The sequence below is a fragment of the Lolium rigidum genome, chromosome 4 (assembly GCF_022539505.1).
Source record: "Lolium rigidum isolate FL_2022 chromosome 4, APGP_CSIRO_Lrig_0.1, whole genome shotgun sequence".
NCBI lineage: Eukaryota > Viridiplantae > Streptophyta > Magnoliopsida > Poales > Poaceae > Lolium > Lolium rigidum.
The window spans coordinates 280,374,616-280,425,651 of record NC_061511.1 but is presented as its reverse complement, the minus strand read 5'-3'; the positions used below and the strand labels follow the sequence as shown (position 1 = coordinate 280,425,651).

Sequence of the window (51,036 nt, the reverse complement as noted above, 5' to 3'; positions counted from 1 at the left end):
TGAAGTCCATGGCGTAGATGCGCTGCACCAACGCGGAGACCGTACGCTGGCCGGCGACGTCGAGGATGCCCGCCCGAATGTGAACTCCAGCAAGCGCCACTTCATGCCCCACGGTGGGCACCAACTGTCGTCGTGGCGAACGAGCAGATGACATGGGATGGCTTAAGTTGGGGCCGAATGGGCGCTAGAGGATTCGGGGGAGGGTTTGCGACTAGATGGGACGAACTTCCGGATGCTTTCCTCAAGAACACAACCAAAGGCCGGTAGGCAAGAAGAAAGACAAGGGGAAGAACTCTGCTCTAGATCGCTAGCTTCATTGATCTCAACATGGTTACCGGTTCTTGGATACAAGGTCTATCGTCTAATCTCTTCTGTTAACACGCGCCCGTAAGAGGCTGTGCCCCCTCTCCTTATATAGGGGAGAGGGTGGCTTACAGAGCAAGAAACCCTAATGGCATCTTTGACTGGACAAACTACTTTACAAAGCTACTTTAATCATGGATGACGCCGGGGTCTTCTTTAATCAAGGACGCTGACGTCCTCCGGCTTCTTTCAGCGTCACCCCTCTCTTTGGCGCCAGGACTTCGATTAAAGCTACTTTGCTTAGCTCATCCTTGTCTTCTAGCTCTGAAGAGAATCTTTGACCAGTCTTGCCGACAGGCCCTTCTTTCCGGTATCTTTGTAATCCGGTTCCGGTATACCCCTCTTGGGGATACCGTCTTAGCTTCACTTAGCCAAATTCTTATCTTTGTGCTCCGGTAAGAATATTAAACCGGTATCTTGATAACTCAAACCATCCGGTTTGGCATGCCTTTGGCATACCGGGGGTCGACCCCCAACATATAGTGTGGATGATGATGTTTGCGAGAGGAAACAGTAGAACGAGTATTACGATAGATTGTATTCGATGTAAAAGAATGGACCGGGGTCCACAGTTCACTAGTGGTGTCTCTCCGATAGAATAGCATGTTGGGTGAACAAATTACGGTTGGGCAATTGACAAATAAAGATGGCATGAGCAATGCACATACATGTTATGATGAGTAGTGTGAGATTTAATTGGGCATTACGACAAAGTACATAGACCGCTATCCAGCATGCATCTATGCCTAAAAAGTCCACCTTCAGGTTATCATCCGAACCCCCTCTAGTATTAAGTTGCAAACAACAGACAATTGCATTAAGTATGGTGCGTAATGTAATCAATAAATACATCCTTAGACATAGCATTGATGTTTTATCCCTAGTGGCAACAGCACATCCACAACCTTAGAACTTTCTGTCACTATCCCAGATTTAATCCACTATCGAGCATAAATACTCCCTCTTGGAGTTACAAGTAAAAACTTGGCCAGAGCCTCTACTAGCAACGGAGAGCATGCAAGATCATAAACAACACATAGATGATAGATTGATAATCAACATAACATAGAATTCATTATTCATCGGATCCCAACAAACGCAACATGTAGCATTACAGATAGATGATCTTGATCATGTTAGGCAGCTCACAAGATCCAACAATGATAGCACAATTAGGAGAAGACGACCATCTAGCTACTGCTATGGACCCATAGTCCAGGGGTGAACTACTCACACATCACTCCGGAGACGACCATGGCGGTGAAGAGTCCTCCGGGAGATGATTCCCCTCTCCGGCAGGGTGCCAGAGGTGATCTCCTGAATCCCCTGAGATGGGATTGGCGGTGGCGGCGTCTCTGGAAGGTTTTCCGTATCGTGGCTCTCGGTACTGGAACTATTATCGACGAAGGCTTAAGTAGGCGGAAGGGCGGAGTCGGAGGGCTGGCGGGGGCCCCACACGCTAGGGCCGCGCGGGCCCCTCCTGGGCCGCGCCTCCCTAGTGTGGCGGCGCCTCGTCGCCCCACTTCGGTTCCCGTTTGGACTTCTGGAAGCTTCGTGGAAAAATAAGATCCTGTGCGTTGATTTCGTCCAATTCCGAGAATATTTCCTTACTAGGATTTACGAAACCAAAAACAGCGAAAACAGCAAGCGGCTCTTCGGCATCTTGTTAATAGGTTAGTGCCGGAAAATGCATAAATATGACATAAAGTATGCATAAAACATGTAAGTATCATCAATAAAGTAGCATGGAACATAAGAAATTATAGATACGTTTGAGACGTATCAGCGGGCCAGTTTGGGCCCGGCCGGGCTAAATCGGGCCTGGTTTGCTCTCATTGCCATGTCCGATCAGCGACCGCGAAGGCGGTGGAGGTAGTTCCCTCCCGCTCGGTTGTGGTATTGCTACCCCTGTCCCTGCTGCATCCCGTCTCTTCCTCTAGGCCATGTTCCGGTGAACACAGTGCGACGGCGAGGGTGACTACAAGACCGTGGTGGCATGTGCTGGTGGGTGGCATGTTAGGTGGTGCACGTCGGAGCTTTCGGGTGGTGGGTTTGCTGGTCGGCAGAAATCATTGTCGGCATGTCCGACACCGACGCAGTCACACCTGCGGGTGCCGCTTTCCTTCATGAAGGGCATCGGATGTACCCATCCCCAATCCCTTCCGCGTACCAGGAGAAACCCTAGGACTAGTTCGGGCAGTAGCGGCGTCATCGTCGTTTCCTTGTTGAAGGTGTTGCTTGGCATGCGACATGTGCTAGGAGCGTGGTGGTACTTCTCCAGAGGGCGCAGCGGTTGCGGGTCATCCTCATTTTCGTCAATCTTCTGGTGGTTCTTTTTCTTTTCTTTGTCTTTTCGTTTGGGCTTGGTTAGGCTGTGGTCTAGGCTGTTTCGTTGTATCGGGTGGTTGTTATATATCAATATAAGGGGGTGATCGTGAGGGCCACCAATAACTTCAGAGCGTCTGTCCCTTGGGTGACGGTTGGTTTCCGTAATTCTCGGGCGGACAGTTTGGCGAACCGGCGGCGATCAGATCTAGCAACCAGTCTCCGTTCCCGTCTCCGACGAGTCCACGCCACAACCCCATTCTCAGTCTTCTCCTTCTCCTGGTCGGGGAAAGGAGGTTTCACCGTGCCTGGTGCCTTCCGTGTTTAAATCCACCCATCACCATCACCATAGACCTTTCATGTGTGCTAGGGCGCGTGATCATAAAACACCTTCACCTAGAGTGCTCAGGTCAGCAGGGTAGGCGGGGAAGGAAGAGATGGACGGGGTAGAGGGGATGATGAGGGGTTTGAAGCTGTCGGAGGCAGAACGCAGGGGAGTGAAAGTTGGACGGGGCTCGCTGTCTAGGAGCAACAACAACAAGCATGAACTGGCGGTGGGGAAGGTGTTGGCAAGCAAACCGGTCTTTACGGAGGCGATCAAGAGTGCACTAGAGCCCATCTGGTGTCCGATGAGAGGTATTGAGTGCAAGGAGATTGGAGAGAATGTGTTCCTTTTTACCTTTCTTCAGGCGGGAGGACGGAAGAAAGCTATGGAGAATGGGCCTTGGATGTTCGATAAGAGCCTGGTTGTGCTTGAAGATTTTGATCCGATGAAAACTGCGGAGGAATATGGTTTTGAAACCATCCCGATCTGGATCAGAGTCTACAAGATGCCTTTGGGGATGATGAGTAGACAGAATGGCGAACTAGTGGGAGATAGAGTTGGATAATTCATGGAGATGGAGGGTGTGGAAGATGGGATGGCGGTCGGAAAGTGCCTTAGGGTCAAGGTGAAACTGAACATTACTGAACCCCTTATGAGGGGTACAATGTTGGAGCTGGATGGCAAGGGAAGAACCATTTAGTGCCCGTTTCAGTACGAGTTTCTACCTGATTTTTGTCATGTATGTGGCATTGTCGGTCATGTGGACGAAGAGTGCAATATAAAGGTTAGCAAAGGAGAAGAGCCTCAGTATGGGAACTGGCTAAAGTGGTTACCACCGAAGAGTTTGGGAAGAGAGGGACGGAGAGGATGGAATGACAGTGGGGGAAGGAGGAGCTATGGTGGCTACGGATGGGGTAGTAGTGGGAGCAACCCGGGTAGTGATGGTCCATCCTGGAGGAGAAACGAAAAGCTAGTGACGAGTGGTTGATACGCGTACAACACGCGTCCGTTGGGAACCCCAAGAGGAAGGTGTGATGCGTACAGCGGCAAGTTTCCCTCAGTAAGAAACCAAGGTTTATCGAACCAGTAGGAGCCAAGAAGCACGTTGAAGGTTGATGGCGGCGGAGTGTAGTGCGGCGCAACACCGGGGATTCCGGCGCCAACGTGGAACCTGCACAACACAACCAAAATACTTTGCCCCAACGTGACGAGTGAGGTTCTCAATCTCACCGGCTTGCTGTAACAAAGGATTAGATGTATAGTGTGGAAGATGATGTTTGCGAGAGAACGGTAAGAACAATGTTTGCGGTAGATTGTATTCGATGTAAAGAATGGACCGGGGTCCACGAGTTCACTAGTGGTGTCTCTCCGATAAGAAATAGCATGTTGGGTGAACAAATTACGGTTGTGCAATTGACAAATAAAGATGGCATGACAATGCACATACATATTATGATGAGTAGTGTGAGATTTAATTGGGCATTACGACAAAGTACATAGACCGCTATCCGGCATGCATCTATGCCTAAAAAGTCCACCTTCAGGTTAGCATCCGCACCCTTCCGGTATTAAGTTGCAAACAACGGACAAGTGCATTAAGTATGGTGCGTAATGTAATCAACACAAATATCCTTAGACATAGCATTGATGTTTTATACCTAGTGTCAATAGCACATCCACAACCTTAGAACTTCTGCATCATCTGTCCCAGATTTAATGGAGGCATGAACCCACTATCGAGCATAAATACTCCCTCTTGGAGTTACAAGTAACGACTTGGCCGAGCCTCTACTAGCAACGGAGAGCATGCAAGATCATAAACAACACATAGATGATAGATTGATAATCAACATAACATAGTATTCCATATTCATCGGATCCCAACAAACGCAACATGTAGCATTACAAATAGATGATCTTGATCATGTTAGGCAGCTCACAAGATCGAACAATGATAGCACAATGAGGAGAAGACAACCATTTAGCTACTGCTATGGACCCATAGTCCAGGGGTGAACTACTCACACATCACTCCGGAGGCGATCATGGCGATGAAGAGTCCTCCGGGAGATGATTCCCCTCTCCGGCAGGGTGCCGGAGGCGATCTCCTGAATCCCCGAGATGGGATTGGCGGTTTTCCGTATCGTGGCTCTCGGTACTGGGGTATTCTCAACGAAGGCTATATGTAGGCCGAAGGGTAGGTCAGGGGGCGTCACGAGGGGCCCACACGACAGGGCCGCGCGGCCAGGGCCTGGGTCGCGCCGCCCTGGCGTGTCGCCGCCTCGTCGCCCCACTTTGTTTCCCTTTCGGTCTTCTGGAAGCTTCGTGGAAAAATAAGACCCTGGGCGTTGATTTCGTCCAATTCCGAGAATATTTCCTTACTAGGATTTGTGAAACCAAAAACAGCAGAAAACAGCACCTGGCTCTTCGGCATCTTGTTAATAGGTTAGTGCCGGAAAATGCATAAATATGACGTAAAGTGTGTATAAAACATGTGAGTATCATCATAAAAGTAGCATGGAACATAAGAAATTATAGATACGTTGGAGACGTATCAGCATCCCCAAGCTTAGTTCCTACTCGTCCTCGAGTAGGTAAACGTTAACAAAGATAATTTCTTAAGTGACATGCTATCATAATCTTGATCAATACTATTGTAAGCATATGTAATGAATGCAGCGATCCGAAGCAATGGTAAAGACAATGGTTAAACAACTGAATCATATAGCATAGACTTTTCATGAATAGTACTTTCAAGACAAGCATCAATAAGTCTTGCATAAGAGTTAACTCATAAAGCAATAAATTCAAAGTAAAGGCATTGAAGCAACACAAAGGAAGATTTAAGTTTCAGCGGTTGTTTTCAACTTGTAACATGTATATCTCATGGATAGTTGTCAATGCAAAGTAATATGATGAATGCAAATATGCAAGCATGTAAGAATCAATGCACAGTTAACACAAGTGTTTGCTTCTAAGATGGAAGGAAATAGGTAAACTGACTCAACATAAAAGTAAAAGAATGGCCCTTCGCAGTGGGAAGCATGGATTGCTATGTTTGTGCTAGAGCTTTTATTTTGAAAACATAGAGAGAGCATAAAAGTAAAGTTTTGAGAGGTGTTTGTTGTTGTCAACGAATGGTAGTGGGCACTCTAACCCCCTTGCCAGGCAGACTTTCAAAGAGCGGCTCCCATGAAATTTTTTATTTTTGGGTGACACTCCTTCCAACCTTTGCTTTCACAAACCATGGCTAACCGAATCCTCGGGTGCCTGCCAACAATCTCATACCATGAAGGAGTGTCTTTTTATTTTAGTTTTATTTAGATGACACTCCTCCCCACCTTTGCTTTCTCAAGCCATGGCTAACCGAATCCTCTGGTGCCGTCCAACAATCACATACCATGGAGGAGTGTCTATTTTTTTGTAAAATTATGAAGGTTAATTAATTGGGGCTGGGAACCCCATTGCCAGCTCTTTTTGCAAAATTATTGGATAAGCGGATGAAGCCACTAGTCCATTGGTGAAAGTTGCCCAACAAGATTGAAAGATAAACACCACATACTTCCTCATGAGCTATAAAACATTGACACAAATAAGAGGTAATAAATTTTGAATTGTTTAAAGGTAGCACTCAAGCAATTTACTTTGGAATGGCAGAAAATACCATGTAGTAGGTAGGTATGGTGGACACAAATGGCATAGTTTTTGGCTCAAGGATTTGGATGCACGAGAAGTATTCCCTCTCAGTACAAGGCTTAGGCTAGCAAGGTTGTTTGAAGCAAACACAAGTATGAACCGGTACAGCAAAGCTCACATAAGAACATATTGCAAGCATTATAAGACTCTACACTGTCCTCCTTGTTGCTAAAACCCTTACCAGAAAATATCTAGACGCTAGAGAGACCAATCATGCAAACCAAATTTTAGCAAGCTCTAGGTATTTCTTCACTAATAGGTGCAAAGTATATGATGCAAGAGCTTAAACATGATCTATCAACAATTTCCAAGTATCACATTATTCAAGATATTATACCAATTACCACATGTAGCATTTTCTGTTTCCAACCATATAACAATTAACGAAGCAATTTCAACCTTCGCCATGAACATTAAGAATAAAGCTAAGAACATATGTGTTCATATGCAACAGCGGAGCGTGTCTCTCTCTCCCACACAATGAATGCTAGGATCCAATTTTATTCAAACAAACAAAAAAACATACAGACGCTCCAAGTAAAGCACATAAGATGTGACGGAATAAAAATATAGTTTCACTAGAGGAACCTGATAATGTTGTCGATGAAGAAGGGGATGCCTTGGGCATCCCCAAGCTTAGATGCTTGAGTATTCTTGAAATATGCAGGGATGAACCACGGAGGCATCCCCAAGCTTAGAGCTTTCACTCTCCTTGATCATATTGTATCATTCTCCTCTCTTGATCCTTGAAAACTTCCTCCACACCAAACTCAAAACAAACTCATTAGAGGGTTTGTGCATAATCAAAAATTCACATATTCAGAGGTGACATAATCATTCTTAACACTTCGGACATTGCACAAAGCTACTGAAAGTTAATGGAACAAAGAAATCCATCAAGCATAGCAAAACGAGGCAATGCAAAATAAAAGGCAGAATCTGTCAAAACAGAACGAGTCCGTAAAGACGAATTTTTCTGGGGCACTTAACTTGCTCAGATGAAAATGCTCAAATTGAATGAAAGTTGCGTACATATCTGAGAATCACGCACGGAAATTGGCAGATTTTTCTGAGTTACCTACAGAGAATACTACTCAAATTTGTGATAGCAATTAATCTGTTTCTGCGCAGTAATCCAAATCTAGTATGAACCTTACTATCAAAGACTTTACTTGGCACAACAATGCAATAAAATAAAGATAAGGAGAGGTTGCTACAGTAGTAACAACTTCCAAGACTCAAATATAAAACAAAAGTGCAGAAGTAAAATAATGGGTTGTCTCCCATAAGCGCTTTTCTTTAACGCCTTTCAGCTAGGCGCAGAAAGTGTGAATCAAGGTATTATCAAGAGATGATGCATCAACAGAGGGGTTTGGAGTTTTCTCAACTATGAATTGTATCTTATCTATGTAAGTTTCAGAGGCTCCTTTTCATTACTCTTAGGCTTGCTATTCTCATCAAACAAATTTTCAGGAACAAGCCAAGCATAGTTATTTTCTAGAGCTTCATGCATTCCTAGGAGCTTACTAGGTATCGGTACTTTAATCTCCCCACCATCATTAACATTATTAGTGTACCTTATTCTATCCATGTCCATCTTTTCAAGTGTTCTTTTAAAATCAGTGAACAAACCAAGCCTCTTATGCTTAATAAAAACTTTTCTAGCTTCTTTAGCTATATCTTCAAATTCTCTAAGAAGGACTTTTAAAACAAAATCTCTCTTTTCTCCCATCTCCATATCAGAAAGTGTAAGAAACATATGTTGTATTATGGGATTGAGATTAACAAATCTAGTTTCCAACATGTGTACTAAACAAGCAGAAGCACTTTCATAAGTAGGAGCAACTTTTAATAATGGTATATCTTCAAAATCTTCATCCATACTAACATGGGTGAACAATTCTTATATATTATCTCTTCCAATGATAGACCCTCATCCTACCGGTACATCTTTAAGAGTGAACTTAGGAGGAAACATGATGAAATAAGTAAAGTAAATGCAAGTAACTAATTTTTTTGTGTTTTTAATATAGAGAACGCAAACAAGACAGTAAATAAAATAAAGCAAGTAACTAATTTTTTTGTATTTTGATATAAGAAAGCAAACAAAGCAATAATTAAATAAAGTAAAGCAAGACAAAAACAAAGTAAAGAGATTGGAAGTGGGAGACTCCCCTTGCAGCGTGTCTTGATCTCCCCGGCAACGGCGCCAGAAATTTAGCCTTGATACGCGTACAGCACGCGTCCGTTGGGAACCCCAAGAGTAAGGTGTGATGCGTACAGCGGCAAGTTTCCCTCAGTAAGAAACCAAGGTTTATCGAACCAGTAGGAGCCAAGAAGCACGTTGAAGATTGATGGCGGCGGAGTGTAGTGCGGCGCAACACCAGGGATTCCGGCGCCAACGTGGAACCTGCACAACACAACCAAAATACTTTGCCCCAACATGACAGTGAGGTTGTCAATCTCACTGGCTTGCTGTAACAAAGGATTAGATGTATAGTGTGGAAGATGATGTTTGCAGAGAACAGTAAGAACAATGTTGCAGTAGATTGTATTCGATGTAAAGAATGGACCGGGGTCCACAGTTCACTAGTGGTGTCTCTCCGATAAGAAATATCATGTTGGGTGAACAAATTACAGTTGGGCAATTGACAAATAAAGATGGCATGACAATGCACATACATATTATGATGATTAGTGTGAGATTTAATTGGGCATTACGACAAAGTACATAGACCGCTATCCAGCATGCATCTATGCCTAAAAAGTCCAGCTTCAGGTTAGCATCCGCACCCCTTCCAGTATTAAGTTGCAAACAACAGACAATTGCATTAAGTATGGTGCGTAATGTAATCAACACAAATATCCTTAGATATAGCATTGATGTTTTATCCCTAGTGTCAACAGCACATCCACAACCTTAGAACTTTCTTTCACTGTCCCAGATTTAATGGAGGCATGAACCCACTATCGAGCATAAATACTCCCTCTTGGAGTTACAAGTAACGACTTGGCCAGAGCCTCTACTAGCAACGGAGAGCATGCAAGTTCATAAACAACACATAGATGATAGATTGATAATCAACATAACATAGTATTCCATATTCATCGGATCCCAACAAACGCAACATGTAGCATTACAAATAGATGATCTTGATCATGTTAGGCAGCTCACAAGATCGAACAATGATAGCACAATGAGGAGAAGACAACCATCTAGCTACTGCTATGGACCCATAGTCCAGGGGTGAACTACTCACACATCACTCCGGAGGCGATCATGGCGATGAAGAGTCCTCACGGGAGATGATTCCCCTCTCCGGCGGGGTGCGGGAGGCGATCTCCTGAATCCCCGAGATGGGATTGGCGGCGGCGTCTCTGGAAGGTTTTCCGTATCGTGGCTCTCGGTACTGGGGTATTCTCGACGAAGGCTATATGTAGGCGGAAGGGTAGGTCAGGGGGCGTCACGAGGGGCCCACACGACAGGGCCGCGCGGCCAGGGCCTTGGCCGCGCCGCCCTAGCGTTTCGCCGCCTCGTCACCCCACTTCGTTTCCCTTTCAGTCTTCTGGAAGCTTCGTGGAAAAATAAGACCCTGGGCGTTGATTTCGTCCAATTCCGAGAATATTTCCTTACTAGGATTTCTGAAACCAAAAACAGCAGAAAACAGCAACTGGCTCTTCGGCATCTTGTTAATAGGTTAGTGCCGGAAAATGCATAAATATGACGTAAAGTGTGTATAAAACATGTGAGTATCATCATAAAAGTAGCATGGAACATAAGAAATTATAGATACGTTGGAGACGTATCAGTGGTCCACATGGAGGAAATGATGGAAAGGAGGTCATTAGGCCTTTGAAGGAGGGAGGAGAGGAGCGAGAAAAATAAACACTGTGGGACAACGGAGGTGATGACTGGAGAGGAGGTTTTGGTGGTAGGAACCAGAGACAATTTAAATGGCTTTGGGACGTTGATGGTGATAGAGGAGGCTGAGGGAGCATGTAGAGGAGAAAAGGCAAACCTAGAGGATGGGAAGGAAGGGAAGAAGGCTGGGGAATGAGTGATGTGTGTCGGTGTAAAGGAAGGAAATGGGAAGGGAGGTAGATTCAGAAGGCTCCCACGGGCGGGTAAGGAAGGAACAGAAGAGGAGGGGGAGAGGTTAGATGACCAAGGAAGGAAACGTACTACAGATGCTATGGATGTGGATGAGCAGAAGGAGCTGAAGAAGAGTAAGAAGGAATTTGGCAATAAAAACAATGAAGCGGGGCTGTCGAAACAGCCCTGCGAGTCCCAATGAAGTGTGTGTGCTGGAATTGCCGGGGATTGGGGAATGACCCGGCAATTCGTGGTCTTCTGGATCTCCAGAAGAAGGTGGACCCTGACGTACTGTTCCTGTCGGAAACGAAGATGTGTAAGGAGAATCTGGAGGGTTTGAAGTGGAAGCTTGGGATGCCAAACATGATTGTAAAAGACTGTGAGGGAAGGAGTGGCGGGCTGGTTTTGTTCTGGAAAAATGAAGTCAATCTGAAGCTTGTGGGTTTTGTCTCCAAATACCATATTGATACGGAGATAACGGGGACTGATGGTTTTGTGTGGCGCTTTACTGGAATATATGGTGATCCGAAGTCTGATGGGAAGGATAAGACATGGAAATTGATGAGAAATATGAAACATCAAAGTAATAAACCTTGGCTATGTTGTGGTGACTTTAATGAGGTGCTACACTCGTGGGAGAAGGAAGGAGGGGCGGCTCGGCCCCAGGGTTGTATGGATAAGTTTAAGGTCTCACTAGAGTTCTGTGGGATGGATGATCTTGGCTTTGTTGGCGATCCATTCACTTGGCGAAATCATAGCCATTCGGCTAGTAGTTATATTAAAGAAAGATTGGATCGGGAAGTGGCAACCCGAGAATGGAGGGAGAGGTTCCCGGCGTTTAAAGTCATAAACGATGATCCTCGACACTCTGACCACCGACTTGTGGTTGTTGATACGCATGGTTCAGAGGCAAGATTGAGTAGCTCGGCTCGGATCAGGGTGCCAAAGTTTGAAGCTCGGTGGATGGAAGAGGAGGCATGTATGGGAATTGTTAAAAATTCTTGGGAGCTAGAGGTGGAGGTTAAAAAAAAGAGGGGTGGTCGAAGGAGTGAGGGGTGTACTTGGGGCAACTGGTGGATTGGAGCAAAAATGTCCTGGGAGATCTAGATAAACGGATATGCAAGCTGAAAAAGGAATTGGAAAGGTGGAGGAGAGAAGGAATTGGACCTGAACAAGTGAGAAGGGAAGTTGTACTTCGGTTTAAGTTGAGTCGGTTGGAGGAACAACGTGATACTTATTGGAAGCGAGAGGGCCCATGTTGATCTGGATGAAGGGGGTGACGAAACACAAAGTATTTCCATTCGGTAGCCACGAGAGGAGGAAAATAAATAGGATATGTAAGTTAAGAAGGGGGATGGGGTGCTGGTGGAGGAGGAGGAGGCCATGAAAGAGGTGGCATCTAACTATTTTTTAAATTTGTTCCAATCTACCCCAGGTACCCCGATGGAGGAATTATTGCAGCATGTACAACCTCGGGTAACAGATGAGATGAATGAGTCCTTGTGCAAGCCTTTTTTCCAATGAGGAGGTGATGGTTGCACTTGATGGCATTGGAGACCTCAAAGCACCGGGACCCGATGGGATGCACTCCATTTTTTACAAAAAGTTCTGGGATGTTGTTGGAGAAAAAGTGACCGAAGAGGTGTTGCATGTGTTAGATGGGGGTCCTATGCACGATAATTGGACTGATACATGTGTTGTTCTAATCCCCAAGATCAACAATCCAGAAGGTATGAAAGATCTCCGACCCATTAGTCTTTGCAATGTGGTGTATAAGATCATCTCGAAGATCCTTGCAAATAGGTTGAAGTTGATCTTGGATGCTATCATCTCTCCAAACCAAAGTGCTTTTGTCCCAGGGCGTTTGATCACGGAAAATATTCTGTTGGCCTATGAATGCACACATTATATGAAGTCCAGGAGACGGGGGAAGGAAGGCTATGCATCAGTCAAGTTGGATATGAGCAAGGCCTATGATAGAGTTGAATGGCCCTTTGTGGAGAGAATGATGAGGAGACTTGGTTTCGCGGAGAGATGGATTAATTTGATCATGATGTGTGTGACAACAGTGAAATATCAAATTCGAATAAATGGTTCACTAACTGATGAGATTATTCCACAAAGAGGATTGAGACAAGGAGACCCCCTCTCGCCATACCTTTTTCGTTTTTGTGCTGAAGGTTTCTCAGCACTAATGAACCATGCGGAGGAAGATGGAAGTTTGGAAGGAATGCTGTATATGCAACGCTGCCCCAAGTTTCAATCACCTGTTGTTTGCAGATGACTCCTTGGTACTAATTAAAGCTACTAGCGAAAGTGCCAGGACGCTGCAGAATGTGCTACAACTATATGAGATGTGCTCGGGGCATACCATTAATTTTGATAAATCGTCGGTCATGTTTAGTGAGAATACAAGTAATGCAAGGAGGAACCAGGTCATTGGCGAGCTGCATATCGGAGCTGAAGCTAGGATAGAGAAGTACTTGGGACTACCAATCTATGTTGGAAGATCCAAATCAAAAGTGTTTGCATATCTTAAGGATAGGGTATGGAAGAAGATTCGGGGTTGGAAGGAGAAGATGTTGTCTAAGGCTCGGGAAAGATATCTTGATAAAGGCATGTGCGCAAGCCATTCCAGCGTTTGCGATGTCCTGTTTTGATCTTACTAAGACACTATGTGAGGATATTAGTACGATGATATGTCGCTCTTCGGTGGGCTCAGCAGGAGAATGAGAACAAAATTCATTGGTTGAGCTGGGAGAAATTGACAAAACCGAAGAGCAAAGGAGGACTTGGCTTCGGAGATCTTTATGGTTTTAACATGGCTATGTTATCAAGGCAAGCATGGAGACTACTGGATAATCCAAACTCGATGTGTGGCAGGGTGCTTAAAGCAAGATACTTCCCTACTTCTTCTATCCTTGAGGCTACTGCAGCACCTGGTATTTCTTACACATGGCGTAGCATTCTTAAAGGTGTGTCACTACTCAAGGAAGGCTATGCATCAGTCAAGTTGGATATGAGCAAGGCCTATGATAGAGTTGAATGGCCCTTTGTGGAGAGAATGATGAGGAGACTTGGTTTCGCGGAGAGATGGATTACTTTGATCATGATGTTTGTGACAACAGTGAAATATCAAATTCGAATAAATGGTTCACTAACTGATGAGATTATTCCACAAAGAGGATTGAGACAAGGAGACCCCCTCTCGCCATACCTTTTTTGTTTTTGTGCTGAAGGTTTCTCAGCACTAATGAACCATGCGGAGGAAGATGGAAGTTTGGAAGGAATGCTGTATATGCAACGCTGCGCCGAGTTTTAATCACCTCTTATTTGCGAGATGATTCTTTGGTACTTATTAAAGCTACTAGCGAAAGTGCCGGGACGCTGCTAGAATGTGCTAAAACTATATGAGATGTGCTCGGGGCAAACCATTAATTTTGACAAATCATCGAGTCATGTTCGGTGAGAATACGAGTAATGGAAGAAGGAACCAGGTCCTTGGCGAGCTGCATATCGGAGCTGAAGCTAGGACGAGAGAAGTACTTGGGACTACCAATCTATGTGGGGAGATCCATATCACAAGTTTTTGCATATCTAAAAGATCGGGTATGGAAGAAGATTCAAGGTTGGAAGGAGAGGATGCTTTCAAAAGCAGGGAAAGATATCTTGATAAAGGCATGTGCGCAAGCCATTCCAGCGTTTGCGATGTCCTGTTTTGATCTTACTAAGACACTATGTGAGGAGATTAGTACGATGATATGTCGCTACTGGTGGGCTCAGCAGGAGAATGAGAACAAAATTCATTGGTTGAGCTGGGAGAAATTGACAAAACTGAAGAGCGAAGGAGGACTTGGCTTCCGAGATCTTTATGGTTTTAACATGGATATGTTATCAAGGCAAGCATGGAGACTACTGGATAATCCAAACTCGATGTGTGGCAGGGTGCTTAAAGCAAGATACTTCCCTACTTCTTCTATCCTTGAGGCTACTGCGGCACCTGGTATTTCTTACACATGGCGTAGCATTCTTAAAGGTGTGTCGCTACTCAAGGAGGGTTTGGTATGGAGGATTGGTGATGGAACACAAGTAAACCTGTGGTCGGACCCTTGGCTTCCTCGGGATGGTTCGAGGTTTCCCATTACCCCAAGGCGACAGAGTTTACTCACCAAGGTTCATAAACTAATAAATCCAGCTACTGGCCAATGGGATGAGGAATTGGTACGTGACACATTATGGGATGCAGATGCTAACATTGTTCTGAAAATCCCAGTTAGGGAAGATTTTGAAGATTTCCCGGCATGGCACTATGATGAAAAGGGGGTCTTTACAGTCAAGTCAGCATATCACCTATACATGACTGTCAATTACCCAGATAACCCAGGTGGATCAGGTAATGGTGATGCGCAAATTCAGTGGAATAATATTTGGAAGCTGGCAGTAGTTCCAAAGATCAAACAATTCATGTGGCGGTTGGCCCATAACAGTCTACCTCTGAAGATGAGCATCAAGAGGAGAGGGATAGAATGTGACACGCTGTGTGTCTGCTGCGGAAGATTTGATGAGGACGGAGCTCACCTTTTTCTCAAATGTAAGGAGGTAAGGAAGGTTTGGAAATTAATAGGGATGGAGGATGTCTGTGATCGAATGTGCGCATACAGTACTGCAGCTTCTGTGGTGCAAGAAATACTCTGTCTCAAAGAGGCCGACAGGATTTTGGTCTGTTGTACTCTATGGCGCTGGTGGACTACAAGGAACAAACTAAATTCAGAGGGACTGGAACTGTCGGTGGAGGGTACTGTGAAACAGGCTAATTACTGGGCGGCCGAATCGCGACAGTACTGTAAGAGGATTCAGATGATGGGAGTCGGCACTAGCGGGGTGATGAACAAGCCACAATGGTGTCCACCATCGGGAGATGTGCTTAAACTAAATTCTGATGGATCATTTTCAGCGGAAACAGGTACTGGAGGATGGAGCTTTGTTATTCGAGACCAACATGGCGTGGTCAGAGGATCTGGTGCTGGTTTTCTGGCGCAAGCGGGCAGCGCTGCTTATGCTGAAGCACACACATGTCAAGAAGCTCTGTCAGCGGCAGCAAGTTGGGGCATGGGACATGTCCATGTTGAATCGGATGCCCAAAATCTAATCAAGGCCCTCCAGGAGACAAGTTTCGATCGCACCGAAGAAGGGATCGTATATCGGGACATGCGTGCTTTCTTACGTCTGAATTTCATGTCTGTTTCCTTTTCGTTTTGCCCAAGGGCATGTAATGTTTTGGCACATGAATTAGCAGCTGTTGGTGTGCGTAGGAGAGAGATCCAGTCGCTGTGGCTGAACTTTTTGGCTGCTGATGTATTTGTTCTGAAGATCAGCATGTCTGCTGTGTCTGTTAAGTAATGGAATCAGGTGTTCCAGCTCAAAAAAATATATATATAAGGGGGTCAAAGCCTATTTCGAGAAGGCCCAAATACTCAAGGCCGGGATATTGCCGGATAACCTACTCCTACAATGTTTGCTCCACGAGTCCACGTTCCAATAAATTTGCCAACAACCTGCAGCTCCAGAGGCCAGAGCACTATAGGTCGCGTCCCCGATCGCGAACGGGATCAAGGAGCGGCGAACTGATCAACCGATGATGGCGCCGGAGCCGGCCGCGGGGCTACCCGAAGACGTCCTCGCGGAGGTCCTAGGGCGCCTCCCGCCGCTCGTCCTGGCCGCGTCCCGGCGGGTCTGCAGGGCGTGGCGCGACGCCATCGACGCCCGCCTGCGCGGCCACCTGCTCTCGCGCTCGGTGCGCGGGATCTTCATCAAGTTCATCGGCCATTGCTTCTCGGATTTCTTCTCCCGTCCCTCCACGGGGCCGGCGATCTGCGGAGGGCTCGACTTCCTGCCCAGCGAAGGCGTCAAGGTCACGGATCACTGCAACGGGCTCCTGCTCTGCGGCGATCGGGAGCGTGACTACGTCGTCAACCCGGCCACGCGGCGGTGGGCGCGCCTGCCCCGACGCCCTCCACCGCAGATGCCGGGGTTCGGCCACAGCGCCTACCTCGCGTTCGATCCCGCCGTGTCGCCACACTACCAGGTTTTCATGATCCCACGCCTGCCAGGCGCCAGCGAATCGAATGACAACGCCTTGCTTGAATCGGAGTGGCCTCCCGCGTCCTACGTGCTGCATGTGTTATCGTCGACGGCCGGCCAGTGGGAAGAGGAGACCTTTCTTCGGGAAGGGGAGGCCGCGGGGATCGTCGCAGACATGGATTCCGATCTATGGTACGATCGATATCATGCCGTCTACTGGCGAAGCACGCTCTACATCCATTGCCAGCATGGCTATATTACAAGGTACTACTATATGCTATACTATATAGCTCCATCTCCTCCCTTCGTAGTTCTCCTCTAATCTAATAAAAATATATAAGATTCACTCTTCTTGTTATTAATTCGTCTAATTTTGCAGAATGTCCTTGTCAGATCACACATACAAAGTAATTAGACTACCGGCTGCCGATGAGTTGAGAGGATATCCCAACTACTATTTGGGGAGATCGCTGAAAGGGGTCTATTGCACAAAAGATAATTTATGGAACGGGCTTCAGCTTTGGCACCTCGATGAATCACGCCATCAAACAGAATGGGTGTTAAAGCATGACATCGATCTCACCTCTTTTGCGCGCAATCTCTACGCGTTTGACTATCGTAAGAGGTATGGGGAGGATCGTGCTCAAAAAATAGGCGGACCATGGATCCTACAGGACGTTAACCATCGTAAGGTCATGGAGGAATATCGTAGCCCTTATTACAGAGCACCACTGGAAGAAAAATATGACTGGAACTCTGACGAGGATAACTTTCTCGACATCGAAGATGTTGTTCAAGGAGGATATAGTGGAGATTATCGTTTCCTTGGGTTTCACCCTTATAAGGAGATTGTCTATCTGGAATTATGCATGGGAAGAGGAGTGGCCTATGACTGGAATAGCTCAAAATTTCAGGACTTGGGCTGTATAGAACCAAGAGACCACCATTACGTCGAAGAAGGGATAACCGCATCTTTCCCGTACACGCCTTGTTGGATGGGCGAGTTTCCTGGAAATGAATTGGAATCTCTACTTGAAGATGAGGCGATAGCTAGAAGAAAATTGGAACGGGAAGCTCAGCTAGAAGATCACTCCAACTTTAGCTTCGTGGACGAGTACGAGCTGCACAAGCTCCGTGGGCGAGCCAAGAGGGAAAAGGATTCTGTCAGCAAAATTCGTCGCAGACGCCGCGTCACAGCACGGTAGGAACCCACCTTCACCAACATGATGCTCAAGGCGCCCAGGAGATAGTCGACTTGCATCGCTGGATCTAGCCTACTTGATTAGTTTTCTGGAATCCAAAATGAGCAGGTACATGCAAATAATTTGGAATACCAAGTTGAAGATGTGCACAAATCGGACAGCACAATCATGTTTGAGGCCATGCACTTGCAACTTGTTGATGCAAAACAAAGTTTTAGACCCTGTTCGTGTACCCTGTATTTGCTTCGAACAAGACAACCATGTCTACCAGTAATTCTTTAGGACCGTGCGGTGTGCTTTATTATTTATATATAATAAATAATAGAGCCTTTTGTCATGGTTTGTCCTGCGGTATCCTCTTTTGAGTATGTCACAGACCAGTAATCGGATCTTGATTATGAAATCTAGTATTCTTCTTCAGCAGCAGTAGCAGCACTCAGATCAACACTAAGATCAACAGCCTGCAAGGAGGAATTGAAAATGAAGTTAGAATGTGAAGTAGAGCTAGTCAGAACATTTTTGTGACCTACTTAATCCTGCCTGAGTGGGCTTTAATTCATGTTTATGGGGCGGCACAATATGCTCAAAAGGCAGCATTTTTGGCCGAGCTAGTGCGATTTTGCGAAGATGATTCGCTTCCTATGTTAGTCGGGGGGATTTTAATATTATTCGTAGGCAAGATGAAAAGAACAATGACAATTTCAATGCCTGCTGGCCTTTCATGTTTAATGCCATCCTAGAAAGTCGTGACCTACCGGAAATTGCCCTCTCTGGTCGACAATTTACTTGGGCAAATCATCGCGAAATTCCAACTTATGAGAAACTAGATAATGTTCTAGCTAGCGTGGAGTGGGAACAAAAATTTCCTTTAGTCTCGGTTAGAGCCCTAACTAGAGCCGGTTCGGACCATACGCCTTTGATTTTGGACTCGGGTGAACAAGCTCATTTGGGGAACAAATTTGTTTTTTTCTTTTGAACTATCTTGGCTCAAACAAGATGGGTTCTTCGATATGGTGGCCAATGAATGGAGATCGGTCTCCTTTGGTAGCACACCTATGGACGTTTGGCAAAAATAAGATTCCCCATCTTCGTAGGTTTCTTCGCGGGTGGACAAAAAATCTGAGTGGGCATTATAAAAAAGAAAGGGATTTCTATTTTCGTGCCCTCGGGTCTTTAGTTGTGCTCAGTTTTCCCCAGCCGCTTAGTTTTTCCTCAGTTTTGCCCAAGCCCTTGTCTGAAACCCTCACAAGTGCTGGAACGGCCGGTTGCCCGACGGGTCAACAACTTTGACCGTTATCTGCTGACTAGTGGGGCCAAGTAGAGCCCGCAAAGACACGTCATACCATCCATCTTTGTTTGACCGTAAGCATTGCCGTATCCCTGGCCAAAACGCAAATGAGTGGGTCTTCGGTATATCGAAATGAAAAGTGGGGCCATGACGCTGATACAAAGGCAAATACACGGGTAGGATTAGATTTTTAAACGGAGCTCTACAGCGATGGTACGGAGGAGGTGGCCTGCAGGGTGCCGAGATGAGATTGACGTCCACAAAGAACTGCATGAGGCGAGACCAAACGCGTTAGATAGTTATGAACAAGGCGCGTTTAACCATGCAAAGAAGATAAGAAATGGTCGAGGACATCGACGACTACCTCAACACTTTGACTGACGGTGTTGGACACGAACGCGAGAAATGTAGAGAAAACTAGTGTCTCTCCTTTCTGGCGTGTATAGATGGGTGCTAGGGGAGTGTGGTGGTGAAGGGAAACACCCCGCGGTGCTCAGTGGCATCCAACATAGCGGGGCGGCGTGGTCATGCCTACAGTGGCGTGCATGTTCGGCATTGGCATCAGCATGTACGTTTGGCATTGGCATCGGCAGTATCTCTGGTGTGTCAGTGATCGAATGAGGGGACAGGATTGAGGGTGCATCCCGACGGTGACCTAGCAGTGGCGGTGAGCATAGCCGTTCTGACCATGCCGATATCGGCATCGGCATCTTTTGGAGGCTGTGGTGCTCGAATCAAGGTGGGATTTGTTTCTTGTACGCCAAAATAAATTTGAAATAAGTTTCCTGTTAAAGGTTAGGTAAAATACGAAAGTTTCTAACTAAAATTTTTACTGGCACCATGGTGAAGTTTATAACAATTTAGGTTTTTTCGACCTTCTCTAAATAACCTCAAAAATCATACAAACGATCTTCTATACAGATCGAAATCCCACAAATATGTATGTCTCATGTTTATACCAAAATTATACCACTTTTGGGACATTTCAAATAACCAAAACTATATCCCAAACTATATTTCCTAAAAGAAAAAGAGTGCTAAAGAAAGTTGATAATTGTTAGAGGGGTGATAAATAATCCATTCACCGAAATCCCCCAAATATTCCAAATATGTATGTCTCATGTTTCTACCAAAATTATACCACTTTTGGGCCGTTTCAAATTACCAAAACTATATTCCCTAAAAGAAAAGGAATGCTAAAGAGAGTTGATAATTGTTAGAGGGGTGATAAATAATCCATTCACCAAAATCCCTCAAATATGTATGCCTCATGTTTATACCAAAATTATACCACTTTTGGGCCGTTTCAAATTACAAAAACTATATCCCAAACTGTATTCCCTAAAAGAAAAGGAATGCTAAAGAGAATTGATAATTGTCAGACGGGTGATAAATAATCCATTCACCGAAATCCCTCAAATATGTATGCCTCATGTTTATACCAAAATTATACCACTTTTGGGCAATTTCAAATTACCAATACTATATCCCAAACTATATTCCCTAAATGAAAAGGAATGCTAAAGAGAGTTGATAATTGTTAGAGGCGTGATAAATAATCCATTCACCGAAATCCCTCAAATATGTATGCCTCATGTTTATACCAAAATTATACCACTTTTGGACCGTTTCAAATTACCAAAACTATATCCCAAACTATATTCCTAAAAGAAAAAGGAATGCTAAAGAGATTTGATAATTGTTAGAGGGGTGATAAATAATCCATTCATCGAAATCCCTCAAATATGTATGCCTCATGTTTATACCAAAATTATACCACTTTTGGGCCGTTTCAAACTACCAAAACTATATCCCAAACTATATTCCCTAAAAGAAAATGAATGCTAAAGAGAGTTGATAATTGTTAGAGGGGTGACAAATAATGCATTCACCAAAATCCGCAAATATGTACGTCTCTTGTTTACACCAAAATTATACCACTTTTTAGTTTAACATTTTTAGATTGTGGAAAATAATGCATAAATAGAGGGAATATAGTTACATGGCAAACTCGTTATTGCACATAAATAGAGTGGTGGCACTGTCCACCGATAGAGAGAGAGAGAGGGGTGGCCACAAAGAGAGAGAGGGGGTGGCCACGAAGAGACGGAGAGGGGTATACTGCCCATTAGACGGAGTCGATCCGTGTGACAACGGCTCAACTAATCAGGATAAGTTTGGGCTTCTGTGAGCATTTGTGACAGTACTTGAGGGCAAAACTGAGTAGTACTAAGAAACCAAGGGCATGTAAATAGTAAATAGACTAAGGGATTCAAACAAAAGAATTACAAAATGAAAATGTGTGTTTTGTACAATATAATTCATATTGGGCTACACAAAAAAATTTGCAATACAAATATACATGAGTGTGACAATTATGGCCTCATTTAGACAAACTATGTTTTGGGGAAGATGTTTTGCAAAGGGGTTTGAGTGGAAAACCATGCATCTTCATAGCTACTAGTGATTATGAGAAGTGGCAATTTATGGTAAAACTTGATTTATCTATGTTTGTTAAGGTTTCCTAGGTGGCGGGTTGCGTAGAAAGACTCCATGAGTAGGTGCCACTATGTTTTTATTTTTTATTTTTTTGCGCATGAAATGACTCAATATGTTAATCTCATTTGTTGACTCTCTGTTGACAAGCTACCTGAGGGTAAAACTGAGTATATTGCACTTGCCAGTCTAAGTACTCGAGTGGAAAACTGAGTACAGATAAAATTTCAGTATAAGGCTCGAGGTTATAACTGAGTACACCAAACGTCTCAGGGTTAGTCGTGTTGCGGTGCACGCTGCAGCCGTGCATAGTGGATGCGTGTTGCGGTACACGCCACCTTCGTCTTTATAGAGCCCCTCTTTCTCTCCCTCGATGCTCGCCCACTCTCACATTCTCACTGCAGCCGCCTCTTCTATCCCATCATCTTCTCCACAACCGAAGAAAAAACCCCGAAGAAAACAGTCGGCGATGGAGAAGAATGAGATGCCCATTGTCGGTGCTTCCGACGTAGCCGTCGGCGCATCAGCCGCCGCCCCCGTCCAGGCCCCCGTCGCTGCTTCCAACATAGTCGCCGGCGCATCGGCCGCCGCCCCCGTCCAGGCCCCTGTCGCTGCTTCCAACGTAGCCGTCGGCGCATCGGCCGCCTCCCCCGTCTAGCCCCCCGTCGCTTGGGACCCGTACGAACCAGTGTCGTATGTCGCGCCAGAGAACCCTACGACACGAGCATCATTGACGACAAACCGGAGGTAACCCTTTGTTCCCTTGTTCTTATCCCATTTCAATACGTTTTCGTTAGATCTATCGTTATTAGGGTTCGTATGTTCCTAGTTTAATCCTTTTGTGTTAGATCTTGCGTTATTAGGGTTCATCTGTTCCTAGTTTAATCCTTTTGTGTTAGATCTTGCGTTATTAGGGTTCGTCTGTTCCTAGTTCTAGATCTTGCATTATTAGTGTTTGTGATTTGCTTTTTTTTTAAGATTCGGTTAACTTATGTGAGTAATCAATCCCAACCGGTTAATTTGTACCGATGATGATGAATATTTGGGCACAAATTGATTCAGGGTTTGGTCAGTGAACAATTGGTGTGTAGAAATTTGTTGTGCATGATCTTTGGTTCACTGACTCAAATCCTGGATATAAGTGTGTACAATGTAACTAAGGCTACCTCTTTTTTTCGTGCCCACATTATCATGCATGATCTTTTGTTCACTCTCTGTTCCATCATTGTTGCAACTGACTTTGTGTTTTTTGCACGATCTTTGGTGCTACGTGACAGGTGTAGAGCAACGACGTCGACAGTGATGACGAGTCCTTCCACACCAAGACTCGTCACATCCTCAGGAGGCTGCATTCCGGCCATTACGATGACCACTTTGCTCGAGACGTTTACAGGTGCCCCTTCTGCAACAAGAAGCTCCGCGCCACCGACTTCAACTGCCTGGAGAACCATGCTGAATCCATTGGCAGAGGCGGCGCCAGAGTTGGAACGATCGTGAACGTGCATGCGTTCATGGCCCAACAAAAAGCACTTGGGATTCACATGTGCATCCTCCAAGCGAGTCACGGTCGCTACCTGGAGGCGTTGAACGTGCCTACTGCACTCTCTGTATGTGACTGCTCTTTCTGTAGAGCAGCTTAAATTCATGTAAAATGTAGTTTATGTTGGATCTGTCGGTAGTATTGTTGGATCTGTCGTGAATATATCTATGCTATGTTGGCTGTTATATGCAGCTTATCCTATATTTTCTATGGATTTGTGCCCTGGATTTCCTACCTGATTGGGTAAAAACGAAGGCATAAAGAAATGAATGGCGTTAAAAAACAGAAAGAGAAGCTTCTCTAGATTTGCTACCAATTTGGGCAATCAAGAATGAATGAGATCGAGCAAGAGAGCGGAAAAAGGTGTATTGAAAACTGCAAATCTGGGCGAAAGAGATAGAAACTACTCGTGCCCACGTCCCGGACCCACACGGCTCCACACGCTACGGCCCCACACGCTATGGCCCCCGCTCCGCTCGTATGACCAAACACGGTCTCGTCCTGTCCCACGCGGTCCCTTTCTACCTGCCCCACACGACACGGCCCCACACGAAGCGGCCCCACTCGTCAGCACGGAACGGTCAACTGAACGGGATTCCTCCCGTACGAGCTCCTTGTGGGGGTTTCAGACAAGGGCTTTGGAAAACTGAGAAAAAACTAAGGAGCTGGGGAAACTGCGTACAACTAAGGATCCGAGGACACGAAAATAGAAATCCCAAAAAGAAAAGGAATACCTTCTTAGTGTAATCGAATCATTGGATTCGAAAGTTGAATCATCTCCTCTCTCAGTAGCCGTAAGAGAGTCTATGAAAGAGGCAATGAATAAAGTTGCTAAACTTAGGCGTGAAGAGGAAGCCAAATGGGCTCAACGTGCCAAAGTGTACAGTAACACACAATATTTTCACTTTGTTGCCAAAGGTAAACATAGGAGAAAAATATTTTTTCAACTTGAGCAAGATGAGGGTACCATAGTTGGTCAGGAGAATGATACGTCTCCGACGTATCGATAATTTCTTATGTTCCATGCCACATTATTGATGATATCTACATGTTTTATGCACACTTTATGTCATATTCGTGCATTTTCTGGAACTAACCTATTAACAAGATGCCGAAGTGCCGTTCTTGTTTTCGCTGTTTTTGGTTTCGAAATCCTAGTAAGGAAATATTCTCGGAATTGGACGAAATCAACGCCCGGGGTCCTATTTTGCCACGAAGCTTCCGGAAGACCGAAGAGTCAACGGAGTGGGGCCACGAGGTGGCCAGGAGGGCGGCGGCGCGGCCCCACCCTTGGCCGCGCCGCCCGTCTCCTGGGCCCCTCGCGTCGCCCCCGACCTACCCTTCCGCCTACTTAAAGCCTTCGTCGGGAAACCCCAGCACCGAGAGCCACGATACGGAAAACCTTCCGCAGACGCCGCCGCCGCCAATCCCATCTGGGGGATTCAGGAGATCGCCTCCGGCACCCTGCCGGAGAGGGGAATCATCTCCCGGAGGACTCTACGCCGCCATGGTCGCCTCCGGAGTGATGTGTGAGTAGTCTACCCCTGGACTATGGGTCTATAGCAGTAGCTAGATGGTTGTCTTCTCCTCATTGTGCTTAATTGTCGGGTCTTGTGAGCTGCCGAACATGATCAAGACCATCTATCTGTAAATCTATATGTTGTGTTTGTTGGGATCCGATGAATAGAGAATACTATGTTATGTTGATTATCAATTTATATCTATGTGTTGTTTATGATCTTGCATGCTCTCCGTTATTAGTAGAGGCTCTGGCCAAGTTTTTACTCTTAACTCCAAGAGGGAGTATTTATGCTCGATAGTGGGTTCATGTCTCCGTGAATCTGGGAAGTGACAGAAATCTCTAAGATTATGGATGTCTTGTTGCCACTAGGGATAAAACATTGGTGCTATGTTCGAGGATGTAGTTACCGATTACATTACGCGCAATACTTAATGCAATTGTCTCGTTGTTAGCAACTTAATACTGGAAGGGGTTCGGATGATAACCCGAAGGTGGACTTTTTAGGCATAGATGCATGCTGGATAGCGGTCTATGTACTTTGTCGTAATGCCCAATTAAATCTCACTATACTCATCATAATATGTATGTGCATGGTCATGCCCTCTTTATTTGTCAATTGCCCAACTCGTAATTTGTTCACCCAACATGTTGTTTATCTTATGGGAGAGACACCTCTAGTGAACTCGTGGACCCCGGTCCAATTCTCTATACCGAAATACAATCTACTGCAATACTGTTCTACTGTTTTCTGCAAACAATCATCTTCCACACTATACATCTTATCGTTTGTTACAGCAAGCCGGTGAGATTGACAACCTCGCTGTTTCGTTGGGGCAAAGTACTTGGTTTGTGTTGTGCAGGTTCCACGTTGGCGCCGGAATCCCTGGTGTTGCGCCGCACTACATCTCGCCGCCATCAACCTTCAACGTGCTTGTTGGCTCCTACTGGTTCGATTAAACCTTGGTTTCATACTGAGGGAAAACTTGCCGCTGTACGCATCACACCTTCCTCTTGGGGTTCCCAACGGTCGCGTGTTGTACGCGTATCAAGACTGTTTTCTGGCGCCGTTGCCGGGGACCTGAAGAAAAGTTACATCACAAGGATCTCTAACTCCCACGTCAACTTTGCGCCAGCAACTGTTTTCTGGCGTCGTTGCCGGGGAGATCAAGACACGTTGCAAGGGGAGTCTCCACATCGCAATCTCTTTATTTTGTTTTTGTCTTGCTTAGTTTTATTTACTACTTTGTTTGCTGCACTAAATCAAAATACAAAAAAATTAGTTTCTAGTTTTACTTTATTTACTATCTTGTTTTCTATATCAAAAACACAAAAAAAATTAGTTACTCGCATTTACTTTATCTAGTTTGCTTTATTTACTATCTTGCACTCTATATAAAAAAAACACAAAAAAAAATTAGTTACTTATATTTGCTTTACTTGTTTCAACATGTTTCCTTTTAATTTTACCGTAAAAGACATGCCGATAGGGCGCGGGTCTATAATTGGGAGAAATAATATAGAAGAATTTTTCAACCATGTTAGTACCGTTGATGATTTTGAAGATAGACACTTGGTAGACCTTGCTCCTACTTATGAAATTGCCGCTGCTGCTTTAGTTCGTATGATGGAAACTAAATTTGTTAATCTCAATCCTATAATCCAACACATGTTTCTTACACTCGGTGATATGGAAGAAGGGGAAAAGAACGATTTTGTTTTAGAAACCCTTCTTAGAGAATTTGGTGGTATAGCAAGAGAGGCTAGAAAGGTCTTTGCTAAATATAATATGCTTGGTTCTTATACCAATTTTGTTAGTCTCCTTGAAAAAATGGACATGGAGAGAATAAGGTACACTAATAATGTTAATAATGGTGGGGAGATTAAAGCACCAATACCATGTAAGCTCCTAGCAATGCATGAAGCACTAGAAAATAACTATGCTTGGCTTGTTCCTGAAAATTTGTTTGATGAGAGTAGCAAGCCCAAGACTAATGAAAAGGGAGACGCTAAAACTTATGTATCCAATATACTATGCATGGTTGAGAAAACTCCACACCCCGCTGTAGATGCACCATCCTTCGATAATACTTGATACACACTTACTGCGCCTAGCTGAAAGGCTGAAAGTGCATGGAGCCCCCATGTGTGGTTTTGGTAATTAATGACAATCCCTATGGACTAATGTTTGCATTGAGTTATATTTGTAGGAGTTGTCCATAGGCAATGCTTGAACCATATGTTGGCTTCAAGGTTGCATTAAGAAGAAATTGATTAAGGATATCAAGTATCAAGTATGTCTTGAAGATGAAGATGAAGTGAGCCCTCAAAGTTAACTTCAAGACATCAACATGATGAAGAATGAAGAAATGAAGTGCAAGTTCAAGATGAGCCATCTCTAATAGATCATTTGCTTGAAGCTTGCCATCCATATGGTGATCATGGATATGTGAAGATGTGCCGAAGAAGAAGCTCTCCCATGGTGGATTATGGGGGAGCAATCCACAAGACTTCATCAAGCAAGCACAATGAAAAAAGGCGTTCCATCTTGTTGTGATCAAGATCGTCTTCATCAAGCTCAAGAGGAACGCGCAAGGTTAAGGTTTTCTCTTGATAGGGTTTCTTTCTTACCGGTCTCATGGTGTAGTTGGAGACCGGTTTATAGTTTAGTTGCCGTACTATCAAGAGGGCTCTCGAGTGAGTAACTCGATCGCATCGTTCGGAGAGAGCTCAAACCTTTGCATCCTTGCATCATATTTCTTGGTTGTTATTTGGATCTTATCCATGTGGTGATTTAGAGCTTGTGGTTATTTCCATAGCAAGCTCTAGTTCATCAAAAACGGATTCCGCATGAATCACTTGTTGCGTTTTCGATATTGGAGTTTTTCTTGGTTTCTCGTATTGAGAGGTTTCACTCTAAAATACATAGAAAAACCTACCCCACTTGTTCTTAAGCTTTTCACTCTTTGTGGGGTAGCTCTTGTCATCTTCTTTACAACAAAATTGGTTTCACCTAAATCCGAGTTTCCTAACTCAAGTTGTTGCATTTTCCATATTGGAGGTTTTACCGGTTTGCTGTTTATTGATAGGTAAAACCTTTATCCATTTGTTTCTATCCTACCTTACTGGACTATGATGGTTTCCTGCATGATCTTGTAGAGCTTTTTACTAGCTTCGAAATGAGCCCAAGATCATCAAAATCGGAGTCCGGATGCAAAAGTTATTCAAGTTTCCGTGAAGAAGTTTTCTGGCCGGAAGTTGGCCGGAAGTTCCGGTGGCCGGAACTTCCGCCCTAGTTCCGGCGAACTTCCGGAAATGACGATTCTGCACGCAAAAGTATACTGTAAGCTTTCCAGGGACGCCCGACTTCACCCGGAAGTTGGCCGGTACTTCCGGGGGGCGGAAGTTCCGCCCCAAATGACCGGAAGTTCCGGTTTTGACGAGTTTTGTGCATAACGGGCAGATTTCTCTTGCCCTATTTAAGGGGGTCTTCTTCCCCAAAGTTCCCCAACCGTTTGAGCTCGTTTTTGCCTCCATTATTGACCTTCTTTGAGCTTGCTATCTCCCTCTCCCTCCCATGAATCTTGCATCTATTTGAGAGATAGATAGAGGAGATCTAGATCTACACCTTCACCAATCAAATCCCTCTCTTTGTGAGGGGAATCCACTAGATCTAGATCTTGGAGAAATTTGGTTCCTCCTCCTATTTGTTCTTCCTCTCTTATTCCCCCAATAGCTTTTGTAGCTTTGTTGGAATTTGAGAGAGAAGGACTTGAGCATCTTTGTGGTGTTCTTGCCATTGCATTTGGTGCATCGGTTTGAGTTCTCCACGGTGATTCGTGGAAGTGAAAGCAAGAAAGTTGTTACTCTTGGGTTCTTGGAACCCTAGACGGATTTGAGGCCTTTGTGGCGATTTCTTGGGAGCCTCCAATTAAGTTGTGGATGCGTGCCCCAAGCTTTGTGTAAGGCCCGGTTTCCGCCTCGAAGGAAATCCCTTAGTGGAACCGTGACCTAGGCCTTTGTGGCGAGGGTCACCGGAGATTTAGGTGAGGCGCCTTCGTGGCGTTCGGTGTGTGGTGTGAGTACCGCATCTTGGGGTGAGGCCTTTGTGGCGTTGGTGTGCATCGAGCAACCACACCTCAAGGTGAGCCTCTTGTGGCGTTCGGGAGCACTAAGCAACCGCACCTCTCCACCGGAGATTAGCACTCGCAAGAGTGTGAACTCCGGGATAAATCATCGTCTCCCGCGTGCCTCGGTTATCTCTATCCCCGAGCTCTTTACTTATGCACTTTACCTTGTGATAGCCATCGTGCTTGAAGTTATATATATCTTGCTATCACATACTTGCTTGTATTGCTTAGCATAAGTTGTTGGTGCACATAGGTGAACCATTGCTTAGAATAAGTTGTTGGTGCACATAGGTGAACAATAGTATATAGGCTTTGGGCTTGACAAAGTAAACGCTAGTTTTATTCCGCATTTGGTAAGCCCATCTCGTAAAAGTTTTAAATCGCCTATTCACCCCCCCTCTAGGCGACATCCGTGTCCTTTCAATTGGTATCAGAGCAAGGTCTCTCATTCTTAGGCTTCACCGCCTTGAGAGTAAAGATGTCGGTTAGGGGATTAGCGCACAATAACTTGTTTATATTTGATGGCACAAATTATGATCTATGGAAAAGTTATGTGCTTAATATTTTGCGGTGTATGTCTCCGGACATGGAGCGATTTCTTGACATGGGTTTTTCTTCTCCTAAGGATCCTCAAAATTTATCTCTTGAGGAGGAGAAAAACTCTTGCCTCGATGCTCTTGCTTCTCATGTGTTTTCCATTGTTATGAGCAATGTAGTTACTTCTTCAATCATGCCTTTTGGGAGCGCTCATGAATTATGGACAAAGCTTCAAGATAAATATGATGTGTCCAATATCATTGAGGATGATTGTTTTGCTTCCACTTCCGATCGTGATGAGTTCTCATCTTCATCCACTTCACCAAAGTGTGGTAAGACACAAGGTAATGATATGGTGAGTGGTGATGAAAATTGCAATGTTGATATTGAGCTTACTATTGATGATTCTTCATCTCTATCTCATTGCAATGCTTCATCTTTGTACTTAAACACATCTAGCACTAGAAATGATTTACATGCTTGTGTTGATAGTCCTTGCATATCATGTGTAAGTTGCTTGAATAAATCTCATGATGATATGCTTGATTTGTCTTGTGGCCATGATAAAAATGCTTCTATATATTTCCTCTAGTTGTTGTGTGGCTAACAATGTAGAGGAAACCAAAGATTCTATTGGTCAAGACAAGATCTTGAAAGGAGCCTCAAGTAACTCCTCATCTTTATCTCACGGTCCTCATATATGCCTTATGGCCAAGGGTTCCACGGTACCTCCTACCATGGAACCTAATATTTCTCGTGGTGATAAGGATGAGGATGAATATGAAGAAGAGGATTGGGTTGTCTCTCTACGCGATAAAGGTGAGAGTGTATTCAAGGTTCTTTACAAAGATAAAATTGCTAGCTCTCACTTCTTTGAAATCTTGACTACCGCTATAGAGAGCCAAAAACTTATTTGGATGCATGAGAACACCATTGATAAAAAGGGTGCTCTTGAACGAGAGTATGCCGATGATGTAGCATCATTAAAGAATGACCTTGAAGAAGAACAAGAGACCGTAGCCTCTCTTGAGGAGCAACTTGAAACCCTTGAGGTGTCTCAAAATGAAATATTTGCTAAACTCACTAAAGAAAGAGACCATGCTAAAGCTAAATTAAAATTGCTTAAAAATGAAAAGTCCAAAGTTGGTGTTGGTCATGATAAACTTGTTAAGGATCTAGATGATCTATACAAGGCCCACAAGGCCTTGGAGAGCGAACACTCTATCCTCACCAAGTCATATGAGCAACTACAAGCTTCATATTTAAAAGAGCATGCTATGTTACCCTCTATTCTTGGTATGTCTTGTGATGATGCTTGTGCTACTAACTCTACTTCTTGTGAAGCATCTATATTGAAGGAGAATGTTGAGCTAAGGGCTCAACTTGATTTGCTAACTTGCAATTATGGGAAATTGGAAGAAAATCATGCAAAGCTTTCTAGCTCCCATGAGGATCTTCTAGCCTCTCATCATAGGCTAAAGTTAGCTCATGAGGCTATCATGTCAAAGGCAACACCTTGTGAGCCTCATGTGGATACTAGCACTACTACTCAAAATGCTATATTGCCATGTGCTAGTCCTAGTAATTCATCCACTCATAATATTGCTAAATCTTGTGATGAATTATCTTCCTTTCCTTGTTGCTCTAACAATGAAGATTCTACTTCCTCTAGTACTTGTGTTGTTACTAACCATGTAGAGGAAATCAAAGAGCTCAAGGCCCAAGTCACTTCTTTGAAGAATGACTTGGTAAAGGGTCATGAAGGGAAATGCAAACTTGACATGATGTTGAGTATGCAACAATCCCTCAATGACAAGAGTGGACTTGGATTCAAATCCAACAACAAGAACAAGTCCAAGAACAACAACAAGAAGAAGGGCCAATTACAAGTCAAAGACCCGGCCAAGATTGTTTGCTTCAAGTGCAATATTGAAGGGCACCATGTTAGATCTTGCCCTTTGAAGAAGAAGCAAAAGGGAAGCGGCCTCAAGCTCAAACTCATATTCAACCTCAAGTTGAAAAAATGCCACTTCCCAAGAAGAAACAAGCCAATGCTCCCATTGTGGAGAAACCTAGTGAGAAGAAGGAGAAGAAAAGAACTTGCTACATATGCCGTGAGAAGGGCCACATCTCCTCCTTGTGCACTATTGGTACCTCATCCAACTCTATCACCATTGATGATGTTTATTCTCTTCGTAAGGATGAGGGCGGCAATGTGTTTGCCAAATATGTTGGTGCTCAAAGTGGTGTCAAGAAAAGAACCATTTGGGTTGCCAAGCCTATTGTGACTAACCTCTTAGGACCCAACTTAGTTGGGGACCAACAATCAAAAATTTGATCAATAGGTGCTTGTTGGAGGGCATTGGAGACTTGGCTACATCATGAAGAATTAAGGGATCTTCATCATTTATATTATCTCAAGCCAAGTCTTTTGGTTATCTTGCTTCTATCATGTATTCAATGTTCCTTCTTGCGGTAACATGTTCTCAACTCACTTAGATTGAAAGTTACTCGCCCCTTTGCATGTGTTAGTTTTGGTCCTAGCATGTGTTTGTATATGTTGTGCTTCCTACTTGCTTTTCTTGAGAAATCAAGTCTATGTATGTTGGGTTGCACACCGTGTACTTGTGTTTGTGTTGGAGCCTCTTTGCATCTTGTTGTATCTTATATGGCTCTTATGAGAGATTAATGGACTATCCCGTTTTGGGGGAGTGATATTCCTTTGGGAATTTCATGATCCTAACAATGTGTGTACATGAGGAATATCACTTAGAATTGATATTGCAAGATTATCTAGTCTCTATGTGGTATGTCATCTTCATGAGAAATTCAAATTCCAATGTCCATTAATATCTCTAGTTGGATCTTATTTGCCTCTTGTGAAAATATATTATTTATCACATTATGGGGGAGTAATAAGCTTTGTGCATATTACAAGCCTAGGAAATGTGAACATTTGAGGTTGTGTCACATAAAATTGATATTGTAAATTATCTCTCGTATGTGACATGTTTTCTCAAACAAGTTCCAATTTGCTTAAATGGCTTCATTGCTAATATCTTTGTGGATCTTATTTGTGAAAGTTTTTCTTGGCATGGTTTTTCACAATGTGTCCCTCAATACATTTTTGGAAAACCATGTGCTTAAAGTCATACTATTAATTGCTTTGCATGTTGGTATGAATACTATTAATTGCTTTGCATGTTGGTATGAATACTATTAATTGCTTTGCATGCTGGTATGAATACTATTAATTGCTTTGCATGTTGGTATGACTACTTGAAGCTATCAAGAAACTCTCTTTGCATGATGGTTAACTCTTATCTTTTACCATATGCTTTATTTGGTGTAAATATGATCTTACATATACTTACAAACTACCATCGGGAAATATTTCCTAATACCTCTTGTCCTAGGACAATTGGCAAATTATGAGGTAGAAATTTATTGATCATATTTACATTGGCTCTTGTGTTTAAATTGTCTTATTTATTGCCATGAATGTGTTGTGCTTTGACTCCCATGTGTCTTCCTTGCATCTTATGGATCTAATTTGTCTATTCAAACTTTCTTAGCATTTTTAGTAGATATAGGTAGCGTGATGATCCCAGTTTTGTGCATTTTGTATCCATATTCTAAATCCTAGATAATGCACTAATCTTGGAGGAGCTCTCCTATATTTGTTATAATGCTTAAACTTCTCTTGATCATTATCAAAAATTTGGTTTTGGGAGACATAAATTTTCTTTTTGGTACTTTGTGCCATCATAAAAAGTTTCGAGGGTTTGGTTTATTTGTTGGAACCTTTCTCTCTTGGGAGTTGGTTATCTCATTCCTTGGTGTTTAGGTTTAATTAGCTTCTTATAATGAGATAATTCTTTGGAGTCAATCTTGTGTTGATTTGATTCTTTGATATAATTTGGGCAACCATTGTCTCTTGATTTATTTAGTGTTTTGTCCAAATTGTATCTTCCTTTGGTTCTTGAAAGTATTGTGCATGCATATTTAATATATGTATATCTTATGGCATGTGTTACTTTCTTTGATCCAATATATAGGGTAAACTCCATCAAATCCTAATTTGGCTAAGATGTGCATGAAATTCATTTTCATATCTATATGCACATAGAATTGTGGAGTTTGTCCTATATGTTGTAGTGTGTCTAACTACTTTGAACCCAATTAGTTTGGGGACCTTTTTGTACTTACCTTTGTGTTAGGTACAATGGATATGCATTGGATGCTTGTCTCACTCTTGGAGAGAAGTGGTGACTCAATGGTAACTTGAGGCAAGCTAGGATGGTCAACGAACACATATCTACTACATCCTCACCAATGCTATCTCGGTAACAAGTATCTTCTCATGCATATTTTTCTAGCATCCAACCATGTGGTTGCATCTTGGCATGAATCTCTTCATTTGCAAATGTTGTGCTTCTTGCTAAAATCTTAACGAAACCTCTTTATTGCGAATGTGAGTAATTTGAGATGAGCACATATGTTGGGAAGTATATAAAATCATGATCATGATTCACCCATCCCATCTATGCCTATCTAGCAATTTTATTGCATATCAATTCCTCAAGCCTCTCACATGTGCAATATCGATGAAAGTGCAAATTGAGTTATTTCTTTTAGTATCCTCGTTTGTGATACTTGTTGCCTTTCTCAAAGCATCCCAACTATCTTCTATCCCTTGTGGATATTTGTGATGTATTTTATGTGTTTATGGTTGAAGTTCATGAATGTACCATAAGATAAAATTGAGCCTTTGGCCATGCTATTAAGCAAAAATTCTTATTGGTATATTGCATGACTTTGTCTTGGATATCATGCTATATTTCTTGTGTATCTATTTTGTGTGTGCATGTTTCTTTGTGGATAAATATCTTTGTGATATTGCTCACTTAGAGAAACTTATACACATAAGAGATGATACATCTCCATTCGATATCTTATTTATTTGTTGCGTGTTGATTGGTCATGCTAAGCAATATAATTCATTGAAGACTATGATGATGCTTTTTGCTCATCCTTGTAATAGTCTTATAATATGCTTTATCATGCCTTTCACATATCCTCTTGGTTGAGCCTTTTATTATGGTGCCTCTTACTTGTTGTTCAACCATTTGTTTGTTGCAATTGTTAAGCTTAATTTTCTATCTATGATCTATTTCAAATGTTTGTGTTTTAAATGGTAATGAGGGAGTGAGGATTCCATGTTATGCATACTGCATTCAAATGCAACATTTTAATTTATGCATGTACCTTGGGGAGCTTCCTCATTTTATTTAAGGCACTATTTTTTGGTGATCATTAGAGTTTGATTCACTTGGTATCTTTTGTTTTGAATGATATTATGGGAGTGATGATTCCATGTTTGTGCACTTTATACTCCAAACGCAAATTTTCTAGTTTTGTGCACAAACCATGGGGAGCTTCCTCATATTATTTAGATCAATCTTCTTGACCTTATCATAATATCTATCTTTCTTTTGGTATCTTTTTTGGTTCATTTGGTTGCTTGCTTCATTTGTTGAGGCCTCTTGACTTTCTTATCTTTTTGCAATCTTTGATCCTATCCATAGTGTGATTCCTTCCGAATATTCTTCATTGGATACGTGCATTTGATTCCACTCAAATTATGAGAAATGCACATGGTATGGATTAACTCTCACTATGTTGGCCTTCTAAATTTTTCACCCATTTTGGCAATTGGTGCCAATGGGGGAGAAGTTTGGAGGGTTTAAGGGAATTTGGTTATGTCTTTGCTTTTGTGCTTAAGCATGTGCCTTTATTGCATTGCATCTTGTTGCTTTGCATAGTTGAATATTTAGAGAAAACTCCACTAGGCTTTGAATGTCAATGTATGCTCTTGCATATATTATCGGGGAGTTTGCTCTATGTATTCAACTTGTTTGTTACTTAAATTCCTTATATAAAATCTCTCAAAGAGATTGTCATCAATTACCAAAATGGGGGAGATTGAAAGTGCATGGAGCCCCCATGTGTGGTTTTGGTAATTAATGACAATCCCTATGGACTAATGTTTGCATTGAGTTATATTTGTAGGAGTTGTCCATAGGCAATGCTTGAACCATATGTTGGCTTCAAGGTTGCATTAAGAAGAAATTGATGAAGGATATCAAGTATCAAGTATGTCTTGAAGATGAAGATGAAGTGAGCCCTCAAAGTTAACTTCAAGACATCAACATGATGAAGAATGAAGAAATGAAGTGCAAGTTCAAGATGAGCCATCTCTAATAGATCATTTGCTTGAAGCTTGCCATCCATATGGTGATCATGGATATGTGAAGATGTGCGAAGAAGAAGCTCTCCCATGGTGGATTATGGGGGAGCAATCCACAAGACTTCATCAAGCAAGCACAATGAAAAAAGGCGTTCCATCTTGTTGTGATCAAGATCGTCTTCATCAAGCTCAAGAGGAACGCGCAAGGTTAAGGTTTTCTCTTGATAGGGTTTCTTTCTTACCGGTCTCATGGTGTAGTTGGAGACCGGTTTATAGTTTAGTTGCCGTACTATCAAGAGGGCTCTCGAGTGAGTAACTCGATCGCATCGTTCGGAGAGAGCTCAAACCTTTGCATCCTTGCATCATATTTTTTGGTTGTTATTTGGATCTTATCCATGTGGTGATTTAGAGCTTGTGGTTATTTCCATAGCAAGCTCTAGTTCATCAAAAACTGATTCCGCATGAATCACTTGTTGCGTTTTCGATATTGGAGTTTTTCTCGGTTTCTCGTATTGAGAGGTTTCACTCTAAAATACATAGAAAAACCTACCCCACTTGTTCTTAAGCTTTTCACTCTTTGTGGGGTAGCTCTTGTCATCTTCTTTACAACAAAATTGGTTTCACCTAAATCCGAGTTTCCTAACTCAAGTTGTTGCATTTTCCATATTGGAGGTTTTACCTAGGTTTGCTCGTTTATAGATAGGTAAAACCTTTATCCATTTGTTTCTATCCTACCTTACTGGACTATGATGGTTTCCTGCATGATCTTGTAGAGCTTTTTACTAGCTTCGAAATGAGCCCAAGATCATCAAAATCGGAGTCCGGATGCAAAAGTTATTCAAGTTTCCGTGAAGAAGTTTTCTGGCCGGAAGTTGGCCGGAAGTTCCGGTGGCCGGAACTTCCGCCCTAGTTCCGGCGAACTTCCGGAAATGACGATTCTGCACGCAAAAGTATACTGTAAGCTTTCCGGGGACGCCCGACTTCACCCGGAAGTTGGCCGGTACTTCCGGGGGGCGGAAGTTCCGCCCCAAATGACCGGAAGTTCCGGTTTTGACGAGTTTTGTGCATAACGGGCAGATTTCTCTTGCCCTATTTAAGGGGGTCTTCTTCCCCAAAGTTCCCCAACCGTTTGAGCTCGTTTTTGCCTCCATTATTGACCTTCTTTGAGCTTGCTATCTCCCTCTCCCTCCCATGAATCTTGCATCTATTTGAGAGATAGATAGAGGAGATCTAGATCTACACCTTCACCAATCAAATCCCTCTCTTTGTGAGGGGAATCCACTAGATCTAGATCTTGGAGAAATTTGGTTCCTCCTCCTATTTGTTCTTCCTCTCTTATTCCCCCAATAGCTTTTGTAGCTTTGTTGGAATTTGAGAGAGAAGGACTTGAGCATCTTTGTGGTGTTCTTGCCATTGCATTTGGTGCATCGGTTTGAGTTCTCCACGGTGATTCGTGGAAGTGAAAGCAAGAAAGTTGTTACTCTTGGGTTCTTGGAACCCTAGACGGATTTGAGGCCTTTGTGGCGATTTCTTGGGAGCCTCCAATTAAGTTGTGGATGCGTGCCCCAAGCTTTGTGTAAGGCCCGGTTTCCGCCTCGAAGGAAATCCCTTAGTGGAACCGTGACCTAGGCCTTTGTGGCGAGGGTCACCGGAGATTTAGGTGAGGCGCCTTCGTGGCGTTCGGTGTGTGGTGTGAGTACCGCATCTTGGGGTGAGGCCTTTGTGGCGTTGGTGTGCATCGAGCAACCACACCTCAAGGTGAGCCTCTTGTGGCGTTCGGGAGCACTAAGCAACCGCACCTCTCCACCGGAGATTAGCACTCGCAAGAGTGTGAACTCCGGGATAAATCATCGTCTCCCGCGTGCCTCGGTTATCTCTATCCCCGAGATCTTTACTTATGCACTTTACCTTGTGATAGCCATCGTGCTTGAAGTTATATATATCTTGCTATCACATACTTGCTTGTATTGCTTAGCATAAGTTGTTGGTGCACATAGGTGAACCATTGCTTAGAATAAGTTGTTGGTGCACATAGGTGAACAATAGTATATAGGCTTTGGGCTTGACAAAGTAAACGCTAGTTTTATTCCGCATTTGGTAAGCCCATCTCGTAAAAGTTTTAAATCGCCTATTCACCCCCCCCCCCCTCTAGGCGACATCTGTGTCCTTTCAAAGGCGTTAAAGAAAAGCGCTTATGGGAGACAACCTATGTTTTTACTACAGTACTTTGTTTTTATTTTGTGTCTTGGAAGTTGTTTACTACTGTAGCAACCTCTCCTTATCTTAGTTTAGTGTTTTGTTGTGCCAAGTAAAGTCGTTGATAGTAAGGTTCATACTAGATTTGGATTACTGCTGCAGAAACAGATTTCTTTGATGTCATGAATCTGGGCAAAATTCTCTCGTAGGTAACTCAGAAAATTATGCCAATTTACGTGAGTGATCCTCAGATATGTACGCAACTTTCATTCAATTTGAGCATTTTCATTTGAGCAAGTCTGGTGCCTCAATAAAATTCGTCAATACGAACTGTTCTGTTTTTGACAGATTCTGCCTTTTATTTCGCATTGCCTGTTTTGTTATGTTCGATGGATATTTCGATTCCATTGACTTTTAGTAGCTTTATGCAATGTCCAGAAGTGTTAAAAATTATTATGTCACCTCTGAACATGTATATTTTAATTGTGCACTAATCTCTAATGAGTTGTTTTGAGTTTGGTGTGGAGGAAGTTTTCAAGGATCAAGAGAGGGAGATGATACAACATGATCAAGGAGAGTGAAAGCTCTAAGCTTGGGGATGCCCCGGTGGTTCACCCCTGCATATATCAATAAGACTCAAGCGTCTAAGCTTGGGGATGCCCAAGGCATCCCCTTCTTCATCGACAACATTATCAGGTTCCTCCCCTGAAACTATATTTTTATTCCATCACATCTTATGTGCTTTGCTTGGAGCGTCGGTTTGTTTTTTTTTTGTTTGAATAAAATGGATCCTAGCATTCGTTGTGTGGGAGAGAGACACGCTCCGCTGTAGCATATGGACAAGTATGTCCTTAGGCTCTACTCATAATATTCATGGCGAAGTTTCTTCTTCGTTAAATTGTTATATGGTTGGAATTGGAAAATTATACATGTAGTAAATTGCTATAATGTCTTGGATAATGTGATACTTGGCAATTGTTGTGCTCATGTTTAAGCTCTTGCATCATATACTTTGCACCTATTAATGAAGAAATACATAGAGCATGCTAAAATTTGGTTTGCATATTTGGTCTCTCTAAGGTCTAGATAATTTCTAGTATTGAGTTTGAACAACAAGGAAGACGGTGTAGAGTCTTATAATGTTTTCAATATGTCTTTTATGTGAGTTTTGCTGCACCGCTTCATCCTTGTGTTTGTTTCAAATAGCCTTGCTAGCCTAAACCTTGTATCGAGAGGGAATACCTCTCATGCATCCAAATACTTGAGCCAACCACTATGCCATTTGTGTCCACCATACCTACCTACTACATGGTATTTCTCCGCCATTCCAAAGTAAATTGCTTGAGTGCTACCTTTAAATTTCTATCCTCTACCTTTACAATATATAGCTCATGGGACAAATAGCTTAAAAACTATTGTGGTATTGAATATGTACTTATGCACTTTATCTCTTATTAAGTTGCTCGTTGTGCGATAACCATGTTCCTGGGGACGCCATCAACTACTCATTGTTGAATATCATGTGAGTTGCTATGCATGTTCGTCTTGTCTGAAGTAAGGGCGATCTACCACCTTATGGTTAGAGCGTGCATATTGTTAGAGAAGAACATTGGGCCGCTAACTAAAACCATGATTCATGGTGGAAGTTTCAGTTTTGGACATATATCCTCAATCTCATATGAGAAAATTAATTGTTGCTACATGCTTATGCATAAAAGAGGAGTCCATTATCTGTTGTCTATGTTTTCCCGGTATGGATGTCTAAGTTGAGAATAATCAATAGCGACAAATCCAATGCGAGCTTTCTCCTTAGACCTTTGTACAGGCGGCATAGAGGTACCCCTTTGTGACACTTGGTTAAAACATGTGCATTGCGATAATCCCGGTAGTCCAAGCTAATTAGGACAAGGTGCGGGCACTATTAGTATACTATGCATGAGGCTTGCAACTTGTAAGATATAATTTACATGATACATATGCTTTATTACTACCGTTGACAAAATTGTTTCTTGTTTTCAAAACCAAAGCTCTAGCACAAATATAGCAATCGATGCTTTCCTCTTTGAAGGACCATTCTTTTACTTTTATGTTGAGTCAGTTCACCTATCTCTCTCCACCTCAAGAAGCAAACACTTGTGTGAACTTTGCATTGATTCTTACATACTTGCATATTGCACTTGTTATATTACTCTATGTTGATAATATCCATGAGATATACATGTTACAAGTTGAAAGCAACCGCTGAAACTTCATCTTCCTTTGTGTTGCTTCAATACCCTTACTATGAATTATTGCTTTATGAGTTAACTCTTATGCAAGACTTATTGATGCTTGTCTTGAAAGTACTATTCATGATAAGTCTTTGCTATATGATTCATTTGTTTACTCATGTCATTTACATTGTTTTGATCGCTGCATTCACTACATATGCTTACAAATAGTATGATCAAGGTTATGATGGCATGTCACTCCAGAAATTATCTTTGTTTATCGTTTACCCTGCCGGGACGAGCGAAACTAAGCTTGGGGATGCTGATACGTCTCCGACGTATCGATAATTTCTTATGTTCCATGCCACATTATTGATGATATCTACATGTTTTATGCACACTTTATGTCATATTCGTGCATTTTCTGGAACTAACCTATTAACAATATGCCGAAGTGTCAGTTGTTGTTTTCTGCTGTTTTTGGTTTCAGAAATCCTAGTAAGGAAATATTCTCGGAATTGGACGAAATCAACGCCCAGGGTCCTATTTTGCCACGAAGCTTCCAGAAGACCGAAGAGTCAACGGAGTGGGGCCACGAGGTGGCCGGGAGGGCAGGCGGCGCGGCCCCACCCTTGGCCGCGCCGCCCGTCTCCTCGGGCCCCTCGCGTCGCCCCCGACCTACCCTTCCGCCTACTTAAAGCCTTCGTCGCGAAACCCCCAGCACCGAGAGCCACGATACGGAAAACCTTCCGGAGACGCCGCCGCCGCCAATCCCATCTCGGGGATTCAGGAGATCGCCCCCGGCACCCTGCCGGAGAGGGGAATCATCTCCCGGAGGACTCTACGCCGCCATGGTCGCCTCCGGAGTGATGTGTGAGTAGTCTACCCCTGGACTATGGGTCTATAGCAGTAGCTAGATGGTTGTCTTCTCCTCATTGTGCTTAATTGTCGGGTCTTGTGAGCTGCCGAACATGATCAAGACCATCTATCTGTAATTCTATATGTTGTGTTTGTTGGGATCCGATGAATAGAGAATACTATGTTATGTTGATTATCAATTTATATCTATGTGTTGTTTATGATCTTGCATGCTCTCCGTTATTAGTAGAGGCTCGGCCAAGTTTTTACTCTTAACTCCAAGAGGGAGTATTTATGCTCGATAGTGGGTTCATGTCTCCGTGAATGCGGGAAGTGACGTAAATCTCTAAGATTATGGATGTGTCGTTGCCACTAGGGATAAAACATTGGTGCTATGTTCGAGGATGTAGTTACCGATTACATTACGCGCAATACTTAATGCAATTGTCTCGTTGTTAGCAACTTAATACTGGAAGGGGTTCGGATGATAACCTCGAAGGTGGACTTTTTAGGCATAGATGCATGCCGGATAGCGGTCTATGTACTTTGTCGTAATGCCCAATTAAATCTCACTATACTCATCATAATATGTATGTGCATGGTCATGCCCTCTTTATTTGTCAATTGCCCAAGCCGTAATTTGTTCACCCAACATGTTGTTTATCTATGGGAGAGACACCTCTAGTGAACTGTGGACCCCGGTCCAATTCTCTATACTGAAATACAATCTACTGCAATATTGTTCTACTGTTTTCTGCAAACAATCATCTTCCACACTATACATCTAATCCTTTGTTACAGCAAGCCGGTGAGATTAAAAACCTCGCTGTTTCGTTGGGGCAAAGTACTTGGTTTGTGTTGTGCAGGTTCCACGTTGGCGCCGGAATCCCTGGTGTTGCGCCGCACTACATCTCGCCACCATCAACCTTCAACGTGCTTCTTGGCTCCTACTGGTTCGATTAAACCTTGGTTTCATACTGAGGGAAAACTTTCCGCTGTACGCATCACACCTTCCTCTTGGGGTTCCCAACGGTCGCGTGTTGTACGCGTATCAGAGAACCTAAAGTTATACATCATAGAATACTATAAGAGTTTGTTGGAGCAGTAGCTCCTAATCATTTCTCTTTAATTGAAAACGCAACATATGATATACCTCAGCACTCTGATCAAGAGAATAGCATTCTAATATCCAACTTCACGGAGGAGGAGGTTCACGATGCCATTATGCAAGTGGAGAAAAATAAGGCTCCCGGGCCCGACGGTTTTCCTGCGGAGTTCTACCAAACATTCTCGAAAATAATAAAGGGTGATTTGCTATGGTCGGGCTCCAGTATGCACGGAAGAGGCCCAATAGTGGGCCGAATTAGGGGCTTAGCCAAGTTATCTAGGGTTTAGAGGAGTTGGCCTCCTATATAAACACATGTACCCCTTCGATTATGATCAGACAGTAAACATATACTGTTGTCGTCTCCCTCAGGAGACCGGGTTCCCAAACCCTAGCCGCACCCTGCCCTAGCCGCCGCCTCCTCTCTCTCTCGCAGCGACGGCGCCCAGCCGCCGGCGTCTGCGCCTCTAGCCTCACCGCCCTCACTTCCATCCCTATAATCTACGCTCGAGACCTGGTAGAACCATAGTCTCTACCAATTTGGTATCAGATTGCTCTGGTTTGATGACTTCTTCAGGCCTCCCCACCACCGCCACCTACTCCACCGATGCGGCCACCGCCACCTTGCAGCAGCCGCTTCTGCTGTTCCAGCCGCCACCACCGGCCACCTCGGGTCTGCCCGCCTCGGGCACCGCGGCCCTGGCGGCCGACGCGGCCCCCGTCCTCTCTCCGGTGGAGATGTCGTTGGCAATCCGCGACCTCACCCTGGTGGTCTCGAACCTACGGACCTTCCTCCAGGCTCCCTACGCGCCACCACCACCCCCGCCGGCTGCGCCCTTCGCGCCACCATCACCACTGCCCCCGCCGACTACGCCCTTCGCGCCACCACCACCGCCCACCATAGCGCCCCAGGGACTCCCGATCACCCAGATCAGGTACCCGTCATCGCCATCCCCGCTGCCGATGTGGATTGGCATGCCGACCTATACAACGGCACCACCACAGCCAACGGTGATGCAGCCGCCCGCCACCACCGTCGGGGGGTTCGGCGGGTATACTGCCCCATACGCCGGGAGCTCCATGGTGTTGCAGTACTCTCCTCCCGCCGCGATGGGTCGCCATGAGGGCGCTTACATGGCCTCGCTGCACGTGCAGCAGCCGCCTCGCTTCACCAAGCTGGAGTTTGCCACCTACGACGGCACCGTCGACCCCGTGAACTGGCTCAATCAATGCGACCAGTTTTTCAGGGGGCAGCGGACCATGGCGTCCGACCGCACTTGGATCGCCTCCTACCACCTCCGTGCCGCCGCGCAGACGTGGTACTACGCCATCGAGTAGGACGACGGCGGGATGCCTCCGTGGGAGCGCTTTCGAGACATGTGCCTCCTCCGGTTCGCCCCCCCCCCCCCATAAGTGGGAGCCGCCTGGCCGAGCTCGGTCGCCTTCCCTTCACCACCTCGGTGTAGGACTTCGCCAACCGCTTCCAGACATTGGCTTTCCATGCGCCTGGCGTCACGGCTCGCCAGCACGCCGAGCTCTTCGTCGGTGTCCTCCCTGACCACATCCGCGTCGACGTCAAGATGCGCGGCCCCTAGGACCTGCAGACCGCCATGTACTACGTGCGCGGGTACGAGCAGCACGCCAACGCCATGCAGAAGGTGTTCTCGGGCCGCGGCACGCGCCCCCTGACCCGCCTCGCACCGGCGACCGCCAGCCCGACGCCCCCCGCCCTGCCGGTCGTCGCTACAGCCTCCCCCGCGCCAACACGTACCTTCCGGCGCTTGACGTCAGCCAAGCAGCTCGAGCGGCGCCGCAAGGGCATGTGCTTCAACTGCGGTGAGCTGTACGCTCTGGGTCATACGTGCGCCCACTTGTTCTACTTGGAGACCGTCGACGATGCGAAGGTGGAGGCCCTCACCGCGGAGCTCGACGCCACCACACTCTCCGAGGCCGGCGTCAAGACCTACGGGCCGGCCGGTCGATGCGACCGCCTTCATCGTCTCCCTTCATGCCATGGCGGGCATCATATCAAGACGGTGAAGACGACGTTGCTTCCAGTGACGATCCACGGAGCGTCTCACCGCACTCGTGGACACGGGCTCAACGCACAACTTCCTATCCAGGGATGCCATGCGCCGCCTCGCCCTCCAGCCGGCGGGCGCGGAGAAGTTCAGCGTCACCGTCGCCAACGGGGACTGATACGTCTCCAACGTATCTATAATTTCTGATGTTCCATGCTAGTTTTATGACAATACCTACATGTTTTGCTCACACTTTATAATGATTTTATGCATTTTCCGGGACTAACCTATTAACAAGATGCCACAGTGCCAGTTCCTGTTTTCTGCTGTTTTTGGTTCCAGAAAAGTTGTTCGGGCTATATTCTCGAAATTTGACGAAACAAAAGCCAAACCTCCTATTTCTCCGAGGGACACACCGAGCCAGAAGGACAAGCCAGCGGGAGGCCCACGGCCTCCAGAACACAGGGGGGCGCGGCCAAGGAGGGGGCGCGCCGCCATATGGGGTGGGCCCCCCGGGCACCCCCCTCGCGCCGCCCTTTCGCCTATATATTCCCTCGCAACGCGAAAACCCTCAATCAATCGACCAATATTCCAGAAATACTCCAGGGGTGCTGCCGCCATCGCAAAACCTAGTTTCGGGGGTCAGAAGTTCCTGTTTCGGCACCCTGCCGGGACGGGGATCGACCCCCGGAGCCTTCTCCATCGATGCCACCGCATCCATCATGCTGCGTGAGTAGTTCCCCCATGGACTACGGGTTCTAGCAGTAGCTAGTTGGTACTCTCTCTCCCATGTACTTCAATAAAATGATCTCATGAGCTGCCTTACATGATTGAGATCCATCTGATGTAATCGGTGTTATGTTTGTTGGGATCCGATGAATTGTTACATTATGATCAGTCTATCTATAAGGTTTGTGAAGTTATTGTTGCTGCAATTTTGTTGTGTTTAATGCTTGTCACTAGTGCACGAGTGGCATGATCTTTGATTTAAGCTCTATAATTATTGCTTAGATTGTATCTACAAGTTGTTTGCACATGTCTATGTCCGGAACCCAAGGCCCCAGAGTGACAGCAGAATCGGGATAAGCTAGGGGGATGGCTTAGATATGAGATCACATGTTTTCACCAAGTGTTAATGCTTTGCTCCGGTGCTCTATTAAAAGGAGTACCTTAATTACCAGTAGTTTCCCTAGAGGCCCGGCTGCCACCGGCTGGTAGGACAAAAGATGTTATGCAAGTTTCTCATTGCGAGCACATATGACTATATATGGAAAACATGCCTACATGATTAATAAACTTGATGTTCTATCTTAATGCTATTTCAATCCTATCAATTGCCCAACTGTAATTTGTTCACCCAACACTTGTCACTTGTTATTGGAGAGTTACCACTAGTGTAGATAGCTGGGAACCCCGGTCCATCTTTCATCATCAAATACTCACTCGGTCCTATATGCCATTAGAAGTAGTATCAACTATTTTCTGGTGCCATTGCCTATGTGTTACTACTACTGCTGCTGTGTTACTGTTACTATTGCTCTCATATTACAACTGCTTTCACATCACCCCTGTTACTAGTGCTTTTCCAGGTGCAGCTGAATTGACAACTCAGTTGTTAAGGCTTATGTCGAATCAATAATTTTGGGTTTTACTTCCCTCGAAGACTGTTGCGATCCCCTATACTTGTGGGTTATCAAGACTATTTTCTGGCGCCGTTGCCGGGGAGCATAGCTCTACTCATAAGTTCACCTGAGGAGTACACTCTACCTCTCTCTCTGTTTTTATTTTATTTTGTTTTGCTTAGTTTACTTTTGTCTAGTTTATTTGTGCTTAGTTTATTTCTGTCTAGTATTATTTTCCTTAGTTTACTTTTGTCTAGTTTGTTTTTGTCTTGTTTTATTTTTCTTATATACCCGAAAATCCATAAAAATTTGAAAAACCGAAAAATTAAAAACTGTTGTTATGGAAGAACCCACAACATGTATGGAGCTTATAGAATTATATATGAATTATAGAGAATCAAGAAAGGGTGAAGTCATGAGTGCCGTGTTAGAAAAATTGAATACAATTGCTAAAAGCTTGCTTAAACGCCATGATATAAACTGTTGCTCTAAACAGGATACTAAACATCTTAAATTCCAATGTGGCTTTAGTGAAGAAGTTTTAATTGTGAACTATCATTGGAATAACTATATTCATCTTGGGTTCAAAGAAGTAGAACAATTTGTTTTATTTATGGGAGCTTCTGAAATAGAATCCTTCATGTCTAAAAATTATGAAACTTGTATTGCTTGTAAGGACCTTAAAGATTATGTCTCTTCTATCCTTGATTATTGCATAGAACATTATAGCAATAATCATTATATCATTAATTATAAAGAGAGACTCATTCATGCACAAAAATGCACTCACAATTTGCAGGAACCCTGTGAAAGGAGAAATTGATGAACCTGAAAGCTCATTGAATGAAAAAGAGGAGGAGAGTGATGAACAAAAGGAGGAAGAATGGATTAGCTACCCATGCCAACCTTCTAATGAGAGTAACTCTTTATCTCTTACACTATTTGATTGTCCTCCATGCTTACCAAAGGAGGATGAATGTTATGTTCCTGTGGATTCTCTTGAAATATTCCCTATGAGTAAAACTTGTGAGAATAATTATGCTACTGTTATCTATGATAATCCATGCTATTTTGATAAATCTTATGATAATGCTTTGTCTGTGCCTGATATCGAAATGCATGGTACTAAAGAGTTTTGGTTAGCAAATGTTTATGATAAAGCTCTAGATGATGGTCCTATGTTACTTGATAATATTAATTGTGCTACTAATGAAAATGGGATTGGAGAGGTCTTGACTTTATCTAGGAGCCCCGTATCTTTCGAGATTGATCAATCATCTTGTTATATTATTGATAAAAGTGGGTTTGAAAGTTTTAATCCCATTATTTTTGAGCTTGATAAAAATTATGTGTTTGTGGATTATGAAAAACATGCTTTATGTGATAGTTATATTGTTGAGTTTATTCATGAAGCTACTGAAAATTATTATGAGAAAGGAAAATATGGTTGTAGAAATTTGCATGGTACTAAAACACCTCTCTATATGCTGAAACTTTTGAAGTTACTCTTGTTTTATCTTCTTATGCTTGTCACTTTGTTCTTCATGAATTTATTTGTGTACAAGATTCCTATGCATAGGAAGCGGGTTAGACTTAAATGTGTTTCGAATTTGCTTCTTGATGCTTTCTTTTGCTTCAACTCTTATTTCTTGCGAGAGCATCATTAAAATTACTGAGCCCATCTTAATGTCTATAAAGAAAGCACTTCTTGGGAGATAACCCATGTTTTTATTTTTGCTACTGTTTTGTTGTGTCTTGGAAGTTGTTACTACTGTAGCAACCTCTCCTTATCTTTATTTTACTGCATTGTTGTGCCAAGTAAAGTCTCTAATAGAAAGTTGATACTAGATTTGGATTTCTGTGCAGAAACAGATTTCTAGCTGTCACGAATTTGAGTAGGTCTCTCTGTAGGAAACTCAGAAAAATCTGCGAAAATTCATGAGTGATCCTCAGATATGTACGCAACATTCATTAGTTTTGAGTTTTCTGATTTGAGCAACGGAAGTACCTCGAAAAAAATCATGTTTACTGGCTGTTCTGTTTTGACAGATTCTGTCTCTGTTTTTTGCATTGTCTCTTGTGGACTTTAAGTAAGGTTTTCTAGACGTGGAGAGCTGTAGCTAATGTTTTATTGAGTTCTTGCAATGTGTCACTATAGGACTAAAGTGGATTAAAGTTTTTTTAGTACTAACCCCTCTAATGAAGTTTATGAAAAGTTTGGTGTGGCGGAAGTTTTCAAGGGTCAAGAGAGAAGGGTGATATAATGTGATCAAGAAGAGTGAAGAGCCTAAGCTTGGGGATGCCCCCGTGGTTCACCCCTGCATATTTCAAGAAGACTCAAGCGTCTAAGTTTGGGGATGCCCAAGACATCCCCTTCTTCATCGACAACTTATCAGGTCATCTCTAGTGAAACTATATTTTAATTCTTCCACATTTTATGTGCTTTACTTGGAGCATCTGTGCGTTTTTATTTTTGTTTGTGTTTGAATAAATTTGGATCCTAGCAATCCTTGTGTGGGAGAGAGACACGCTCCGCTTTTTCATTTGAACACTTGTGTTCTTAATTTACTTTAATATTCATGGCGAAAGCTGAAAGCCGCATCACTTATTGTTATTTGGTTGGAAACAGAAAATGCTTCATACTGTCTTGAATAATTTGATACTTGGAAATTGTTTTGAGCTCTCAAGTAAATCATGTTTAAGCTCTTTCATCATGTAGTTTAAACCTATTAGTGGAGAACTACCGTAGAGCTTGTTGAAATTTGGTTTGCATGATTGGTCTTTCTAAGGTCTAGATATTTTCTGGTAAAAGTGTTTGAGCAACAAGAAAGACAGTGTAGAGTCTTATAATACTTGCAATATGTTCTTATGTAAGTTTTGCTGTACCGGTTCATACATGTGTTTGCTTCAAACAACCTTGCTAGCCAAAGCCTTGTACTGAGAGGGAATGCTTCTCGTGCATCCAAAACCTTGAGCCAAAACCTATGCCATTTGTGTCCACCATAACTACCTACTATGTGGTATTTTTCTGCCATTCCAAGTAAATACTTCATGTGCTACCTTTAAACAATTCAAAAGTTATTATCTCTTATTTGTGTCAATGTTTTATAGTTCATGAGGAAGTATGTGGTGTTTTATCTTTCAATCTTGTTGGGCGAGACTTTCACCAATGGACTAGTGGCTTCATCCGCTTATCCAATAATTTTGCAAAAAGAGCCGGCAACGGGGTGCCCAACCCCAATTAATTAACTTTCATCAATAATTCTCTTCACATGTTTTGCCCCGATTCATCGATAAGCAACTTAATTTTGCAAATAGACACTCCTCCATGGTATGTGAAATGTTGGAAGGCACCCGAGGATTCGGTTAGCCATGGCTAGTGAAAGAAAAAGGTTGGGAGGAGTGTCATCCATAAATAAAACTAAAGTACATGTGTAAACAAAAGAGAAGAGGGATGATCTACCTTGCTGGTAGAGATAACGTCCTTCATGGGAGCCGCTCTTTGCAAGTTTGTTTGACGAGGGGGTTAGAGTGCCCACTACCATTCGTTGACAACAACAAACACCTCTCAAAACTTTATTTGTATGCTCTCTATATGATTTCAAAACTTAAAAAGCTCTAGCACATGATTTAATCCCTGCTTCCCTCTGCGAAGGGCCTTTCTTTTACTTTATGTTGAGTCAGTTTACCTACTCCTTTCTATCTTAGAAGCAAACATTTGTGTCAACTGTGTGTATTGATTCTTACATGCTTGCTTATTGCACTTATTATATTACTTTGTGTTGACAATTATCCATGAGATATGCATGTTGAAAGTTGAAAGCAATTGCTGAAACTTAAATCTTTCTTTGTGTTGCTTCAAAACCTCTTATTAAGAATTTATTGCTTTATGAGTTGACTCTTATGCAAGACTTTTTGATGCTTGTCTTGAAAGTACTATTCATGAAAAGTTTTTGCTATATTCTTAGTCATTATCTATTTGTTAGCAAACTATAGATCATTGCCTTGAGTCACTTCATTCATCTCATATGCTTTACAATAGTATGATCAAGATTATGTTAGTAGCATGTCACTTCAGAAATTATTCTTTTTATCGTTTACCTACTCGAGGGCGAGTAGGAACTAAGCTTGGGGATGCTTGATACGTCTCCAACGTATCTATAATTTCTGATGTTCCATGCTAGTTTTATGACAATACCTACATGTTTTTCTCACACTTTATAATGATTGAGAGTGGATTTGGTAACTAGGTGTATACGTGAGCACGGTCTAGATGCCGCACGTTCTGCGTTGAGATACGGTTCTCGTCATTGGGGTATGTTACCTTGACGCTGTCTTATCCATCTACTTGGTGTGGGCTCCTGCACCCCGCTTTTCAATGATTGCTAGCGCCAATTATTAGCGAAAAGCTTTGGCGGGGGATTTTCGCGCGGGCTCGTTTGGCGCCAGGTCGGAAAAAGCGCGGACCCGTGACTTCCTCTTGGTAAGCATTTATAGGGAAGCTGCCAGCACATCTTTTGCTGTGATACTAATCTAGGAAGTAAGGTAGGTCTCGTTAGTGCAATGGCTTCTTTAGACGATGGAGCGCCCGGTCGCCGCCCCGCACCTCCCGATCCCCTCTCCGGCTCTCTCGCATCCCGTTGCACGCAAGCCGAGTCCGCGGCGTCCTCCGGCGGGGAGACTAGCAGCGGCGCCGCCATCGAATCTGGCTAGGCCGCCGACGCTGACCTGCAACGGCGAGGCAGACCGCAGTCAGATTTGGCCAGGCAGAGGTCTCCATCGGGAGGGCCACCAGTGTGGTCCGAGCCTGCTCAGGCGTGGATATGAGCTCAACCGACGGATCTTCTCTGTTCCTTTCCAAGTTCATAAATCGGTTACTATTTCTTTTCTTGCTCCTCCACCTCACAGAAATTTTTTTCTCAGAACGAAAATTACCGCTGGGGTGGCGGCGTTATGCTCTCCGTGGCAGCGTGGCTGGCGGCACCGGTTGGGCAACGCTGAGGAGCAGCTGGAGATGGCCGCCAACGCTGCTCTGGAACCCTCCACCTACTCTAATCCTCACCAACTCTCAACGCCACACCGGCGAGCTCCGGCCTAGGAATCCTCCGGCGGGATGGATCCAAGAGGGTCGCTGTTGTGGGTATACTTCATAGGTGTACCATCGACAGTGCCTATATCC

At 43.8% G+C, this 51,036-nt stretch overlaps 1 protein-coding gene across 1 annotated transcript; it reads left to right on the top strand.

The window, feature by feature from the left end:
• Positions 1-16,440: 16,440 nt before the first annotated feature.
• On the top strand, positions 16,441-18,088 carry LOC124648858 (F-box protein At5g07610-like). Its single transcript, XM_047188550.1, has 2 exons — positions 16,441-17,147; positions 17,263-18,088. Exons 1-2 carry the CDS (start codon positions 16,441-16,443, stop codon positions 18,086-18,088), a joined length of 1,533 nt encoding a protein of 510 aa, XP_047044506.1.
• The last annotated feature ends 32,948 nt before the right edge of the window (positions 18,089-51,036 follow it).

Bases quoted from the DNA above. Each gene is read 5' to 3' on its own strand.
- LOC124648858 (XM_047188550.1), top strand. From the start codon at position 16,441: ATGGCGCCGGAGCCGGCCGCGGGGCTACCCGAAGACGTCCTCGCGGAG. The intron at 17,148-17,262 runs GTACTACTATAT...CTAATTTTGCAG, and splicing joins CAGCATGGCTATATTACAAG to AATGTCCTTGTCAGATCACA.